Source organism: Protopterus annectens, chromosome 12.part0, assembly GCF_019279795.1.
Source record: "Protopterus annectens isolate FY-2018-M chromosome 12.part0, PAN1.0, whole genome shotgun sequence".
NCBI classification, from domain to species: domain Eukaryota; kingdom Metazoa; phylum Chordata; order Ceratodontiformes; family Protopteridae; genus Protopterus; species Protopterus annectens.
This window is the reverse complement of record NC_056746.1, coordinates 1,076,494,924-1,076,567,012: the sequence shown is the minus strand read 5'-3', so window position 1 is coordinate 1,076,567,012 and position 72,089 is coordinate 1,076,494,924.

Genomic DNA, 72,089 nt, shown 5'->3' with positions numbered 1-72,089 from the left:
TGCGATAGTGAGGGACTGTAGTTTCAGGGGTGGGTTAAGTGAGTTAGGGTTAGGGTGCAGGTAGGGTGCATGTGCGATAGTGACGGACTGTGGGTTTAGGGGTGGGTTAAGTGAGTTAGGGTTAGGGTGCAGGAAGGGTGTGTGTGCAATAGTGACGGACTGTGGGTTTAGGGGTGGGTTAAGTGAGTTAGGGTTAGGGTGCGGGTAGGGTAAGTGTGCGGTTGTGTCGGACCTTAGGGTTAGGGTTTGGGTTACGGTTAGTGCATGTATGGTTGTGTGTATTGTCGGTATTTTGTGTTGTCGGTCTTTTGGTGTCGGTGATTTGTGTTTCGGCGTTGTGGCGTTTCGGTAAACTGAAGGGGATCCATATACACACACACACACACACACACACACACACACACACACACACACACACACACACACACACAAACACACACACCAACTCCAATATCACCATATTTCAGGGAAAAGGGAATATTCCAAGAAATGGTAATCTTGGACTTATTATATGTAAGCACATTTTTTCGACCATTCACTCTCTACATATTTTAAATGTTTACTCCTTTCCTTTAATGTGACTAGATGCAGAGGTTCAAATTAAGACTGAACTTCGTAGTGTAGTCTGGAAAAAGTACCTCACCCAGCTGTGTCTGCTAATAGCCCTGCTAGCTCAGTGAGTAAGTGGCCCGGCAAGGTCAGCTAGTATTAGCCTGGCCTGCTCAGTCAGTAAGTAGCCCAGCTAGCAAAGCTGGTAGAGCATGAGACACTTACTTTCAAGGTTGTAGATTTGAACTCCACATTGAGCAAATCCTTCTTAGGGGAAATGAGCCATGCTGGGCGAAGCTTGGAATGAAATCTTTCAGAGATTAGGAAATGAAAAAAAAATCAGTGCATTTGACTTCTCTGTGTGATCAACAATATTTCTCATCCACTGCCTCATCCATGTCATCTACAGTCTTCATCTGTCTTCAGTATGCTTACCTTGCAGATTTGCCTCTGTAATACTCTGTTCCATTGCACATCCTGTTGTTCTTCACTTGCAAATTCCTGTCAAATAAATGAAAAATAAGACACATAACAAAACATTAGATCAATGTAATAGAAGTCCCCCTGAGACCATTAGGCAGGCCATGTGGGAACAACGCTGGGAGAAGATACTTCAAATACAATAGGCATTACTGATGATGAATACCCCAAGGGTTGGGGGCTGGCATCATTGTTAAGGTGTTTTTCACATGCACAAAGTGTAGCACTTGATTCTCACTCTTGAAAGAGAAATTGGATAAGCTTAAAATAGCCGACAAGGGAAGTTAGTCCAGCATTTACCTAGTACTGCATATTAAAATAATAATAAAACAAACATTTTCATTAAGAAACCCAATTTAAATAGATCAACATGCATACCATCAGTTATTACTGGTTACATATATGGCTCTTTCAGTTCTTAAGAGGTGCCACCAAAATGGTTTTACTTGTGAAAAGGCTGAAGCAACAATGGTATCAGTTAAACCAACTTAAGAAAATGAAAGGTGGAAGAGGAAGCATTATTGTTTGCACAGGGAATCAGTATGCATGTTTGTGAAGCACTGTGCTACTGATGTGTAAGTCTCTTCATCTGCTCTCAGACAGCAATTGCTTGCAGTTGTACGGCACAATAAATTTGCTCCTTGGTTTCAAATCCCCCACACACACACACACACACACACACACACACACACACATATATATATATATATATATATATATATATATATATATATATACATATATATATATATATATATATATATACATATATATATATATATATATATATATATATATATATATATAATGTTTGCAGCAATGATCCTAGTGTTCAGAAATCTACTGTTGTTATGACTACCATATACAATTGAAAATACATGTTTATGATGATTTTAAACCAACTCCAAAACAATTACTGCCTGAAATTTACTGGTACATGAAGGACAGCTGCTGAGGTGTTGTTTTATTGGCACCTCTTTACAAATGGAAATGTGAACTAACACAACACAGATTGGCAGAAGTCTCCCTTGCACCTCTAGAAACGATCTTTGGATAGAGATTTCAGAGTGAGATCGTGATTACAAGTGACAGAAATTAAGTTTCTTTACATTGTAGCAGAGTTAACTCAACTCACCACTACAGAGTAAGAAGCTTGAAGTAAAGCCATTCCTTCTCTGTGTACAAAGTACTCAGTTCATATAGTTTGGACACCTTATGAGGATGCCCACTGAGTGCTTCTCAGAGGAGCTGTACCAGACACAGCACCCCTGGGAGGAGCCCTGAAGCAGGCCTAGGATACAATGGAGGGATTAAGGCCTTGGATGCATTGGAGGGATTATGGCCTAGGATAGACTGGAGGGATTATGGCCTAGGATACATTGGAAGGATTATGGCCTTGGAGGGATTATATCTCTCAACTTTCTTCAAAATCTTGGGGATCCCATGGGATAAGTTCAGGACTGTTGCTGAGTGTAAGCCTGGATGTAGTCTACCCTGTTCAGTTTTGTTACTACTACCGGCCTCACCAGGACACATTGAATGGATGAATGAATGGATAATTGGACTGATCCATTTACTTCTAGAGCATTTACTTTTCTGTTTAAAGTTGTACAATACCTGGAAAACAATACCTGGTATTACAGCACTTATTTTCAGACACATTTTGGTGCATGCAGAGCAAAACTGACAGAAAGCATTGAGTAAAATATATGCATTGTGGTTGTTAACATGGCAGCAGTAAGAAACATCAGCTAACACTCAGTTTCATTTTGCCTTCCACTGTTGCATAGCATAGTATTTCACAACTGAGCTTAGTTTTAAATGACTGCTTTGGACTTCTGTTGTGATAGCTGGAAGTTAGTTTTGTATGAAATTCCTTTTCATACTGAACTGTTTGTTTTTTGTACATTTTGGCATCCAAACTTTAAAAATAACTAATAATATGACTTGTCAAGTGTGGCTAATGAAGTACTTAGCTGTATTAAAAGCATTTCAGCTCGCACAGCAGAATCATATGGGTACAAACCAAGATTCTGTTCTGTGATTAAAAATTATTCACTCTGTAAATACCATTGCTAAGTATTGTGTTGACAGGAATATAACATTTGTACATGTTTATTACATTTGGCATGCTTTCACAAAAGGTACATCACAAATTATACTGAAGACCAATTTTCATTTCACATGTCACTTTTATAGCATTTTGGATTAACTGAAACATGTTTCCTTCATTCCATTTCCCTCCAACCCAAATACATTAGGAAACTTCAGTAATTCATGGGGCCTTGGTTATATCTTATTTTTCCAGTAATACTGGAATTTGGAATGTTCTTTACTGCTGGTTAGGGGAAGATTATCTGGCTCATTTTCCCAGGCATGAATAACATTGTGGATAATGCTTTGTAATCCTAATTGGCATGAAATATAATATTCATAATTCATTGTGATTATGCACATGCGGAATTGACTAGTCACATCAGGGTTACACAAATGAGAAGCGCTTTCCTTTCATAAAACTAAATCACACCTTTTACAGTGCTATGCCATTAAGGAAAGCAACAGATGAAATTCTGCTTGGTTTGAATATACTTTTAGAACAAATTAAGTTAATGTACAGTACTTAAAGGCTGTTGAGGTGGTATATTTTACAGCTATAGAGATGCGTAAACATACATGACTGGTTTGCATTTATAATGTGCCATCTTCTTTTCATTTGGTGGTAAAGTATGCACCAGTTCTGAGAATGAAATATACATAGCTTGTCAGTTTTCTATGCATAAAGTTGCACCAGTGGGTTTGAAACTGACAAAGACAAAAAAAAAGAATGTCAGAACATTCCCTTGCATGCTGTAATGATGTGAGGTATTAGGTTCATAGGTTCATATGTAGGTACTAGGCTATCTGCCCGAAGGCATTTATAAGCCTAGCCAGAATGTGTTGGCTTTCGCCGCCCCCTTTGATTAGTTCCCTGTGCCTCTGTCTAGCAGAGCCATTGAAGTGATCTCTGGGGTAAACCTTCTGTTTCCCATCCACTCATCAAGGTTTCTCTTGAAGAGGGTTAGCGAGGAACTCTGCCTAATGTAGACTGGAATCTTGTTCCAGAGCATGAGAAGTCTCTGGGACAGGAATCTATCCATCCAGCACATCCCATTTATTGTTGTGGTAAGGTTTAGATCCCTGGAGCATGTGGCTTGAGGGGATATGGTTTTCTTTAGGTGGAGCATGTCCATCAATTCTGGGTTGGACATGGCCTTGTATGTCAGGCAGAGATCACCTCTGTGTAGACGGTATGCAACCGAGTACAGCTGGAGTTTCTTCAGTCGAGCTGCATAGGACATCTGCTTCAGGCCAGTGATCCTCTTGGTGAGGAACTTCTGTGGTCTTTCTAGTTGTTGCAGGTGTCTTGTAAGGTACATCCCAAATGGGGCATTGCACTCTATGATGGGTCTGATGAGTGATGCATAGAGGGGCCCAATGACTTCTTTCGATCTGGATGCAAACCCTTTTGTGATTAGCTGAGCCACATAGAAGGATTTTCTAACCACTTTGGCAATGTGATTATCAAAGGAGAGGTTACTATCTACTTGGGTCCCCAGATCCCTTATTACATCTTCTGTATTTAGGGGGCTACCACCTATGTGGTAGTTTGTGGGTACTTTGTTTTTTCCAAAGGGGATGACTATGCACTTTTTGGCATTTAGCTTGAGGCCATGGTTTTGACACCAGATATCTGTCTCAGTGAGACCCTTTTGGAGGATATCTGTGTCAGCCAGAGAGTCAATTATAGCCCCTAGTTTGCAGTCATCTGTGAACTTGATCAGCCATAGTCCTCCTGTGCTTGCCTGTACCTCTGAGAAGTATATGCCGAACAGGAGGGGTCCTAGGACTTAGCCCTGGGGAACACCACTTATAACCAGTTTAGAGTCAGACCTAGCTCCTGCAACACTTACCATGTGGGTTCTGTCTGTGAGCCAGTTAGCAACCCATCTCATGACGTAGGGGTTTATGTTCAAGCTGGTGAGCTTGTCTATAATACCTGAGTGGGGAATGGTGTCGAAGGCCTTTGCAAGGTCTAGGTAGGTTGTGTGGACCACCTTTCCCTTGTCTATAGCCTTGGTAACTGTCTCAAAGAAGTCCACCAGGTTTAGGAGGCATGATCTGCCCTTAACAAAGCCAAACTGGGTAGAGTCCAGTGTTTGGAGGTTTCCAATGTCTCTGTTAATGAGATCCATGATGATGCACTCCATAGCTTTGCTGACCAAGTTAGTCAGGCTTATAGGGCGATAGTTCCCGGGGTCTGTTGTGGCCCCACCTTTGTGGAGTGGAATAACCATTGCTGTGTGCCACTCTGTGGGCACGTAGCCTGTGGAGAGGCTGAGTTTAAACAGTGTGTTTAGGTGAGGGGTTAGTTCATCTTTGAGCTCGTGTAGGATGCAGCCTGGGACACCGTCCGGTCCCATTGATGCAGTGTTTTTGGCTTTGGAGAGGGCTGTTTTTACCTGAGTGTCTGTGATTTCAGGGGCACTACATTCTTCTGGTATAGTTATGGGTGCTTTGGGGGGTTAGAGGAGGGGGTGAAGTTTGCACTGAACCTGTCTTCCAGGATGTTGGCTATATCAGTCAGTTCAGTGCATTTTGTGTCATTCTGCACTAACTCTGAGCATATCTGAGAATTGCCACTTACATTCTTGACATAGCTAAAGAATGCCTTGTGGTTATCTTTGGAGTACATGGCAATTTTTCTTTCGAAGCTAGCCTTGGATGATTTTATGAGGGAACATAGTTTCTTGTTGATACTGATCAGGGATGTCTTCCCTTCTTGGGATTTTACTCTTTTTTGTACTAGTTTCCTCCTTCTATTGTATAGCTTGTTTATGGCAGGGGTCCACCAGACTGGTTTCCTTTTCTTGGAGGAGTGAGTCTTTGCTTGGGATAGCACGATCCATGCATTCTTGTAGGTGCCCGTAGAGTGCATTCGTAAAGGATTTTGCAGCTTGGACAGCATTATCCTTTAGCATGGGGGCTTTGAAACTTGTCACATCGGTCTTAAGTAACGTGAAGTTTGCTTTTGAAAAGTTTTTCATGGTGGTTTCTTTGACCAGGGCTGGTGGCGGAATGTGGATATCCAGCGTGATTAGTTTATGGTCAGATCTAACCAGCGAGGGGTTGACCTATGGTGTGGAACACCAGTTGCCATGTTGGTGATGACCAGGTCCAATATGTTGTCACCTCTGGTGGGGGTGTTGACCAGTTGATCTGGGGCATTCGTACTTGAGTAGTTCTCCCAGTTAATGTTTGGGTAATTGAAATCACCCAATATCAGGGTGTTTGGTAGGACCTTTATGTTTCCCAGTGTTTCCAGGAATGCGGAGTGGAGGTTCTGGGACATGGTGGGTGATCTGTAGCAAGCTATAATTTGAATAGCAGTTTTGCCTGTTGTTAGTTGCACGTGGATGATCTCTGAAGCATCATGCTGTGCCTCTAACCTGGAGGTGTGGGTATCCTTGATGAATATGGATACTCCCCCACATTTTGTATTTCGGTCCGGGTTTTGTGGCCGAGATGTATGGTATGAGTTGTAGCCTGGTAGTGCTGGGGTGCTCTCTGGAGCCTTAAACCAGGTTTCTGTTACTGCAGATATATTGATTTTCTCCATACTGAGGAGTGCCTCGAGTGCATGCATTTTGAGGTTTAGACTTCTGGCATTGAGCAGCATTACCCTCAGTTTTTTGTTACTTGTGCTATTTACAGTGGTAGGTTTGTCTTTTGAGCCTTGCCTAAAAAAGGCACTATGGGGGTGGCAAGAGCCCTGGCCAGTATTCAAAAGCCTAAGGGTGACAGGTACAAGCCATCTCTAGCTAAGCAGCGTGGCTTGTTGAGCATGTCATCCCAGGCTGACAGACACTGTATCCCCTTTGAATGACACCAGAAGCTTAGCCAATTGTTGAAATTGATAACTTTTTCTCTATACCGTGGTATCATTCTTGGTGAGGGCAGGATGCTACTCAGGGTCAGAGTCATACTGGCCTGGACTACATGATCAGAGAGCTCCTCCATGTATCTGTTCATGTAGTCCAGGGAGGTACAGCTCAGGTCATTCACACCAACATGGATAATGACAGAGTCATATTTGTACTTGTTCTGGAGTGACCTGAGTGCTTGTGTTATGTGGCAGATCCTGGCACCCGACAGGCAGCTAACAGTAACCTTCTCCTTGTTCAGCCTAGTGAGTGGGCCGTCAGTGTGCCTGACTATAGAGTTACCTATTACTAGTGTGTTGGGTATGTTATTTTGTCTTAAGGGCTGTGATTGTGTGGCACACTGGTTTTGTGAAGTATGTGTTTCATGGTTTGTGTTGAGGGGTGGTTGTTGCTTGGATGTCTGCTTTGGAGGTCTCTGTTGCTTTGGCAGATTTTTATTTAGAGCATCCAAGTATGTTTTTGTGTATTTATGTGTGTTTTTTGCCGGTGCTGGTTTCATAGGTCTATGTGAGACTGGTGGTGTGATGCAAGTAATTCCCTTCTCCTCTTGCCTGGTCCAGTCTTGGGTTGAGAGAGCTTAGCCTCCAGTTTGGCTGTATAACTGCATCTCTCGCATGTATTAGTGTTTGGTGGAAGGAGGAGAGGGTTGTCTGTGTACATGAGGCAAATGTAACATTGCCTCAAAATGCCCAGATTGACCAGTTGGACTGGAGAGTACACCTGAAACTGCCCTTTGGACATGCCTAGATAGGTACAGTGAACTGTTTTACTGACTGGCTGGTAAGGTCGAATAGTGAGCCTTCTTCTTCTCTACAGTATAGGGGGGTCTAGTGCTAAGGTTTATTAGTGCTTGTTATGAGTTTTTGGCAAGTGCCAGGATGAGAAGTGAATGGTTTGAGTGCTTAAGTTGAAAGTTTGTCTAGTTCCAAGGGAAAAATTGAAGAGTAGACTTTGTGGAGCCGGGAATATTTATACCCTAGCTAACTGGCACTGCCCCGTGTGCAACACCGTGCAAATGCGGGTTTTGTAGCAGGGAAATGAAAGAGACAGAATTTAGCCAAAAATGGCCAATAAACTACTAATTTCTGGGCGGAAACCACTCCTCCAGGGACAGATAGGCTGCTCAAAGCTCCCTCTCTCACAGTGAACACAGAAACTTCCTTCTATTCAAGTAAGGTATGGGCAAACACAGAAACTTGTAACACAGCCCTGAATTCAGCACTAACCTGAAAACTGGACTAAACTAGCTAAGAAAGGCAGGAAAACAAGTATTTTTTTTGTTTTGATTTTTTTTTTGTTTTTTTTTCAGAAAAAAACAGATACAATCACAAAAACACTTTAAATGCACATAAATGGCTATCACACTTGAGTGTGTAGCCTACAACAGTTAAACAGATAATGTAAACACAAAAACAACTTTGTTAAAGTACAGGCAGTAAAGTACAACCTGTAGCTGAAACAAGCTTTTTAAATCACAGAAACTCTAGAAAATTGGCATTTTAGGCAGAATTAGCTAAAGGCAGCAAGAAAAATGCAGAAAAATGATACTTAATCACTCCAATGTCTCTCTTTTGTCTGCTGTTGTAGAACTCTGCAGGGCACCAGTCAAGAGCTTGCTGAGCTGTATACTAGCACAAAAAAACTTGCAAATATGGATGTTATAGCAGGGAAATGAAAGAGGTAGAAATTAGCCCAAAATGACCAATAAATTACTAATTTATGGGCTGAAATCACTCATCCAGGGACAGATAGGCTGCTCAAAGCTCCCTCTCTCACAGTGAACACAGAAACCTCCTTCTATTCAAGTAAGGTATGGGCAAACACAGAAACTTGTAACACAGCCCTGAATTCAGCACTAACCTGAAAACTGGACTAAACTAGCTAAGAAAGGCAGGAAAACAAGTATTTTTTTTGTTTTGATTTTTTTTTTTTTTCAGAAAAAAAAACAGATACAATAAAAAAAACACTTTAAATACACAGAAATGGCTATCACATTTGAGTGTGTAGCCTATAACAGTTAAACAGTTTTTTTTTTTCAGAAAATAAAGCAGATACAATCAAAAAAACACTTTAAATGCACAGAAATGGCTATCACACTTAAGTGTGTAGCTTACAACAGTTAAACAGGTAATTTAAACACAAAAACAACTTTGTTAAAGTAAAGGCAGTAAAATAAGTACAATATGTAGCTGAAACAAGCTTTTTAAATCACAAAAACTCTAGAAAATTGGCATTTTAGGTGGAATTAGCTAAAGGCAGCAAGAAAAATGCAGAAAAATGATACTTAATCACTCCAATGTTTCTCTTTTGTCTGTCTGCTGCTGTAGAACTCTGCAGGTCACCAGGCAGGAGCTTGCTAAGCTGTATACTAGCACAAAAAACTTGCAAATGCGAGTGTTATATAGCGGGGAAATGAAAGAGATAGAAATTAGCCCAAAATGGCCAATAAACTACTAATTTATGGGCTGAAACCACTCCTCCAGGGACAGATAGGCTTCTCAAAGTTCCCTCTCTCACAGTGAACAGAGAAACTTCCTTCTATCCAAGTAAGGTATGGGCAAACACAGAAACTTGTAACATGGCCTTGAATTCAGCACTAACCTGAAAACTCGACTAAACTAGCTAAGAAAGGTGGGAAAACAAGTATTTTTGTTTCAGAAAATAAAGCAAATACAATAAAAAAACACTTAAAATGCACAGAAATGGCTATCACACTTGAGTGTGTAGCCTACAACAGTTAAACAGGTAATTTAAACACAAAAACAACTTTGTTAAAGTGCAAGCAGTAAAATAAGCACAATATGTAGCTGAAACAAGCTTTTTAAATCACAGAAACTCTAGAACGTCAGCGTTTTAGGTGGAATTAGCTAAAGGCAGCAAGAAAATGCAGAAAAATTATGCTTCATTACTCCAAAGTCTCTCTTTTGTCTCTCTGCTGCTGTAGAACTCTTCAGGCACCAGGCAGGAGCTTGCTGAGCTGTATACTGGCACAAAAACCTTGCAAATGTGGGTTTTATAGCAGGGAAATGAAATAGATAGAAATTAGCCCAAAATGGCCAATAAACTACTAATTTCTGGGCTGAAGCCACTCCTCCAGGGACAGATAGACTGCTCAAAGCTCCCTCTCTCACAGTGAACAGAGAAACTTCCTTCTATCCATGTAAGGTATAGGCAAACACAGAAATGTGTAACACAGTCCTGAATCAGCACTAACCAGAAAACTGGACTATACTAGGTTAGAAAGGTTGGAAAAACAAGTCTTTGTTTTTTTGTTTTTTTTTTTCAGAAAATAAAGCAGATATAATAAAAAAACACTTTAAATGCATAGAAATGGCTATCACACTTGTGTGTGTAGCCTACAAAAGTTTAACAGATAATTTAAACACAAAACCACTTTGTTAAAGTGCAGGCAGTAAAATAAGTACAATATGTAGCTGAAACAAGCTTTTTAAATCACAGAAACTCTAGAAAATCTGTGTTTTAGGCAGAATTAGCTAAAGGCAGCAACAAAATGCAGGAAAATTATGCTTAATCATTCCAAAGTCTCTCTTTTGTCACTCAGCTGCTGTAGAACTCTGCAGGACACCAGGCAGGAGCTTGCTGAGCAGTATACTGTATTGCCAGCTATGGAGAAGTGGGGCAGTGGATGTATAACATATACCAGCACAGCTAGCTGGAATTTTGTAAAGAGTTATATGTCATTCATATCTCAAACTGATGTGTACAGATGTTTGTGTCGAAAAATGTATTTGTAAAGCTCCTTGTGTTAAAATGTACTAACAGTGTGACCTGCTAGACAAAAAAAATGTATATGTATTATTTTAACAGTTTAAATGTATATGTTTTAATACAGGATACTGGAAGAGAAGGGGTTAACCTCAAACTTTGAAAATAGTTTGAAATTAAATTACCTGGCTTATGCCATAAAGATTGTATCTTACAGTGCACTATGCAGCCAGAGATAAAAAGTCTGCACTAGGACGCTTCTTGCATTGTTATTGGGGTGAACTAATTTCTGCTCTGGAAGGGTGGAGGTTTGAAATTGTTTTATGACTTCCAGCAGCTGAGGCAGATGTTAGCAAGGCTTTCTGTGTGTGTATTATTGACACACATGTGCTACACCCTAACAGCTTCTACCCAAGAGGGGAAGCATGGTAACTAGAAGTCAGATGACCATAGGTATGTGATGTCAGTCTGTAATCCATCACTAAAAATGATATTTTAACACTAGATCATACTGAAGTCTCATGGCACTCTGTTTTTTTAACCTGACAAAGAAGGATCTCTCACCTACTTCATCTTGCCTTGCTCTACTAAGTAAGCAGGGAATAATAATTCTTTAGATCAGTCAGGAAAATATAGTGAGATTAGTTAAGCATTGTTTTTTTTTTTGTAACTGTGTAACCAGTCCACCTGTGTTATTTTTAATATTTCCTGTGACTGAAACTCTGGTGGTTATTGTTAATATATATTTAGTATTTTCATGTTCTTTTATTATTTATTATTAAATATATTTAAACTTTTCATTGTGGCTGGTCCCTTAGAGAATATTTTAACCTTTGACTGTACTTATATCTCTTTGGTGACACTGTGGCCACTCCTGGAAGCCTTACTGCATTGGCCAAACACTGTCATTTGTATTAATATTAATTTCACTAAGTATAATTGGGTACCCTTGCAAGAGCATTAGAGTAGCTGGCTTTGGGGTGTCTAATGGTAGTGTAACAACCTTATAGTTTGTGCAGAAGGGGGCATAACTAGCAAATCTGTGCCAGCCTTTCTCAGGTGTGTGAGTGTGTGTGTGTGTGTGTGTGTGTGTGTGTGTGTGTGTGTGTGTGTGTGTGTGTGTGTGTGTGTGTGTGTGTGTATACGTATCTGTGTATGAAAATCAAATCTCAAAGTGTGTGTGTGTCAGCTGCTTGGAGCAAGAGCATGAAGCACTGGTTTCAGAGAGAGAGAGAGAGTGGTGGAGAAGTTGGCTTGGTCACTCAGCTGAGGTCTTCAACTCTATTACTGTGCAAGTGGGGAATTGTATTGGGGACCTGGAGGGGGGAAATCCAGACCCCAGACTGAGTGTGTTCCCTGTGTGCTCTTAAGGGAAATTGCGCTTGACACAGAGAGCTGCATCTGGAAATACTGGTTGTATCCATTTTTGTTCCAAGTGAATGTCCCCCTCCATTGCCAGTGGTGAGGATTCAGGCTCCTTGATTACTACCCTAGAGTGGGGACATCACACATGCTAACTTACAGTTCATACAACTTCAGGACAATCATGTAATCAGAGTTAAATAAGGCAGTATGGGGAGCAAGTCCCTAACATATGGGTGCAGGGGAACTTTCTCCCCACCTATCACAAAGTCAAAGTTTTATTTACTGAATTTCAAGCTTGATTCCATTTTCTCTCTGAAGCAACTATGGGAAACAAAACTCATCTCTGCACTTTCAGAGGATGTTTATTTCTGATTACTGATTTTCAACATAAAATGACAGCTATTTGCAGAATTAAGGACCTTGAATGTGCCATCTGTTCATTATTGACTGAAAATGAGACCTAACTGATAATTTTATATTTCCTGTAGTTTGCTTAACTTATGCATTTCTCTGTGTCCAAAGAACTAAGCTTGTGCAACTTGTATACTACTTAGTTTTACACATGGGGGGATTCAGTAATCCTTTGTATAAGACTAATTACTCGGAGACTGCCGTCTAAGACTATGATGTCAGCGCACCATGCATATTCATGAGGGCGCGCTGACTCATCTGGCAGGCTAACACGGAGCATGTAAGACTGCAGGGGGCGTGTCTGACTGCTGAGCAGTCCAAATATCCACGCCCCTGCAACCATATAAATGTGAAAATGACAACTGCAATGAGCGAGTCCGCTGAAATGTACACATAGCAAACACTACACATCCCCACATACTAAACCCCTTTGTAATTGTAAAATGCAAACTATTTCTTTTTATAATTCCCGATATAGCTGCCCGTATTTGTGTGTGTTTGCGCATGTGTGCCCATTGCTTAGCTACAGTTAGCAATTTTGACATCGAAGAGCATAATAAGAAATGTTTATGCAAATTAAGCCAAATAGCAATAGCGTAGTGGTAGAGCCTTCACACAAAGAGGAGGCATTCGCGGTTCTAGTCCCACCACTCCCCTTTCTATTTTATGTTTTAAATTAGTATATACAATAATTCCTGACATATATGAATGTAATTTTAGTAAAAAGCATTGAAATGGCCTATGTATTAGTGAACAAAATGTATATATATATAAATATAAGAAGGTGAGCAGCATTAAGGATATTGACATATAACTGCCCATAGCTAAGCAGCATTGTACCCAGTGCAATATAGTTGCCCATAGCTAAGCAGCGTTGTACCCAGTGCAATATAGTTGCCCATAGCTAAGCAGCGCTTTACCTAGCGCAATAGGTTTGCGTGGAGCTGTGCACCGTGCTAACCAGCACACCGTCGGGCAACGTCGGGCAACTTGGAGCAATGTAGAGCAACGTAGAGCAACGTTGAACAAAGTCGCCTAAACACAGCCACACCCCCTAACCTGTCTGGACAGTAGTAAAATAAAAAGCAATGACAAGACTTGAACCGGGGACACTGTGCACCATAATCAAAGTACTGAACCACTAAGCCATGACAGCTTGGCATAAACATGCACTGTTAACATACATACACTTATAAATGGAAGTTTAACCATTGCTAAGCAGGTTTGCTGTTAGCTGAGAATTTTCAAAAACAGCCAATCACAAATAAGTGTGGGAAATGAGGCATATTTAAGCTCCATAGGTGGGAATACTCGCCATAACTGGTTGTAGCTCCCATCTGCAGTCAGAATGGCCAATGCTGGAGAGGGTACTCACTTTCGAGTGCAACGGTGGGGCATCGAGGAGTCAAAATACATGGTTTGGCTCCTTGTCCACCATCATGAGTCAAGACTCCTGCAGGGCCAGTTTCAAGGGACGGAGTACAAAGCGGAGGCTTGGAACTGGTTAGCTCATGATCTCACCAGTGCCACAGGCATCCCTCAGACTGGTGAGCAGGTCCATCACCACCATGAAGACCTGAAGAGATAGAAGCAGGACCTACTGAACCGATGGATACATGAAGCCTGTGACATGCAAGATGCCCCACTACTGAGTAGGTAGCCATGGAATGAAGTATGTAAGAAATGCTATTGTAGTCTATATAATAGATAGGTATGTCTCAATATCCCTTCATTTACTTCACAGCTGCAGGTGTCCATGCTGCGAATCAGCAAGCCTATGCAGATAGGCTGCTAAGGCTGCGCCACCAGGCCAGTTAGTAATTATTCTGCATGTATTGTTATATAAAATAAGTGAGAGAGCCTGAAAAAAAGTGTTGTAGCCCAATAATAAAGCCATAAAATGCCCTGAATAATTTCTCTGCATGTACTGTTATATAAAATAAGTGAGAGAATCAGAAAAAGAGTGCTGTAACCCATTAATAAAGGCAAAATAAGTCCTGAATAATATTTCTGCATGTACTGTTATATAAAATAAGTGAGCAAGTCTGAAAAAGAGTGTTGTAACCTATTAATAAAGGTATAATACGTCTTGAATAAGTCTTCTGCATGCACTGTAATATCAAATAAATGAGAGAGCCTCTAGAACAGTGTGTAATGTAATTAATAAAGGTATAATACCTGGAGTGTGTCCGTGTCACTTACTTTGAAATGTTGTTGTACTCTTGCATTATATAAATAGTACTGTTGTATTAAGCACTGTCAACCCACAGTTGGGCAGTCCCATATAAAGTGGATGAAGGGAGTGCCAGTAGCTGTAAAGCATATATACAGTCCTCAACAGATGGTTAATGGCTGGCATGCATAGGTAAATCTGGCACATGAGTAGCTTGTTAATGTGTTCCCCAGAAATGTGAGTGTGCTGCTAGAAATGTAGGGGGCTGTAGAAATATAACTGAAAATGTCACGTGAACACATCCAGATATGTAGATATATAAATATAAATAAAATAAATAAATATGTAGCAGTAACATCTGCATCCTGGACAGTTAGAATGTCAGATATAGGTCAGGTATATAATGAACTAGCCAAACCCATTACACAACCTAATGCACGTTGCCTAGTGTAATAATACATGTAGGGGATATACACCTGCAGTCAATAGGAATGTAGTGTGAACTATAAGTACATATAAGATGTTAATGGAGGTATCTTTTTACACCCTACTGTATGTGCATAAACAATGTAATTCCACACCTCAATGGGTATGTGTAATCTCAAAACATTTGTTGGGACATATATCCTAATGTTCTATAAATATCTGCATTTACTTTGATGTATGTGCCCTGTTCAAACACCACAATCTTGGTGGCCTGTTTCCACCAATCATTCCTGCATGCTGTTGGAATGTCCACTGTCGTTCAATATATGCATGTGTTATGCTTGCTGTTCAACTGTTGGAACTCTGGTGTGTTGGGTTAATGGGAATATTACTGCATGCTGTTACAACTAATTTAGAATGCTGTTGTCTATGCTGTCATTAAATACACCTAAACACAGAACGTATGGGAAGGCCGGTCCCAGCGGACCCACCTGTCCCTCCTCAGCTGGCGATTGCACCTGGCACCAGCAGGTCCAGTGCCCAGCCCAGGGCCCCCCTCTTCCGTTGGTCCTGTGCCACCTTCGGGTGGAAGCATTGCAGGGGATGAGGCTCATCCCCCCGTGTAAGCGTGGGTGGAGGAGGTCTACCTGTCACTCTCCGAAGGGTCCGGGCTGTGGTGCATGGGGAGATCCAGCGTTCAGTCGCTGATCCCCTATGCCAGCTCGAGGCAAGAGTGGTGCAACTCACGGGTGAGCCTGCCCCTCCTACGCAGCCCCCAGCACAGCCACCCTCCAGGCTGTGAAGGTGCAGTGGTGACTACCCATGGGTGGGGATCTCAGTTCCACTGTTACCATCTGTGGACTCATGGGCTTGCGATTTCAAAACATCCTTCCCCGTCAATTGTGTTCAGCCACCCCATGTGTCATATTCCGCCCCTGTATGCATCTTGTTTGTCTTGTCTGTTTACCTCCCCAACCTACCTCCCACAACATACCTACTTCCCCTACCTCACATTCCACTCTCACCTGAAAAAAAAAGGGCAATCTGCTCCCACAAAAAAAATCATGCCCCATACATAGCTGCCAATTTTGCACACATGTCCACTGGACATGTAAACTGATAATTATAATTGGCAGTACAACATACTTTGTTGTCCTCACCCCTCTCTCAGGGGTGGAAGGTTTCAAATTTCACTCCAAATTTCTAACATATGCACAGCTGTTGCTGGTAAAGAAATGGGCAGCTATGCACCTTCCCTACACCCGTCCTGCACATCCCGAGCTGGGTTCCCTACTGTCTTTCCCTCTTTGTGCCCCCTTTTTCACCACTTTCCTATCTCCCCATTTTCTTTTCTTTCAAAGAAATTAGTGCAGGGGTTAGCAGGAGTAAGCACTTTTAAGCAGTAGCTAGCAGGTGTGCGAAAGTGTGCACTTGTGTGCGCTTAGCTAAGCATCACTAAGTGGCATGCAAACTCGCGCAAACCCACTTAAAAGTGTCTTAGTCACTCTGCATGGCAGGGCCCTTTTTCTGCTGAGCAGCAAAATAAAACACCTCTGTCAGTCTCGAACCCCGGACCTACTACACTGCATGAAGTACCACTAAGCCACAGTAGACATACAATAAGTTGGTGTTGTAATAAATATATCATACATTACAATGAGTGAATGTAAAGGGAAAATAGGAATGCCATAACACAAATCTTGTTATGTGGATCTTTACCAGCAGTTGTTGTGGAATTGCATGACATGACTGTGAAAAGAGAACCAGCCATTGTAGCAGGAAATAATGTTACAGTAGCACGTTACAAACCCCACACCATATCAGAGCAGGATAAACACTGGCATATTTGAATAGGGCAGAGGCCATACTTCCCAACTGTGACTGCTTGTCAGGGGTGTCCCTGATTCATAAACAAATGTTAGCTGTGTCCCTCTGAATCCCTCTGAAAAGTACTGATGTTAGGCAGAAAAGTGGGGAATTACACTTAATGAATAATGTCAATAAGTAAGAGTAGACACTGCTTGCACATCAGAAAAGGTGTATTAATACATATGCTATGATTCTCTCACAGTCTCAACTAAATGTCTGTAATATATTACAGGTGTACCTCACTTACATGTACCTTTCCCTGAGGCTGTTCAAATATATTCCTGAGTGTATCAGAGGCCTTGCAGAGGCAGAAACACACAGGCATATCAGCTTTTCTGCTGTTACACACGCTGCAAATAGCTTTGGAAGGAGTCCCACAAGCACACCCTTATGTAGGAGTACAACACAGAAATATCAAAGGATGTAGCCACGTACTGGTTGCTACCAGTACGTGGCTACATCCTTTGATATTTCTGTGTTGTACTCCTACATAAGGGTGTAGCCACGTACTGGTAGCAACCAACTGTGACAATGCCAATGTTCCAGTGCTGAAAAGACCGGTGTGGTGCACAGACAAAGAATAATAGGCTAGCCTCTGGCTACCATCTGGATATGTAGGTGGGAGCTATGCAGACAACTTGCCTTGATAGACTAACAGGTACACAGCAACCCTGTATGTTCAGCAAGATAAACATCACACAATAATAAATAATGCTCTCTGTACTTCTGCACCCCTACCCAAAAGAACAATATACCTATGTATTCAGGCTCTATCAAGGATGTAGGTAGGCATACTCAGTACTGAAATTTGTCCAGTTGTCTTGAGCAGCCTGTGCTAATGTCAACACAAAAAAAACACTAACTGTTCAGAAGTGAGTAAATTAATATTTACAGTATATTAGTTCATAAACAGTTAATGTGCTAGAAGAATACATTGCAATAACTACTTTTGTATGGCAGTTAATTGTCTAATTAGAAAAGAAAGTACATACTCCCATGTATCTTGTGTTAGCATATAGAGGGGTGAGTAATATTCTACACTGACAAGTGTGTACTAGAAGCAGCAACAGTCAGGTTTGAGTACAACATGCAAATCACTGGCTACAATCCTAGCTTCAGATATAAGACGTATACCAACCTTCTGACTGACACAAAGGTGTCCACAGAAACAAGCATGGGCCCCACTTTGGAAAGCTGAAAGGGCTACGCCTACCTAACTTAGCATTTTATAGCAGTGGGCTGCTATGACAGTGAGTACTGCAATTACCACACAGCAGGCTGCATGCAATTACTAAATGGTGGGCACCAATTGGTGCGGAGGCCATCACATGCACATGTGCAGATACCTAGAAAAGCAGGCTGTACTTGCTGTCCACACATGCAATAATATCATTGCAGCAACAGAGAGAGAGAGAGAGAGAGCAAGAGAGAGACAGATACACAGACAAAGAGACAGAAACAGACAGACACAGAAAAAGAAAGCAACATCAACAGACAGAGAAACCCCCCCAAAAAAACTTTTCCTTTAAAAACAGACGGAACAGAGAAATACAAAGGAAAGGTATGTAACACATATGTATTTGCTGGCATGTAGTAGATGTTTTTGAAGAGTACTCTACATACTGTGAATCATCCATATGTGGCAGCAGTACGTATCTGTACATGTGCATAAGGCAAGGGACATACTGCAACTGTTTGTGAAAGGTGTGTGTGTGTATATATATATATATATATATATATATATATATATATATATATATATATATATATATATATCCATATATGGGTCTACCTGAGTTAGTCGACACGCCAGAACACCGACAAGCGAATCGCAAGCCCCAGAAGATTGACAATTCAGAAGACCGACGCGACGGATGAAAACACCAACGCCGAGGATGCCGTCATGGGAAAAGGCTGTGTAAGTATGCGGTAGTGACGGACGTTAGGGTGCGAGTAAGGTAAGTGTGGATATTGATGGTCTGTGGGGATAGGGGTGGGTTAAGTGAGTTAGGGTCAGTGCGCGGGTTAGGTAAGTGTGTGGTAGTGATAGTGTTTGGGTTAGGGGCGGGTTAAGTGAGTTAGGGTTAGGGAGCAGGTCAGGTAAGTGTGCGGTAGTGATAGTGTTTGGGTTAGGGGCGGTTTAAGTGAGTTAGGGTTAGGGCGCGGGTTAGCTGAGTATGCGATAGTGACGGACCTTAGGGTTAGGGTTTGGGTTAAGGTTGTAGGTAGTTGTGTATGTGAGGTTTAGTGTGGGTTTGTAGGGATTTTGGTGTGCTTGTGTTGTGTGTGTGGTTTTTGGACAGGGAATGTGTTTTGTTTGTTGATTGTTGTGATTGTGGTGTGTGCAGTATATGAGGTTTCGTGTTTGTGCACCGTCGGTTATTTCGTTGTCGGGCATGTGGTGTTTCGTGTTTTTGCACTGTCGGTTATGTGGTTTCGGTGATTGCGTTGTCAGTGTTTTGGGGTTTCGATTATGTCAGGTAGAACCATATATATATATATATATATATATATATATATATATATATATATATATATATATATGTTGTTGAAGGTTGTTATGTGCATATTTCTATGTAGGTTGTAGTGTGTGGCAAAGAAAACAGCATGCAGTGCTGGTAGCTGACATGTGGTGGTTAAACGGTGTGGGTATGATTTGTCAGTGTTGCAGCCAGTGAGGCCTGCTAAAGCTACATGGGCTGAGGACACCTTCAGTGCATTCTGCACAACCCTGTGCAATATTATTAAATAACTGTATATCTCACAACTGTCACATAATTGATATTCCCGCCATGAAAAGTGGACTGTATATGTGCCTATATGTACATCTATATGTACAGCAATGGATGTTCATATGTATGTGTGTATGTATGTGTGTATACATGTGTGAGAGAGAGAGAGGGAGAGAGAGAGACACGGGGTCATACTTACTGCGACAGGTGCCTGGTGACCAGGGCATGGACTGAAGCTCAGTGTTGACACTGCAGTGCCATCCCTTCTTGCCAAAACACTGTACCCATTAGCTACCACATAGGTGGTAGTCTACCTAACACCGAAGGTGTGATAAGGGAGCATGGGACACAGGTGGACAGTAGCCTCCCCTTTGATAATCACAGTGCCACACTAGTCATGTACTCTGTTTATGTGTGTCATCTAGGGAAATATAGGTCAGTGCTCCCCTCTACTCATCACACTTAAAACCCATTATAGAGTACAATGCCCCATGTGGTATGTACCTCACATGACAACTACAGCAACTGGAAAGGCCACAGACATACCTCACAAAGAGTAATACTGGCCTCAAACAGATGCCCTATGCAGACCGACTCACAAAACCACAGCTAGACTGTGTTGCATACTGCCTACCCAGAGGTGACCTCTGCCTAACATACAGATCTATGTCACACCCATAGCTGTTGGACATCCTCCACGTAAACATATTACAATCCCTCCGAGATACATGCTCTAGGGTCCTAAACCTTGTCAGCTCACTAAACAGCACATGCTGGAGGGATATATTCATATCTCAGAGACATGCCATATTCTGGAACAAACCACCTATCAATAGCAAACAAAGCTCCTCATTAGCATTTGTCATAAATACTCCTGATGATTGGCTGGAGATATGAAATACACCCCGGGAATCATCTCTGTGGCTCTGGTTGATAGGGGCAAGTGAAATTAAATTACATGTGTGTCAAAGGCCAGGGTAGCATATGGCTAGACTGCTGTAGGCCTTAGGGCCAATAGCGTATTACCTACCTATGACATGATGCACACACATGTGCTTAGTGCAATAATTGCTATGTCAGGTTGACTGAGTGTGATGGTGAATGTGTTGGTGAATGTGTGCAAGGTCTGTAAAGGTGTGATAGCTAAGTGTGAAATTGTTTCTGTCATGGTAGTTTGTGTCCTAGCTGTGATCCTAGCAAAAGATGTGTATGCTATTGCTAGGCAGAAAAAGTAGTATGGCATAAGGTGTGACGTAGTCCCTTGTTGTCAACTGTGGTGTCCCATTGTAGGCTAAAGCAATACATGTATGCTTAGTGAGTGGTACTGCTGGTGAATCCAACTCCCATATGAACTGTAGTACTACCTGAAGCTGTAGGCCTAAACAGTACAGTATGGTGTATGTTCACATTGCTTGGAAACACTGTTTTGTGTGTTCCCTGTAGTCCTCACAGATTACATACCTCAGGCATAAGGTTTTGTAAGTAGTGACACGCAGTACTGTACAGTACACAGGTAAATCTCATCTGGGTTGGCATACATTTGTGTGTTGTATGTATGTCTGATGTGTGTGCAATTATGCCTGTACCATGCCCTCAATCATATGTGTGTTACAGGGTATATGTGTGTATCTAGCAACATGTATAGTCTAGTATAGCAGTATACCACCTATATTAACAACTGTGCACATATGTTAGGCAGGGGTTTGGCATCAACGACTAGGGTGGTATACTGGTAATACTGTAACTGTACTTTACATTCATTGCAATGGATGACATCTTTCTTTATGCATTAGCTTGATATATACCTCCTGTGGCTAGGTGGTGCATTGTGTCACATACAGTGTGCCATGTACTGGTGTATAGTCTTACATACTGGCTTCTCTTTGCTGCTGTGCAGAACATGGTTTGATATATAGAGCATGCCAGGCACTGTCATCCAGTTGTGGCCTGAGCACTAATATGTGGTGTTGAACATGTGTATCCTCTGACAGACAATCAGATGCTATATATATGGCAGTTAATTGATATCTGTACTTTAGAATGTTAAGTGTGCCACATGACTTGCTCACACATATTGTTTAATTGTCTTCCAGGGGCATGGCCCACCAATGCAACCCATGTTATACAGCTGCAGAGGAACAGGAAATACACAGCAGCCTGGTGCAGCACTACACCCTGCTGTTCTCTAGAACCAACCAGGACCAGCATGAGCGGACTGCACTGTGGCAAGATCTTTCTCATCAGGTAAATGACATAGGCATGCATAACCGACATATGAGCAGGTGAGCCATCACTACAGTGATTTAATAAGACATGTCCGGCGGTGTGTGTCTGATATCCGTAGACAACAGCTTGCCACAGGTGGTGGGGTAGCCAATCATCCCCCCCTTCACCAGAGTGTAGGAACTGCTCATAAGCATGGTGGCTCCTGGCCAACAACAGGAACAGCAACATACATGCGTCATCATGGAGGTCGGAGCCACCCAGCATGTTGACATGGAGCGTGCAGGTAACATGCCCTATCTGTAGACTACTGTTACCTGTATTGGTAGATTATGCATATGTGAGATGTGTAGTGTGTGTTTAGCAGTTGTTCTGCTCAGTGTTGTGCAATACTGATATTTGGAATATAATCTGTATGCCTGTGACTGTCGACTGTTGTACTACTGTAGTTTAGCAAACTCACAGTAGCAATGCCACAGTTGTGGCCACTGACAAACTGTCTCATATTCTTGTAGGTCCCTCTGGTGTGACAGCAAGACAGCCGGTCGATGCTGGTGAGTGTGTTATAAATTTAATATTGCTAATGAAATGTGCATGTCATAGGTGAGGTGTAAACCATGTACACGTAACACACCTACGCATAATGCGTGTTGTGCATGTTTGCTGTGAGACTATGCACATCTCAGTAATTTCAGTAGCTGCCTCAATCACATGCAATACACAGAGCATCACACACAATTGTGGCAACACTGTACTGGACATTGGATAGGCATAGTTGATACACATGTACACAACATACATAACTTTGTCATATGCAGTACACCTTAACATGCTACACATGGCGTATCTAGACACCTGCTATAAGGTCACACTTCAGTATACCGCATGTCATCCACACAGCACACATAATATACCTGAGGGGTAGAGGCCTATCATGGGGTTGTGCGACACTCTTCAACACATAACACATTCATGTTAGGCAATGCTCCCTATTGGGCACCTTACAAACCCATGTAACAAGTGGCTGTGTAATTGTGAATGTATCCACTGTACTGCAGTTCAGGTACAGCATGCTAGGTGGTGGTCTGGCACACATTAGTAGCCTTGAGTGACCACATGATGCATGATGATGATGGCTCACTACACCCCATCCAGTTACAGTGACCACAGTACTACACATAGCAGTCATTGCTATGCACATCAATGTTGTGTGTGTGCAAACATATGCACCTATACACAATATGCATAGCAATCACCATTTGTACAAAGTGACACATATATGTCTTGTAATGCTATTGAGTGTATAGGTCACATGACACACATTGGGTATGTGTGATGTTTAATGTTGCAGTCATGTTGTAGCATGCCATGTCATGGCTGGCACTGGCATGTCCACAATATGTCCTACACTCACCATAACCACTGTGCAATGGCCTTGTTGAGCAATGGTATTCCATCACGTATACATGCACCTACTCATCCTGTGTGTATACATTGCATGCATGTGCTAAACCTGTGTCCACAATTTTCTGCTACAGACACAGACACTGTAATCAGAAATGGATATCTATGTGACACATCCAGCCATGGTATGTATACCTGTGAGTGATGGTACACAGGACATTGCAGACCTTTTAATACTTGCACAGCAATGTTGTGTCCATGTGCACATTGCATTCCAGGGTGAGGCCAATCACTGAACAACAACACACATGCATCAAAGCCATGTATACTGTTATTAACAAGGGCTGTCTACACTCGCACTGTATGGTCTTGAGCAACAAATTTTCTGCATGCTGACACATGTGATATGACTGTTTGCCTTGTAATACTGTAACCAACCTTCAACCACTATTGAATATGTTTTGGATTGCTGGTGGTGTGTGTGGGTATCTGCTGTAGTGAGGGGTGTATTTGTGTGCATGTGTGCATGTGTTCATGTGTTCCTGTGTTAATGTGTTCATGTGTGCATGTGTTCATGTGTGCATGTGTGCATGTGTGCATGTGCGCATGTGTTCATGTGTTCATGTGTGCATGTGTTCATGTGTGCATGTGTGCATGTGTGCATGTGTTCATGTGTTCGTGTGTGCATGTGTGCATGTGTGCATGTGTGCATGTGTTCATGTGTGCATGTGTTCATGTGTGCATGTGTGCATGTGTGCCGACATCATGTACAGGTCGTAAAGTGTGTTTCCTGTCTTCCTCCCACAGATACTGTGTTAGGGCTGGTTCACTGCAGCAGGGAAACTGATGTCACTGAGCCACATAGTGATAATGAAGATAGATGTGTTGAGGCATAGGCGTGTTTGCCAGGGTCTGTCATTGGGCCACCAATCGACAGTACACAGCTGTCCACCCCATCCATGCATACAGTCATACTGCCAAACATCCATCACCAATGCCCATAGCTGAGGGACAGCATGCAGTTGGCATTGGCCAGGACAGTGTGGTATCCATGGCACATGCATCCCAACACAGCAGCCATAACCAGATGTCTGGAAGGGTACCACATAGGCAGATGTCCAGGGGTTTTCGTAGGAGCACTGCTGCTCATCATGCCACTGGCAGACGTGCCACAGATCTGACAATGTCACGCATGTTCCAGGCTGTCATGGAGGCACAGGCACGTATGGAATGGTACACCAGACAGGGACTAAAGGCACAGAGGGCACATAACACCGCCATCATTGACAGTATCTGTGACCTAGCAGGTGCCATCTGTCATTACACTGAGGTCACTGATAGACGTTGGGGAGAGACATTAAATATCCTCCACAATGTCATGTCCATGTGTCAGGACAGTGCAGGATGGTTGAGACGTTGACGTGGACATATGCCAGCAACATCAGCAGCTGGCAGTCGCCACAGACATCCCTCAAGCCACAGCCACTCCCGCAGCAATGTTGGGGGTGGGCTGTCCATAGAACATCCTAGAAGACCACGTGCACATGGCTCTGGACAGTCCCAGCAAAGACTTGTCTCCAGTGTACATCCATCCAAATCTGGGGATAGTACCCAGTCTGGCTTAGTACCTGATAGTGTCAGTAGCACCCCTGCCAGCACAGGTACCGTATCCGTGGCCAGAGATGGTGATCTGTAAAGCCTTGCAGGTAGAGTCTGTGGCTGTCCCACAAATACCCATATATGGCAGCCACATGGTGGAACTGTGTGCATGCAGACACACACACATACTCCAGACACCTAGGGCTAACACATACCCACACACATTACAACAACATTGGCCCATTCCAGTATTCTTGCCCCTCACACACACACACACACACACACACACACACACACACACACACACACACACACACATACATGTTGATTGTGTGGCTCACTGTAGGCCTCTGGCAAACCAACAACACACCCTGTGCATATGATGAAACCTGTGCCGCCTCCTGTCATCTGTAACATCGATGCAGGAACAGGCTACCATGGTGCTGATGCACAGTTGTCTATATAGCAGTATAGCAATGTTAGCATGTTGTCAGCAGTAGGGTGTAATGATATGCTTGAAGGTGTAGCTGAGCAGGCATGATGCATTAAAGCTATGATTGTCATTGTAGTGTTGTATACACCAGTGTTGGTTCCAATTGTGTATTGTCCGGCCACATGCCACTTGGCTGATGTGTGCAGTATTGGCAGTATGTGTTAGAGAGTGGACAGTATGTGTGGGATGTGTGTATCACAGATTTGCAGGTGTACAGTTGTGAACATGGTGGAGGTGCACTGTCTGCATGTACGTGCATAGTGGACACATGGCCAGGGTGACATGCTCTGTATTACACAGTAACACTCCAAAGTTTCTATTGGTGGCCAGTATGCATTGTACTACACACATTCTGGAACCTGACTACACATGTGTGCATGACATGGTTTGGCACTGTGCTGTGGGTGATACTGTTACTATCTGTCATTGTTTTGCATGCTGGTAGTATACATCACTTCAACAGCCTGACCATAACCAATTGTTAGATGATGTCTTGACAACCGACACACAGATGTAGGACACACAGCAACATTTGGATCCTACAGGTACTATACAATGCCAGTAACCACTGGTATTCACCTGCACCCATTACTGAGACCACTTCTGTTTGGCATATAGCTCTCTTAGGTACAAGCAATCACAGTAGGGATATGTCCATCCACGTCTGGTAATGCATACTGTGGCCTATAATGCATTCTCCAGATGACACACACATCCTCCACAAGGGTATCATACAGACAGATGCCTGTTGTCAAACCTATGCTGTAAATCTATAAGCCAAACTAAGCATAGTCATCCACCTTTACAGAACATATTATCCCCACAGTACCACATAGGTAGTAGCCACCAACATGATGAACAGCTACTGATGTGTACATGCAACCAAGTGTTATGTCATCTATCCTTTGTTAATCACATTTTCAAAGGTATTTTGGAATCCCTTGGTGGATCACATAAGCAATGAGGGGTCTGCATGCATATCCACATAGGTTGTTCTACACCTGTTATGAATAGTCGTCATTGACATACTTTGCTGCGTTTGAACAGGTCTGACATATACCTCGGAAATAGACCCTCACTCACACATTCCAATAGGAACCGTAATGACTTTGTGTGACACAGATGACCTAGGCCAGGGATCATTGCAGTGGCTGGGCTTGTCAGAAGCATACAGATGTGACCTAAGGTCTGGAAAGCAGCAGCACAGTCTGGCAAGGATGATAGCTGTGTTCTTGGAGAAAGCAGGGTTCCCACACATGCAGTCATTAAGGTAAAATGTACGGATATGTATTTGCCACACAGCTAGCTCACATGTGCAATGCATACTGATATGTCATACAGTGGTAAAAGCAAAACCACAACACATCGACCAACAGTGTCACACACATACAGCACACACACTCACCAAGTGTAGGATTCAAACCCCTACCTAACTACTTCTATTAACTACTTCATGATACTAGAAGAGTATGCATTAACATGATTGCACAATGCACATTAGTGGGAGTTTTCTTTTCCACAGGTATATTTATAGGATGGTGACATCATCAGACTTGACAAAGGTTAGTTTACCACTTTTGAGGTCTCTTACTACTCTCCTAAAATGCTCATTCTCAAGGAGACAACACACGCACACACACTTGTCCAGTGCAGGATTCAAACTCTTACCTAACTACTTCATGATACTACAGGAGTACGCATTAACACGACATGCTATTCACATGACTGGGAGCTTTCTTTTCCACAGGTATATTTGTAGGATGGTGACATCATCAGACTTGACAAAGGTTAGTTTAACGCTTTTGAGGTCTCATACTACTCTCCTAAAATGTTGCTCCTTCCCAAGAAGACAACACACAAACACACACACTTGTCCAGTGCATGATTCAAGCCCCTACCTAATTACTTCATGATACCACAGGAGTACTCATTAACACGACGTGCTATACACATTACTGGGAGTTCTCTTTTCCACAGGTATATTTGTAGGATGGTGACATCATCAAAGACTTGACAAAGGTTAGTTTACTGCTTTTGAGGTCTCATACTACTCTCCTAAAATGTTGCTCCTTCCCAAGGAGACAACACACAAACACATACATTTGTTCAGTGCAGGATTCAAACCCCTACCTAACTACTTCATGATACTAGAGGAGTACGCATTAACACAACGCACTATACACATCACTGGGAATTATCCTTTCCTCAGGTATATTTGTAGGATGGTGACATCATCAGACTATATGAAATGGGTTACATTAGGTGACATTAGATGGGCTACATTGAAGGAATGTCTAAACACTTTGGGCATGTGATCATCAAAGGTGAGTTTACTATCTACCTGTGTCACCAGGGCCATAATGACTTTCTCCGTACATGCTGGATTACCACCTATGTGGTAATTTGTGTGCACTTTGTTTTACCCAAAGGGGATGACTATGCATTCTTTGCCATTTAGCTTGAGGGCATTGTTTTGACACCAGGTATCTGTCTCTGTAAGACACTTCTGGAGGATGTCTGTGTCAGCTGTACAGTCGATTATGGACCACAGTTACCATTCATCTGCAAACCTGTTCAGTCATACACCTGCCATGCTTCCCTGTACCTCTGAGCAGTATCTACTGAACAGGTGGGGTCCCAGGACCAAGACCTGTGTGATGCCATTTGTGACTGGCTTAGAGTTGGACATGGCACCCACAACTTTGAACATGTGTGTTTGATCTGTGAGCCACTTGGCCACCCATCCTGTGACATAGCTGTTAATGTTCAAGCTGGTACACTTGTCCATGATGACAGAGTGGGGAATGGTGTAGTAAGCCCTTAGTGAGGTCCAGGTGGGCTGTGTGGACTACTTTACCCTCCATCTATGTTCATGGTTCTGTTTTAAATAACTCAACTAGGTTTGGGAGCCAGGCTCTGACTTTAACAAGGCAAAGTTGTGTACAGTCCAGTGTCTGGAGATCTCCAATGTCTCAGTGTATGGGTTCCATGACAATTTGCTCAATAGCTCTGTAGACCCGGCTGAGTAGACATATTGGGCAATGGTTTCCAGGTTCTGTTTTGGCACACCCTTTGTGGAGCTGGATGACTGTTAGTGTATGCCATTCTTTGGGTACATAGCCTGTGGTACGGTTGAGTCTGGACAGTGAATGTAGGTGAGTGTGTAGTTCCTTATGGGCCTAGTGTAAGACGCAGCCTGGGACAACATACAGTCACACTGATGCTGTTCTTAGCTTTGATGAGGGTTGTCTTTACCTGCATGTCCATGACGTCTGGGTCTCTGCATCCTTCTGTGATGGACACAGGCCTTTTTGGGGGTGATGGGGGGAGTTTACACTGAACTTGTCCCCCTGGATGTGGTCATTGAAAGTTGGTTTGGTGTATTTCATTCCTTTTTCAGTAGCTGACAACATATTTGGAAGATGACACCTACATGTCTGTTATAGCTACCAAAGGCTTTGTGGTTGTTATTCTTATATTCCTTGGCTATTTGTCTTTAGAAAACGTCCTTGGATTATTTTATGAGCGATCATTGTTTCTTCCTGATAATGATCAGTGATACCTTTCCTTTAGTGAAATTGGATCTATCATGTGTTAGTTTCCTCCTTCTCTTTTCTAGCTTATTTATGGACAACAAACACCTTCTTGTTGTCCCATTTTTGGAGGAGTGTATCTTGGTTTTATTTGTGATGTCTCATTCCATGCATCCTTGTAGATGCTCATAGGATGCACTTGTAAATGTTTCTGCAGATTGCATACCATTATCCTATAGCAAGAGGTCTTCGGAACTTTCCACTTTGGTCTTGGGAAGTGTTCAGTTTGCTTTTGCAAATGTCTTCACAGTAGTTTCGTTGACTGGGTGTGGGGGCGGGATGTGGATGTCCATTGTGATTACTTCATGATCTGATATTCCCAGCGAGGGGTTTATCTCTGTTGTGGAACACTGGTACCCCATGTTGTTGATGATCATGTCCAGTATGTTGTCACCTGTAGTGGGCGTGCTGACCAGCTATTCCAGGGTGTTAGAGTTTCTTAACTGTAGGACACATTGGGCAAAGGACGTTGTATACGAGTAATTCACACACTCAGTGTTTGGGTAGTTGTAATCTCCTCATATAATGGTGTTTGATAGGACCTTTATATTTGCCATTGTTCTCCGGAATACTGAGTGAGGTTCCTGAGACAAGGTATGTGATCTGTAGCAGGCTACAATCTGATGGGCAGCTTTGCCCAGTGTTAGTTGCACTTGCATGGTCTCCAAGGCCTCATGCTGTGCCAGTAACCTGAAGGTGTGGATATCCATAAGGTAAATGGCTACACCCCTTCCTTTTGTATTTCACTCGTGGTTTTGGGACTAAAGGTCAGAGTGATTGTGAGAGTTTTACCTGGATCATATCCAGCAGCTCTATGTTTGACATAGCTTTGTATGTTAGGCAATGAACACCTCTGAGTAGGCGATATGCAAGGGAGTATGGATGGAGCATTTTGCGATGGTCTGTGTATGGCATGTATTTCAGGCCACTAATCTTCTTTGTGAGGTATTGCTGCTGGTTTTCTAGTTGTTGTAGTTGTCTTGTGAGGTACATAGCAACAGTGGCGTTGTACTCTTTTATAGTTCTAGTGAGTGGTGAGTAGAGGGGAACAATGTCCTTTTTATTCTGCATGAGACACGTTTTGTGATGAGGTGTGCCACATAAGAGGGTTTCCTGACTACTGTGGGAATGTGCTCATCACAGATGTAGCCACTGTCCACCTGTGACCCAGGGTCTCTTGTCACACTTACAGTATGAGGTCTACTACCACCTATGTTGTAGTTCTTGGCTACAGAGATTTTAATAAAGGTGATGATAATGCACCTTTTGGCATTGAGCTACAGCCCATGGCTTGGACAACAGCCATCTGTCTCAGTGAGGCCCTTTTGTAGGATGTCCACATCTTTAGTGTTTACAATGATGGCTCCTAGTTTGCAGTCCTCTGGAAACTTCAGTAGCCACAGAACTTCCATGTTAATGTTTACTTCAGGGAAGTAGATACTACACAGCCTGGGAAGTTATCTAGTCCCATGGCTGCTGTGATACTGGCTTCGGAGAGTGTTTTTTACCTGTGCAGCTGTGATGACAGCAACTTTGCAGTCTTCCATTATAGACATGTGCTCTTTCATGGGTGAGAGGGGGGGTAAAGTTAACACTGATCCTATCTGCCAGGATGTTGCCAATATCAGTTGGCTCTGTACATTTAGTGCCATTGACCTGTAACTCAGAACAGATCTGAGTGTAACCATGACATGGACATGTCTGTTGGGCAGAGATCTCCTGCGTAGACAGTATGCAACAGAGTACAGCTTGGGTTACATTCATTCTTGTTGCATGGGGCAACTATTTGAGGCCAGTAATCCTTTTGTTAAGGTACTTCATTGGTCTTTCTAGCTGCTGAACGTGCCTAGTCAGATTCATCGCAAGTGTGTTGTCGTACTCTCTGACAGGTCTGATGACTGCTGAGTAGTGGCAACCTCCTTTGACCTACATGCACAGACCTTGGCAGTTTGTGTGAACACATAGCAGGATTTTCAGACCACTTTGTGAATGTGTTTCTGGAAGTAGAGTTGACTATACACATTTGTCCATAGAACCCTTATTATCACATCTGTATTTAGCCTAAGTGTGAGAGCATGCCCAGTATGACCTTTCAGTATCTTCCTGCCTGACATTTGCTTCATTTCTTTAAGTGTGTGAGCATGCCCAGTATGACCTTTCAGTGTGATGCTGAATGAAATCCACTACATTTGTTGGAGTGTGTGAGCACGCACAGTATACACATTTATACTATATGTGTATGGTAAATCAAGGTGTATTTTTACAGCAAGGCTCACCTTTGTGTCATAGATCAACAGGGATCATGCTGTGCCTGCAGGGTTTCCATGAGACACTTTGCATAGACCTATCAACATTTCTACATACAGGGGGGACAGCTATTCTTTGTACATTTCTACCAGTGGGTACACCGGATTGTTACTGTGGGCATACATAGGATGTGGGTTTCACCTGACACTTATACATATTTGATGTGCCTGCACTGCTATGTACAGGACACCATTACAGTCTGTACTATTGCCTGTCGTACTGGCTTGAGGCATACTACTATACTACAGATCTTCACGTCCACTGTCACATATATTAGCTTGTGACTTCATAGCCTACACAACCCACATCACAACGCCTGGCCTGATGTTCTCCGTCTGCATAGGTGTGTGGGTGAGGTTACCCATTTGCCTCATTAGGGGCATGATACAGCATTGCTTTGTGTTTGCATTAGTGTACAATTGTCCTGCTGTGTCTGTGCCACTGTAATGCTATCATGGCTTAGTGGTTCAGTACTGTGACTATAGTGCACAGTATCCTGGGTTCAAGCCCTGTCACTGCTTTTTATTTTCATGCTAGCCAGACCAGACTGCTTAAGGAACAGTAAAGCAGATATGAACATGTTTAACTGACTTTGCTCAACTTTGCCCGACCTTGGCCAACATTGCACGAGCAATTTTGTTTACATATACTACATATTGGTAAAAGCTGCTTATCACTGCTTTATATTGCTTAAAACATGGCAATCATGCCTCAAGTGGTGCTGCAGGGCTGCCTATGTTGGATGCACATACTACACTCCCTATACATGTTTGGAAACAGGTAGTGTCAAGTTAGGCATCCCTTTTATTTTATGTGCGAGACAGAGAGAGGCATCATTTCCAGAGTTCCTACTGAGCCAGTGTATGTGCTATGCGTTGCCTCTTTGCCAAGGCCAAGGCATACTGGGCACGCCTCCTTCTGCCTACTGGGGCAGGTTCAGGTTGTTCCTCCTCTGAGTCACGCTGTGCCTGTGCAGGCCTTGGCAATGGTGGGGGGCTGTTTGGCCCTGCTCCTTGCTGTTCCTGCTGCAGCTGTTTTTGCAGGATCATATTGTGTAGCATGGCACATACCATGACAATTTGGGTACATGTAGTTGGTGAGTACTGCAAGGCTCCACCAGATGTGTCCAGGCACCGGAACCATGACTTGAGCATCCCAAACACATGCTCGATTACATTTCGTGTTTGTGTGTGTGCCTCATTATGGAGTTCTTGTTCAGGTGTGTGTGTATTTCTGATGGGTGTCATCAGCCACGGCTCCAGTGCATATCCAGCATCCCCCACTATATGACCTTCAGGGATATCCCCATTTGCAAATGTCTGGTACAGCTGCAACAGATGCCAGATATGGGAATCATGGTAGCTTCCAGGGCAGCCAGCACACACATTCAGTATTATGCCCTGGGCATCGCACATGACATGGCAGTTGATGGAGTGGAAGCCCTTGTGGTTGATGTAGGCCCTATCCCGCTCACCAGCTGGTGCTTTGATGTGTATGTGCGTGCAGTCAATTGCACCCACTACCTCAGGGTATTCCGCTATTTGCTGGAAGAGACGCATATTGCTGGCCAATATCTCATGGGAATTGGGGAAATATACATGACCACCGACATGTGCTGACATGGCATTCAGGAACTGGTGCAGTACCCTTGATGCTGATGCCTGTGAAATCCCCATCATATCACCAGTTGGTCTCTGGAAGGTACCTATTGATAGTATTCTTAGGCCAACACATACCTTAGTTTCCACTGGGATGGGTTCCCCTCTGTTGGTTCTGTGTGTGAGGCATGGCCTGCACAGCTCAACAATTTGCTGCAGGAGTTCTCTGTCCACTCTATAGCACTCCACTATCTCCAGCTCATGTAGCCCCTGGTAGGTTACCCTGGGTCTGTGCAATCTTCTCCGTCTCCTCACTGTGGGTTGCTCAGCAGCATTTGCAATGGCACCACCCTCAGCATCTTGCATATGTTGCCTTATAACAGCAATGGCAGCCCCTAACATTTTTATGTCTCAGTTTAAGCTTTTTAAGTTTTCACTTCTCTTTGTTGACTGCAGTGTTGTAGTGTTTCTGAGAAAAACATGGGCAAATGTTGTTTGCAGAGTTTTAGGTGCTGGGCTGGGCTGGGCTACTGTACTGCCTGTGTAATTGGCTGATTCTGATTGATTTCACCTGGCAGCTCTGCTAGTTCTCCTTGGTTAACTTCCTACTACTTCTTTTCCTTCTTTTTCCCTTTCTGTTTCCACAGGGGGCAGCGCTGTGCAAACAAGCGCAAACACGCGCACACGAGCACACACACACGCACACAGGCTTACACAAGCTTGCACAGGCTTAAGCGGGTGCACATTTGTGTATACATTTTTAGACAGCCTAACACAGGCTTACACGGGCACACACCTGCACACACAGGCTTAGACGGGTTTACACGCACGCACACGCACGCGCACAGTGTAAGCAGCTTTGCAAGAAACTTCAGTAATAGCCACGGCGTACACCTTCAGTTTCTGGATTTCAGTTTAGACAACCGTAGACACACCTCTTTTAGTCCTGAGTAACTCACAACAAACACAGGCCACTCTGCTCCAATCAGCTTACAGTCTTTTTGATACATACCCCCTCATGATGTCACCCATCTTCTACTCTGTTACTCCCCTTATCCTACTCTTACACTCTAGGGACATGGTTCACATAGCAGGAAAAATTGGGATTCACTATCCTTATCCTCATTTGCATAGGATTGCCTACTAATGCTTGGTTACATCTCTCAGACTGAGCTTCCCCCCTTAGCAACCTCTACTCAGTAGCCATGTTGTCTTCAGCCTGCCATTTACTTGCATGGCAGATTAATATTTTGAATAAAATCCCTATTTGTGGCTTTTATTTTTTGTTTTTCTGGTTTTTAGAGCGCAGCACGTTTCCGTGGAGCTGCGCTATGCTTAAACATCAGAGATCGAGGGAAAAAAATTATTATTTTTTTTTATTTTGCAATGGAAAAAAATGCCAATGGCTATATATTTGGCCATTGGCATGCTTCCTCAACTGGATGCATCCTTTATTTGGAGCTGTCATGGCTCCGTTTTGCTATTTGCAGAACGGTACTCAGTTGCTAACCGAGTACATTTCTACAAATAACACTACTCTTGCTCGGACAGGTTAGTGTTTCCTGGATCGCAAATTTATCTCATTTGCATAGCTTTCAGCAGCAAATGAGGTAATTTGCATAAACTAACCCTGTCCGTGCAAGAGTTGTTTTAGGAGCTCTCTTGCACGCCCCTCCCGGCTGTTCCTGGATCGCTCGTCAGACATGTTGTCTGCATGGAGTCTTACTCTAGTCTTAGACTCCGTGCAAGCCTTCGTGAATCCGGCCCTAGTTTCAGGGCTTGCAGGAGAGGGCAGAAGTTTGATATGATGGTCCTCCACTTGTTTATGTTACTGGTGTTACCATAGCGGTATAAGAAATGTTGATTTGTCTAGAATTAACATTGCTGTTTCTATAACTCTTAGAATGATTAGCATGGAAAGTATCAAATAAAACGATACCAGATTTAAGTGCTTTGCAAACGTGGAGTTTGCACTTTGAATCAAATTTTATGAGTTTTCTTACCCTTAGCTCTATTGATAGAGCATGTCTATTAATTCGAAACTCAAAAACTGGAAACAAAATCTTCCAAAGGAAAATTAATAAACAACTGAATAGTCTGTTCCAGCCCACTTAGGAAAGCACGGACACCAAAGCTAGCGCTTTCATTCACTTTATTTCTTGTGAACTTCTTCAGAAACAATTTGAACTCCACCCACAAGCACTTTTATATAATAAAATACTTAATCACATGATAAATGATGTCATGAAAATAATTAGATTAATATCCAAACTAAAAAATTTTTTTTGTATATAAAATACCATAAAATGAAAAACATTTCATTATGAATATGAAAATATATCAAATATTAGCTATATATTGCTTTTTCATTTGTAAAAAAACATTTTATATTTATCGTTTCATTTAACTCAGGGGCATAATCTGCCCCTAACTGAAGTTGCCAAAGGGATTCCTTACATTCCAAAATAATCTTACAATCATCCATAAATACTTTTTGGCTAACACTATCCAAAACAGAAAAAAGTAAACTTCTTAAAATTATTGCATACAATAGAGTGCCTTCCTAAAGCGTTGGCTAAATCTTTTTTCTTTTTCTTTTTTTTTAGTTTGGATATTAATCTAATTATTTTCATGCCATCATTTATCATGTGATTAAGTATTTTATTATATAAAAGTGCTTGTGGGTGGAGTTCAAAGTCTCAATTCCTTCTCTCGCACAAAGTAAATTAACATTTGCACTTGCTTCAGATTCTAAATCTGAACAGAGATCACAGCAAATACAGAAGCATGGAACAAAATAAGCAAAACCCTGTTTTTTTTCAGTAACCCCACCATAGAGGCTTTGAATCAAATTAATTGCTTATGCTGGTTTTGTTTCATACTTTTGTGTTTAGTGCAATCTACAGTTAGCATTCCTAATTGATTGCTTCTAACCACAACTTTCCAGACATTGTATACTTAATATAAAACATATTATTGTTGCTTCACTGTTTCACCTATAACAATGAAAGCATCTGTAATAGCTGTTTGAGGCTTTAAATTTTAGAGCAGATTGCATGCAAACCATCCTTTCTTTGTTAGCTAGGAGGAACTTAGTCCTATCCCTCTCTGGGGTATCACGTGCATTATACCATAGGTGAACATACAAATTTAAATCTGTAATGTTAAATAAATGCTGTCTTTGTCTCTCCCAACATCAGAGCATTTTGTGTAACACAATGAGGATGCACTGGAATGTGTAAACAGTTGCAGTGAATGAGTAGGCTGCAGCTCTGTTAAGGAAATATCTGGAAGCTGAGCTTTGACTCTGTTCAAAAATACCTTCAGCTGTCAGGAAACCAATTTCTGTACCCCATCCTGGACAAACAAGGCTACAGCAGCCTAAGCTGAATAACTGGGATACAATAACAGTATACCCTAAATCTAAGAATGCCCTACAGAAATAAGTAATTTGTACTGCTGTGGTATCTAGGACTACTAGAGCAGGAAACCACAGACCTAAACTTAATAGATCTCAGAAATTCATCATTCATTCTGTCCCACATGCACAGGAATTAACTTTACTCCATAATGGGCACACAAAACACTTGGGTAACAACATAGAGATGTGAATTTCTAGCTCTCAAAAATCCCTTCACTGTTATTTCATACATTGAATAATCCAAGGAAGTACATACAATATAAACTAAGAATACAGCTAGCTCATGGTGTGTTCAGTGCAAAACTAGAACAGTAAAGAACTGGTTAGTAAAGAAACACATCCTCTGGACTGTTGTATCCAGAGCAGAGCAATAGCAGGTTACTAAAAAACATTTCTGACTGAGATTCCAAGAAGAGTAGCAGGCCCCAGTGCTGTAGGAAGTTTCTGCTTCTGAGGGTCACATTTAGTAAGAGGATAACACCAGTGACAGAAAGCAACAAAAAAAGGTAAGGTATGTGCTGGGTGTCAGGGCAGGAGAAGGAAAAAATTCTCAAAGTTAAAGAAACAGCAAGCCTATATAAAGAGGCTGCTGTTATAGTCCATAAAGGAACTTAGTGACTTGCAGAGAAAGATATCAGAAGAGTAGAAGATGACTGAGAAGTTCACAGAGACCCTTAACTCAGGCAGCACACTGTCCTCTTCTCAGAGGTGCTCCGTAGTTTGCCTCAGGGTAAGGAAAAGGTACCTCACATTGGGGGGTACAGCAAATAGTTTAACAATTAATGCAAAACTCAGGTATTAGGTTTCACAAAACACTGGAGGTTCAGATAAAGAAATGCTAGTGTATCTTGGCATGGCAAGTTGCATTTGTCTATAAGGAGAATCTAGATGTGTTAACATACTCATGGACTTTCCCTAACTAAGGGTAAGGCACAGAAAAATGGCAAATCTGACTATATCCTTGGAAACATACAGGCCAGTAGTATGAAAGGCATTAAAATATTGGTAAGAAAAAAGAAAAAAAATGAAATGTTGATATTTTATGTGTTAAAGATCAGCAAAACATAGTTTGTAGTGGATTTGGCTCCCTATTTAAATGCTGACAACACAAAGTGCTGACACACCTGGAAAAAAACAGACTGAAAATGCAGGAGAAGAGTGAATACCAAGCATTGCTCTTGCAAGCACCCTGTACCTCCAATGTGTGTGTGTGGGGGGGGGGGGGAGGGGGGGGGCAAACTCTCAACACTCCCAAATTTATATATACAACTCTAAGATTGCCATACCTTGGAGAAAAGGGAAAATTCTAAGAAGTAGCCATCTTGGACTTATGGTATATGGAAGTCCATTTTTTTCTGTCATTCAGTCTCAGCATTGCAGGACTCGGTGAAGCAGGTCCCAACATTTCAAATAGGTGCTAGTGTAATCTACCTCTCTACTTGAAGGTTGCGAGTTCAAGTCTCAGGTTGGGATTGAGCTTTTTCCTGACAAATTTTAATGTCTGACTGTAGATAAAGTATGGTGCTATATTGGTATGAGTTCTGAAAATTTCAAATAAATCAATAAGCAAAGGTCTTTTCTCTTTATTTTGATGCTGCTGGAACTGTCATTTAGTGTGACCAGGTGAACCTAAAAAGATTAGAGAGATATTCACAGAGAAATGGAATTACTCCTGTGTCTTGACTGAGAATCTCTTCCTATAAAAGTGATGCATACTATTTCCCGGATGGGGGGAGGCAAGGGTTTGCAAACTGACTACTACCATACATTCAGTCACTTCAGACCCATTCTAAATAAGGGTAAGAAATACACTCTATAAATTGTATTCCATATCCATTTATTCAGGGATGGCAAGAGAATTAAGAAACTTAATACCGGTTCTCATTGTCATGGCAAAACAATACACTAGTACTTTTAGGAAGAAGCAATGTGTTAATATTATGATGGCACCAGAAAATAATGCAATGAGAAAAATTATTTGGATGTAAATATTACAGGTTATGCAGGGCATAGGAAATGCAGATAGGATACAATAGGGGAAGGTGCAGCCCTCCATATAAGAGAAGTCTATTACTGAGAGATCATAGACAAATCATGCACCTCTTGTGTGATTGCTGTATCACCACTGTCAATGTTCTGTAAAAGCTCTGCTCTAACACCTTAATAAGAAATAAATGGGAATCCACCTAAGACCAAGTTCGAATAGGAGCTCCACCAATATCAAAGTCCAGGTCTTTGAAGATAGAACTAACAACTAATTGAGAGTGTTTGGAATCTGTAGTAATATCTAATAAATTCCATATAGCTGAATTAAACTAAAAATAATAAAGTAAATTCAGATGCATGGAGCTGGAATGAATAACTAATTGAGAGTGTTTGGAAACCGTAAAAATATCTATTACATTGTAGACAGCTGAATTAAACAAAAATTAAGTAAACTCAGATTCTTGTTTATTAAAATCACTTTTATTAATAAGAATCATGCAGGCAGATGAGCGCTATACAAAAGATTTAATGAGCTTTCCATAAACAGGCTTATATGCCAAGTTTCATGATCATAATTAAAAATTCATTTCATTGTTATTATCCCTGGCTACCGAGAGTGTTTTTTCATTGGATAACCCTTAAGGACTTCCCAGCAAATCAGGAATTCAAATAATCATCCAATCAGTGGGTGTACATGGTGGGCACTGACCAATGAGGAGCCCAGTTGACTAAGGCCAATTATAAGGAGGGCCAGAAAAAAACAACCCAATCAGGATACCTCTAAAACTGGCACACTCTGGGTGAGTATACTGATTAGGGGAGCAAGAGAGGTGGGGACTGTAGCCAATCAGACATATCCAAACCTCTGGGGGGAAGGAAACTTATAAACCTATTGTTGTGGAGTCAGGGCCAATCAGATGCTGCCCTCTGTTCAGTGGCGAGAGTTCCGGGAGCCATTCAGCAGACTGATAATATTTGGTGAGTTTATGATAAGCGACTGACCATGTCCAATAGGTTTAGGCCTACAGAGAGTTATCTAATTGGCTGAAATGGCCCTAGAGTGTTTTTAATTTGACCTACAACTAAATCCTGAATCATGTACCGGACTGGCCCAGATACAGGGGAGTTGTCTTTATCAGGTCTTATGGTATGGGGATCGATAGTAAAGTCACTCAAACACCATTCATAAATCTTAAAAGCCGTGATTCACCCGAGCATAACAGGGGCAGAATATGCTCCCTAACTGGTTGGTCCAGAAGGATGCATTTCTAATGAAAGATGGGGATTGGCTCTGAAGAATACATTAAAATACAAATAAAAATAAAAATAATAATAAAATGGATCAAAACCTAGGCTGAATTCATGGATCGAGTGGAATCATAAAAGTACATAAATACTTGAATGTTAACGTGATCAAATATGCCAAATAACAATTTTACTAGTAAAGTCAAACAGACTCACAAACCAGTCCAAAAAACAAAAGTAGCTCAAGGGAAGCAGCTGGATTGGACCCACTCACCAAAAATGGATGACTCAGTAGTATAAATCACAAAACCACTTTAATCGAATCAGTACATAAATCCAGGAACAAAATGAATAAGCGCTTTCATCTAGATAATCTAGACTTCATCAGATGTTAACGCATAGATACTTCCTTTTATACAAACCAAACAGGAAGTGACATAATTCAAAGTTAATTAGGGCAGATAAAGTACTTTACATTAAATATTCATGAGATGAATAAAATAAGATAAAATGAGATAAAATTAAATCCTAAAGGCACTGGAGAGGTAATATGACCTCTCAAATAATTACAGATATCATATTATTATTTTACATGGTTTTAAATGTTTTTTATTCTATTTATTACATATTTATTACATACCATCAGTCTTTTTATAAATTTTCAGTTTCATTTTTTATATTTAATGTATTTAACTTGTATTTATACTGCTGTGGGGGGGTTGTGTTTTGCAGTTTGTTGTTATATTTAGGATTTCATTTTATCTTAATTTATTCATCTCATGAATATTTAATGTAAATTTTTTTATCTGCCCTAATTAAATTTGAATTATGTCACTTCCTGTTTGGTTTCTATAAAAGGAAGTGTCTATGCTTTAACTGTTGCCTGATGAAGTCTAGATTATCTAGACGAAAGCGCTTATCCATTTTGTTCCTGGATTTATGCACTGATTCGATTAAAGTGGTTTTGTGATTTATAATACTGAGCTATCCATTTTTGGTGAGTGGGTCCAATCCAGCTGCTTCACTTGGGCTACTTTTGTTTTATGAACAATTTTACTAGACCAGTTAAGTATAACCACTAAAGATATGATATGATGAAGGCTCATTTGCTAGGCTTCGTCTCGGTCCTTAGCCGGCCATGAATTGGGCAGCCATGAAAAGGGTGTTGTGGAAGTAGGGTGCCCTACATTAGTCAGGGATAAAAACAAAAAAAACATTCATAATAACACTTAGATATCTGAAAAAAAACATGCACCAGTCCAGGTATAAGCAAGTATAAAAGTCATATCATAAAGTTAATTGATGGCCCATTCAAAATAAATGAAAAAATGGATGGAACAACAGCATTGCACATTAATTTGTAGGCAGTAAACAACAACGGAAATAAGAAGCAATCCTGTTGATCAAGTGGATAAGCTGCGGTCAAATTGTAGACTTGTAGATCTGGATCTAAATACAGTATACAAGGGGGTGGATGTAACAGTTGGAGGGCAGTTTTTCAAGTCCCATTAAAAAAGCAAGCCTATAGCTTAGCTGTAAAAGTAGTCATTAAAAAGGCATTCTTTTGACAACCCTTAAATATGCATGTTAAAAATAAAGCATTGGTCTTATTCCTGACAGCACTATCATGTCTGCTTCATCAGATCAGCATTCATGGATAGTGCAAGACTTCATAATAACCTAGAAAAAAATAGAAACAAATCTCAACAAAATAATACCAGAAGATGTATAAAATCAAAACTAAGATAATTATAACAATTGCTTGAGTAAAGTAAACATTAACGTTTCAGAAAGACAAATCTTTTTGTTATGAGTAGCATGACCATAATCAAGGACATCCAGAGATCCTATTTGTGTCAGTTGGTAAGAAGCATGATGGGAAATCCTTATTAAGTTAAGGGCACTGATAATAGAGTTCTGACAGTTTAATCCTGGGGTCGAGTGGCATCAAGTCTAAGTTGCCATTCCAATTTCTTGAACTGTAAGAGAGCTTTAAAATTCCCATGAAGTTCTTCTTTTTTCACCTTGGCTACAACATGAAACAAGAAGCTATCATGTCCAGAGTTCTTGCTGTGGTGTCTGGCCAGGGCATTTAGGAGGTTTCCTTGTTTTATGTCGGTTAGGTGCTTTGTGATGCATGTTTTCAGTTTGTTCATTGTTTTCCTGACAAAGAATGCAGGGCATTTTGTACAGTTAGCTCTGCAGACCAACCCTTCACTGTTGCAGTTACATTGGTCCAAGCTACAATAAATTTTGTTGCTGTTCAGGCACCAAAAATCAAACTTAGCTCTCATCAGTGGGCAGTATGAAAAATAAGGTGGTCCACAACTAAAAGTCTCATCATTCGGCTGTTGTCCTTAGGTTAGACATTTTCTAGATTTCTCAACATATTCTCTGAAGTTCCTATTTCTCCTGATGTTAAACCTGGGCTTTTTAGGGATGGCTTTGCTAACGATGGGGTTGTTTTTCAAAATTATCCATTTCCTCCGGACAATGTTGATAAGATCTATACTGTTAAATGAATAATTTATTGTCATGGAAATGTCCCTTTGCACTTTCTTATTCATTCAATTGGAGTTATTTGGAATCCTGATGGTGAGCATCTCTGGATTGTTCTGTTTGGTGTATGTGACTGAGTCTAGAATGATTTTGATGAATATTAGTCTGCATCCATGAGCTAAAAAGTCCTTCTCCAGGTTGGCTAGGTTCATCATGCACTCCTTGATTTCTTTGGAAACCCTAGCTATTCTCAACCCCTGGAATTTGATCACATTCTCTTTAGTACAGAAAGGATGCATGCTTTGCTTATGAAGTGCAAAGTTCACCCTAGTGGGTTTTCTATACAAGTTGTTACTCAGGGTGTTGGAGTGTTTGTGTTTAGAGATGTTAAGGTCCAGAAAAAAATGCTTTCTGTTTACGGTAAGAGGATGTAAATTTCAGGAATCCACTCGAGTCATTTATGTGCTTAAAAAAGCTGTTAAGGGCATCCTCCGAGCATTCCAAATAATAAAAATGTCATCTATATAGCTTAGATAACAACTCATCGGTTGAAAAAAATTGGGAATTAATGACAAATTTCTTCTCTCATTTGCCAGGTGCTGTATTAGATAGGATGGGAGCCATTGTGGCCCCCATTGCTATGCCCTTCTTTTGTCTGTAGCATTTGCTGTTAAAAAGAAAGTAGTTATTCTTGAGTAAAATCCTGAGGAGTCTGCTGGTGATTTCTGCTGTGTTGCTGTCACCTGTCCCATTTGCCAGTATCGATTTGGAGACTACCTTCGTGCAGTAATCATGGGGAAGCACTGTATACAGTGCCTCTACATAGATAGTCAATAGGATGGAGTCCATGTTGAGTGGGATATTTCTGATCTTTTTTAAAAAGTCTCCGGTGTCCAAGATGAATGATTAGTTATTCCTGGCCTGTGGTCTGATTAAAACCTCCAAGTAGATGGAAAAGAGCTCAGTAATGCTAGCCCCACTAGTGATCACTGGTCTATAGAGGGGATTGTTGATGTTTTTGTGGGGTTTGGGAATACCAAAGAAATTGCTCCCCAGGTCTGAGAATTTGAGTAAGATGTTTTCATATGCTGCTTTGACATGGAGGATATAGCAGTTCTCATAAAAAGTCTGCTTTTGGAGCATGCCTTCAATTTTTCTGTTATAACTGTCCATACTGGTCACAAGAGGCTATCAAAGCAAGAGGGCATACAAGTAAATAGGGAAAGAAGGAGACGCTGGTAGTCACACTGGGGGAAAGGAAATGGGAACACAGTTTATGCAGGGATTGCATACATACCCTCTCATCAGGCTAAAGAAAAAGATAAAAACCACAAAAATATAATATCTTTACATAGCAGAAAAGGTGAATACATTGTTTTATAGCTGTTAACCAGGTGAACTCATCAGGCACAAGTGCCGGGAGTGATAAGTAAGCACTAAATGACTAGCTCAGAGTCACGCAGTAGGCAAATGGAAACTGATGGACTCATACACAAGACTGCAGAATAAAGCTCATCAGCAACTCACAGCCTTAATCTTCAACACTAAACTTCTATGTTAGTTTTCCAAGCACTCAATGGAGCATCTTGAATGTAGATATGCCAAAGAATAAAATCATTCTTAATGGTGAGCATGAAAAAAGCCTCAAACAGCTCATCTGAGATCTGACTCATGATGTTGCAGTCCTAGGATCTGTATTACCAGATGGGACTCCAGACAGCATCTCACATCTGGAAACAGTTATCATTTGAAAATGAGAGCATAAGAGTATCTCAAGTACAACTTGCTAATTGGCAAAAGTCTTAAATCTAAACTGTAGTAATGTGTGCACTGCCGATGTAATATGGAAGGGTGCTGATGTCAAAGAATCTAGGAATATACCTCAATAAATGAAATGAAAAAAAAGACAAAAGCACTATTTTGGAAGCACTACAAGATAACCGCAGAAATGCACAGTGATAACTGATATGATATATGACTAATCACATTTTCAGTGATAGTCAAAACAAGGAAAAACGTTAAATGTAATATTTTGTCAAAATCAAAGATGGTTATACATGCAATTGGAGACAACATTTATTGGATAAATGGTATGACAGTAGCAGAAAAGATTTATCCAGAGTAAAACACCCATGTGTTGTTATAGAGCAAAGACAATGAGACAACTCTGAGTCACACAACTGGCTTGGAAGAAAGGAAACAAAACAAACTTTCTAGAACTTTCTGTTATGAAGATGAAAAATTGTGAGATATCTGACAGAAATCCCTCATGCATGCATGTGACCTAAAGAGGTAAAGTCATCAGCTTTAAAGGAATGCTGAATTCTAAACTTTAAAATTTACATTAATTGTAATGTTTTGAAATGCAAACAGAGAATATTTTACCATTTTGGAGGCCAGCAACTAACTGGGTGTTTATCATATTTGTAAGCAAGGTAAAAAAGGAGGGATCAGGATATGACAAAAACAAGATGCTTGCATTTAATAGCCTTATGTAATTCTTTAAGCTGCAAAAGCCTCTATCCACCATGTTCATTTTTTGTAACTATACACATACTTAAAGCAGCAGACCTTGCATAATGAGTAGCATCCCGAAAGGAAATTGGCACTAACTTGACTATCTAAACTCTCACATTTATCAGGAGGTACAATACTGTGGATGGGAGCAGCACTGAAATCCCACACTCACACATAAATCAAGAGGTACAGAGTGTGTGTGCATGTGTGGCTGGGTGACTGTCGGACAAAAAACAGAGAAATATGCATGTGGCTATAATCTTTCTGAAAAAGAGATGTACAAATTGTCACAATGTGGAGGAAAAGACAAAACATAAGGAAGTATTACTTCACTGAAAGAGTGCTAGATGACTGAAGATCCTTTCTGAATAAGTTTAACAAATAAAAAGCAATCACTGAGTTCAGTAATGCATGGGTCAGTTCCAAAGTAGTTCTTATGAAGGCTGGAGGGGGGGAAAAGCACTAAGCTGGTAGCTAAATAAGGTTTCTGCCTTATCATGCGTAAACTGGCCTATTAAAGAACCGCATAGCCAATGAGGTCCTTATCTGGCATCAAAAATGTTTTCTCATATTACTTTAAGGTAGAACAAAATACCCTATCCAGATGAAAAATACAACCTCTCCATAAACTACCACCATCTCTATGGTCTTGAGAGCAAATTTTAGCTTGAAGAAATGTTTAAAGTAATAATGATATGAAAAAAAATAGTTAAAGATTATATACATATTTAACTGAAAACACTGGCCACTTCACAGATCCCGCTTTTAGACTGAGTGCTCTTTCTTGTCATTGAAACACTATGTTATTTAAGAGTGTTTGTGCCTGCAGGAATAAAGTAATGATTATAAATGTTATTCTTTTTATTTCATTACATGTAAACATCATTCCATTGCTGTTTATCATGTTTTGAGGGTTTCAAATGGCACTACACACCATTTAAAATGAATTTCTGACAATGTTTTTGAAGCTATATTATATGCAGTTGCATTATATTCACTTTAGCCCAAAATCAATAATAGAAATTGGGGCAAAGTGTCATATATTATTCCTCTTATCTCCTTATCAGATGTCCTGTCATTTATTTTAAACAGTCTGTGCTATTTTCCTTTACAGTATTTATTGGATTTAGTCTTTGTTAGCCATTTAAGATCCACAATGCCTGTTTCGGTGTTTTTTTTTTTTGTTTTTTTTTTTTTTTATTATGTGATACGGTAACAGGGATAAAATAGGCAAGAAGAGGCTAAGAGTATCAAATACATGAAAACATAGTGGAACAGATGCATGCTAGTTTATTTCAATTAATTACTTTGTTGCACTCACAGTCATATGTTGCCTAGGGTAGCATTATGATTGCTGACACCCTTATAAAACAAGTGGATATCTTTTGGGGGAAGAAGAATGACAGAAAATATATTGTATGATAGATCTGACCTGGATTAGACAATATGGAGTTGGTTAATGCTAACTTCTTAACTGGAATGTAATATCTATATATGTGCATGTGTGTGTGTGTGTGTGTGTGTGTGTGTGTGTGTGTGTGTGTGTGTGTGTGTGTGTGTGTGTGTGTGTGTGTGTGTGTGTGTGTGTGTGCGTATGTGTGTGTGTGTATAAGATTGCAGAGTTGTGAGGAACAAATAGTACATTTTACAGAGTATGAAAAACAAACATTAGACTAAGAAATTATATACAATGTTGTCAAAATGGTAATTAAAAAGTTATAGACAATACATAGCAGTTGGTGAGCCATTTATGTACACATATGCAGGTTTACTATGTTTCAGTGGTTGCAGTGCCATGCATGCAAACTGAAAGGTAAAAAAGAAGAGATTGTGCGACATTTATATATATATATATATATATATATATATATATATATATATATATATATATATACAGGTCTACTTCAAATGAGTGAACATTCATTTGAACAAAACCCATATAACCGAGAACAAGTTACCAAAACTTCAAAATAATGAAACATTACAATAATGAAAGTCAAAATCTCAAAATCAACTTACAAGACAATGCTCATCTTCCATAAAAAAAAAAAAAAAAAACAAAATAAAAAAATACCAAACACCTCTACACCACCGTACAGCCGGAGTTTTTTCAGTCGGTCTGCATAGGACATAAGTTTGAGGCCAGTAATCCTCTTGGTGAGGTACGTTTGTGGCATTTCCAGCTGTTAGAAGCAAGAAGTGTCTTGTGAGGTACATCCCAAATGGGGCATTGTACTCTATGATGGGTCTGATGAGTGACGAGTAGAGGGGCACTATAACCTCTTTATGTCTAGATACAAACCCTTTAGTAATTAGATGGGCTACATAGAAGGATTTCCTAACTACTTTAGCAATATGATTGTCAAAGGAGAGATCACTATCTAGCTGTGTCCCTAGATCTCTTATTACCTCTTCTGTATTAAGAGGGCTGCCAACTATGTGGTAATTTGTGGGTGTTTTGTTTTTCCCAAATGGGATGACTATGCATTTTTTTGGCATTTAGCTTGAGGCCATGACTTTGACACCAGGTGTCCATCTCAGTAAGGCCCTTTTGGAGGATGTCCATGTCAGCCAGAGAGTCAATTATGGCTCCCAGTTTGCAGTCATCGGCAAACTTGGTTAGCCATAGTCCTCTTGTGTTTGCCTGTACCTCTGAGAAGTATATGCCGAACAGTAGGGATCCCAGGACCGAGCCTTGTGGGACACCACTTGTGACTGGTTTAGAGTCGGACCTGGAGCCTGCTATTCTTACAGTATAAGTTCTGTCTGTAAGCCAGTTGGCAACCCATCTTGTGATGTAGAGGTTTATGTTCAGGCTGGTGAGTTTTTCTATAATACCTGAGTGAGGAATGGTGTCAAAAGCCTTGGCCAGGTCAAGGTAGGCTGTGTGAACCACCTTTCCGTCATCTATGGCCTTGGTGACTGTCTCAAAAAAGTCAACCAGGTTTAGTAGGCATGATCTGCCCTTAACAATGGCAAACTGAGTCAGGTCAAGTGTTTGGAGGTTCCCAATGTCTTTGTTAATGAGTTCTATGATGATGATGCACTCCATAGCCTTGCAGACCAGGCTAGTCAGGCTTATGGGGTGATAGTTACCAGGGTCAGTTGTGACCCCTCCTTTATGGAGCAGAATAACCATTGCTGTGCGCCATTCTATGGGCACATAGCCTGTGGAGAGGCTGAGGTTGAACAGCGTGTTTAGGTGGGGGGTTAGTTCATTCTGTAGTTCATGCAAGATTCATCCTGGGACACCATCTGGCCCCATTGATGCTGTGTTTTTGGCTTTTGAAAGGGCTGTTTTCACCTGTGCATCTGTGATTTCCAGGACACTACACTTTTCCGGAATTGTTGTGGACCCTTTTGTAGGTGAGAGGGGAGTGAAGTTTGCACTGAATCTATCTGCCAGGATATTGGCAATATCAGTAAGTTCAGTATACTTTGTGTTATTTTGCAGTAGTTCAGTGCATATCTGCGAGTTGCCACTTAGATTCTTAACATAGCTAAAGAAGGCTTTGTGGTTATCTTTCGTATCCTTGGCTATTTTTCTTTCAAAGTTAACCTTGAATGATTTTTTGAGGGACCTTAGTTTCTTACTGATACTAATCAAAAAAAATAATTTACAGTCATACTTAAATATGTTACCAATATATGTAACCCCATTTGAATTACAGAAGTAGGCAATTCTGGGTGCATCGCAGGTGCTGAGAAGAGCACTCTTGGCTAACATCAAAGACTGAAACAGTACTTATTTCATGCACTCCATTACCATCATAGCATTAGAAACCCAAAACATTTGCAGAAATTATACAGAGGACTGGTGTATTTTATAATAATTACAGAAGGCTTAGAGTAAGGATATTGACGTTATATTTTGCATAATCAATTACCTGCTATTTTTCAGACAAAAATATTATACATTAGCTGAACAGAAGAGGTAGTAAGACAACCTCAACCATTCTTAACACATCAGAGATATAGTTGAGTCACTGTTGTCAGCCAGCCCAATTAAATCAGTAAAGAGCATTGGGATACTAGCAGGTTGTACAGATATGCTTAAGGTCTGCATCTGACACTGGCATTGTACCACCATTACCAGCAATCTGATGGTGAAAGGTGCCTGCAGCCAATAAGTGGGTTTGCTCTGGAAAAAGTGGACCCCTCTCTAATTTAATAGGGCCTTAGTCCAGCAATACATCTTAAGTACACACTAGGCTTAGATGGAAAGATGGAAAGAGGAGTGCTCTGTAAGACGTTTGGCAAATCCCAAAACAACAGTTTTGTAATATGAGTAATATTTTAAACTTTTCTTTCAGCATGCCACTATGTTTGTTTTCTGTTCTCAACTCTAGTATCCAAGGATCAAAAGAAGGTGTGAAGTCTGCTTTCTTTTAATGTTTATATATATATATATATATATATATATATATATATATATATATATATATATAGATAGATACAGATATACTGTAGATATATAGATGTTTTTTTTCTGAGGGGCTCCTTAGTTATATTTCTATGGTGGTCTTCCTTTCAGTGTTATTCCTACAGAACTGAATTGGTTTAAATTCCCATTGCTTTTGTACTATATAAAAGTAGCACTGTGCCTTATATTATTTGATATGACATGCCGGTATCCCTAGAGGTATTACCACTAACTAGGACAGCAGGCAGGTATGGTGATAAATGAACAGGTATACATACTGAGAGTGAAACAATGATTAATGATATCTCAGTGATTAATGATATTTGGCAATGACATTAGCTATGTGGGTGGGAATTACCGTTTGGAAAGCACCACTAAACTCCCACATGTCTTTGCTTATGTAGTTCCTTAGCTGGAGAGGCAGAAAATATATATGTTTTAGGGCATACATAGAAAAAAATAAAAAATTTAAGTACAAAAGCCTCAATTTTAACTCTGGCATGCTGTATAGAAAGTTGCAGCCTTTCTGGTTTGTTATGCAAACATGTGATGGCAGTACCCTCTTGCATGAGAGAAGAGACTGAAAAATAACTGCATATGAACATATCAGAGGGGATAATACTAGTAAATGGAAGACCAATAGAAAAAAAACTGACTGAGCACATGCAATAGTGATATCTGCTGATATTAAGGAAAAGCAGGCGAGTTTCAGAATCACTGATATAAGACAGGGAGTAATAGGATGGTGTAGAAGTTCTCGGTAGTAACTGATTGGAGCAACCATGACACGCTTTCTTCTGTACAATGGGACCTTGCAAAACTTATTATTTTTATTTTTATTTTATTTGTTTATTGACTAAGGGAATGGCCTGGTCAAGGGACCTTTTCTGCCATTTGCTGGGTCAAAAGGCAAAAACAGTAATTAAAACAGAGAACTTTATGATAATTGTAGACAACAACAATACACACTGGTAGATTTTACAATAATTAGGAAGACAGTAATATCTCAGCATTCAAATCATGTCTATTTCCTGCAGAATTTTAGGACTGGAATAAAGTATTTGAAATTGGAGGTTTATAAACAAATTGGATTTACCTGTGACACATAAATAATATTACCCTGAGATCTGTTCCTTCCCATGTCAGCTTTGTGAGGTTCTTACTTCTTTGCATTTCGTATTCCTGGGAGAAAAGAAAGAATCTTCGTAATAACATGTTCATATCATCCCTCATAAAACATGCACATCTATAACATGATATTCACAAAATATACAAAGTGTATTAGCAAATACTCAGATAAGTAGACACCCATATACACACTTAAATACACATTACCTGCTGTTTTCCCATAAGGTTGTGCATGCATAAACATAGATTATCATCCACTCCTTCCTAATTATTTTTATATAGTTACTTATCATCACTAATTTCTTGCTTCTCTTCTGATTATAACAAAATCAAATATCTTATATACATTTCAGTCAGTTGTCTTTTGACATAATTATTCAGAAAACAATGTTTACCTAAAAAAATTGAGATGGGTCTAGAGCAAAATAGTATATTATTAAAAAATGTCATATCTCTGTCCCCTGATTTTACTATTTTTCGACCTTTTTTCCCTAGTTTTCCACAAAATAAACCTGTTTAATAAACTAGGAGCTCACTATTTTCTGAATAACTGAGGAAAGACTGGATGTTAAACACAGGAGGACAATTCATATAATCTGGTATTCCCAGTAATTTACTTTTTTTCTTGTCTAATTTTCCTTATCCTGAGGAAGACTTATGTTGTCAGTAGTAGCTAATAATCTGAGCATAAGACATATGTATCACAGCTGTGACAATAGTAGAAATAAGTGCATTGTCTTTGCAGGCACAAACACTGTACTTCGAATATTGACCACAGTGTTTTGTTGCCAGTGCTGTGGTATAGAGAGATAAAGCCCTCACTATGGCATTTGAGATGATTGTAAGAGAAATCTGTGTATTCCCTTCCCGAGGAGGACGATGTGTACTCATGTATACCTCATGGTTAATTCCTGGTTGAAGCTCTGGATACACAAAGGGATGTTGTCCTCAGGGAGGCTGATGCATTGGTTTAGTCACCACCGAGGTGGGATAATACGCCAGTGTTATCTATTAGAAGTCTATCCCTAGGTATTGCAAGTCCATATGAGAGGACAAGATGTTAATGGAAAAATAGCCCACAGCAGTGATATCACATTGCCCCAGGCATCTCAGTCTCCTCATTGCCCTATAGCATGGTGTCCAGGAGAAGAAGGAAAGCTTGTTTGCTTCAGTGATTTGTTAGAAAGAATAATGTGGTTGACTTACATAAAAAACATGATGTCATTGTTTCCTGCTGTGACAACATTTAGATGTATTGTGTGACTCTGTGAATAGGTACTGGTATCATATTTGTTTTGCAGAGGAACATCCAATACATGCATCAGTAGAAGAAAGTGCAATAAACACAATAATACACGTTATTATTTTCAGATGAGAAAAGCACAAAGCATGTAAAGTAGTCATTTGTACATTTTCCAAACATGGCATGGTGTAATTGATTATGGCTGTGTCCTTCTGCAGCCATGCAAAAGTCATCATTTCAAAACGTTAGCTGAGATGTTATCATTCTAAAATCCTCTTGAAATTTGAATTACTTATTTGAGCATTCAGGGTACATATAGAAAAAAAGTTGTGAACTCTGCATGCTGGTTCTATAATTCTCTTTTACGTTAGTAACATTTGCCTTTTTTGAGTGTGGCTTTATTAATCCCTAAATCCAGGTATAGTTTTACAAAACAAAATATATTTACCAAATATAATTTGATTGCAGCTTCCTGAAATAAGAAAACCTTTTCAAATTGTATTCCATAATCATGTCCTTGTGTAAATGGTACTTTATTTTTATCATATTACCATGCATTAGTAAACAAATTTTTATATATTTGGCTTGAGAGGTAAACATGATTATAATCTTTCAGATGTTTAAGGATTTTATAACTACCCTTGGCAGCTGTAAGAGTATCATTTAAGAATGAGAATAACACAGTCTGTATTATATTTTTTTTACTTTTTGGACATAACACAGTTAAAATGTGATGTGCCTCAACAGCAAACAATATGCTACTCTGCATTCATAAAAGAGCATGTCAAATTATGTTGCATAACAAGGCATCTCTAACTCTCCTGCCCTCTGGTTTCTTTAAATAAGGGTGAAGTTTAGTAATAAACATGGCACAAAAACACAACCAATGCAAACAATAAAATATACAGTTATTAGAACCATATAAAATAATGTAACCCTCCAGGTAGAAAGCGTTCATGCTAGTATTTCTTCACTGAATGTACCTCCACAAACTATCATACATGCATAGTTATAGATATAGATCATTTTGTGTGCACGCGCGCGCACGCGCGTGTGTGTGTGTGTGTGTGTATGTGTGTGCATGTGTGTGTGTGTGTCTGTCTGTCTGTCTGTATGCATAAACAAGATTTTGCACTGGTTAACATTGTCTTGCAGTGAAAAGTGCTATGGTACTAATGCATTACAGTTTGATGGTATTATAGTCATGGCAGTGGGAGATGGTTTGAGAATGAATGTGGATTGCATCAGTCATTCATTGTTTATGCTATACCTTGTGAAGAAAGTAATAGACAATTGCAAAAAAAGCAGATTGATTTTAAAACAGATAATTTGATGCATTTGAAAGAAAGGTAGGCAGCATCTTTCACTCATTTTTCAATATTAGGTATGAAAAAATGCAGAAAAAAATAATTACTTACTTTGCTTTAATAACCTCTTAAAGACATATAAGAAAGTAATTTTGATTTAACTATTACTTCCTGCTGTATCACATGACTTACATTGGGACTGTTAACCTTTTTCTTTTTTCACCTAAGCAGCCGGGATTGGGTAAAATTTAATGTAAATTCTAATATACTAGCTTAGTAGCACTTCTTATAACATTGTCAAAGTAGCATACTTGTTTACTATGTTTTGTTTAGCTTGTTTTGATTTTTGCTGTATTTTCATTTGATACCATTAAATTTTATGTCCTGAAATTATTTAGCACTATCTTCTATTATCTTGTTAATTACCAGGTAATTGCAGTCAACTCAGAAATGGGCCCTTTTAAAACAACGAAGAAGTGCTAAAACTGTTTGCTGTATTATTTCAATGCAGTGCAATAGTATTGTTTTAATATATAGCCAGTATTATCTTATACAAAACTGAGGTAAAGGGAACAAGACAGCAATGCAACTGAAGCCACCATGGCTGAAAAGGATGCTAGGACCAGACAACACACACAATTAAAAATAAAATAAAAATATTAATTAATTAATTGATTGATTGATTGATTGATTGATTGGTTGATTGATTGATTGATTGATTAAGATAGCCTGCAGAAGTGGCATGTAGAACACTGCACCAAATGAAATGTGTAACCATGTAAAATAATGTTAAATGTTCCTGTTGCACTATTTGGCTTTTATGTCTCACTGTCAAATATCAGAGCACAGTGTTTATCAAAACAACAAGACCATAAAGATGTATGTTAATTCCCCATAATCATCTTTTTTGCAACTGTGTATTTGCATAATTAAAATTAATACAACTTCCAGATGTTGCATTTTAATAACTCCTGATGTACTTTGAAATGCTGAATGCTATATGCATTCAGCAGTACAAAGATAAGCATTGTGGATTGATCAGTGTCTTTCTAAGAACTATAATATCCACATGCAAACATTTCACAAAATGGTGTTTATAGTTATGTCATAAAAATAAATATCCCTTTTGCTTAAATTTGGTAGGTACTTCTCACTATTGAGTATTAGAGAACTGTACTTAAGAATGCTTCAGGACCATAATACTACATGTTACTTCACCATACTCATCAGTATTTTTTGCAATAAAGCATTTTATTATTGAAAAACATGGACTGCAAAAGAAGAATATGTGAACTGCTATATCCACGTGAAAATGCTACACTAAATGATAGCTGCAATATTTGGAGGTAAAGTGAAAGTTTCTAGTTGCCAAATCTAGCTATTATTTCTGAGTCTACCCTAGCCAAGAACAATGCTTGTTAACCTAGTAAGGTTATACAGCTCTGTGTTGCTTCTTTATAATTATTTTATTTTTTCTCCAGTATAGGCTGTATCCACAGGATTCTGTAATCAGTGATTATAAACTGGAAGTAATCAGTCTGTGCCAAGTCGGGGTTTGTGGTAAGATATATATACTATAAAGCTGCTGTGATAATTTAATTTTCTCATAGTAAATGGAGCATTTCATTCAGTGATTTAAACAAAAATTGTCTCTAATTTTATTTTAAGTATAATTAAACTAATTTTATAGATAAGCTGTCCTTTGTTAACCGTATCACAAATATACATTGCAAAAAGTAAGAATGCACTGCCTAAATGTGTTACAAGTAGTCTTGACAGAAAATGGTGAATAAATACACACAAAATGGGAGCATGTAAATAAATTACATTCTTTACCACAGTATTAAAAATACAGTATCATTTAGGTCAGAAAACTCACATACATTGAACTATGCCAATAATATTTTTTTTATTCTAAGTTTTTTCTATATCATTATGTCTTATAATTGTATTATTGTAATTGCCCTTTCAAATACTCAACAAATAATGTAACTTTAACTATGAGAAAAGTGAAATCATTGTGCTACAAGAATTGTGCTTGTGATATTCAAAGATGGTATTATCATTCTTTCAGCAAGTGTAGTAAGTCTGTATTTGAAATGTATAATCAAACAGCTTCATGTTTCATTTATTTTTCATTCCAAGACTCATTCATATTGGTAATCTTTGAACTCCACACTAGAGCAGTAGATATGTCATCTTGTGAAAATACCAGCTTATTGGACAGTAGATAGTTAACATGCAGGTTTTCTGCACCAAGGACCTATACAGAGATTAATGTATTCCTATAAAGTAAACCCGTTAGTGCTTGTAAACTAGTTCTCTGTAAATATCTCCTTCGTATATGTATGTGATGCATATGTTATATGTGGATTGTTATACTCTATATAATGTCTGACTTGTTTTTGCTTAATCTCTTTTATGCATAATCTTATAATGTGTATCATTTTTCCATTCTTTTTAACTTTCATGATTGTTCTAAGCATTATAAAATATACAAAACTTTTATCTGTTGGCTTCCACTGAAAGGGGGTTCTTGCTAAACCCAGTCATGCTATCCTGATAAACAAAGTTAAAATAAATTAAAATAAATAAATACACATGGATTTATATGCAAGACTGCCACAGGTCTTCTTTAGATTGTTTTGTCTATGATTCAACATCATAAATAGAGAAATGAAAAATAGCACCTAATATTTAGAAGTGTCCATAAAGTGATTATCCTTTATCATTTAAATGCTCAGAAGGCTGTTTATTTTAATAACCAAGTGACACTATTTAGGCACAGTTGTTTATTTCTAAGGTTGACCTCGGGTACCAAATTATTTCCTGGGAATCACTAAAAAGACAAGGAAGGTTATAGGAACCCGAATAAGTTGAATTTTGCTTTTCATTATTTTGTGTTTATTTTTCTAACTATACTACCAAACGTTTAATTAATTGTGGGGGGGGGGTGCTCAACCACTTTGCTTCATATCTTGAAATTCTGCACTTTTCAACAATACATGATATTTTATTATTCATATGGCATGAACTTGTGAAACAAACACTGGTTGTCTCATGATTTAGAGGTCATCGGACATACACATGTTGTTGAAATGCTTTGCCTGTAACAACATTCACCTATGAGTCACTGAGAGTGTGAGAATGTATTAATACTGCCGCCTTGATTTTCTAAACCAGAGCAGTGTCTTAGCAACAATTATCAGAAAATAGTAAATAACTTGTTAATCTGACCTTTTTGTTAACCTGCTGACACACAACTTCTCACAGCAGGTAAGTGCTACATAACAGAGAAGGAGGAGTCTCTATTTTTGCCTTATATTTGCTGTGCCATGGAATACCTGTGCCTAAAACCACCACTGTTATTCCTGTAGATGCCATGTGTCTTAAAGTTTCTTTGAACCATCTAAGAACAAGCAAACCATTGTATTAAATATTAAAATTTAACAACAGATGAGTTTTACTATCCAGAGGCCAAAGCTCTCTTTAGTTATTGTATATTGCATTTAGTTCCAAAGCAATTGTCCAGCACTGCTTTCTTCATTGGAGTATTAATATATGAATATGTAAATATGGCATTTATTGGGCAGGAGAAAGGAATTTCTTTTTCACACACTCAGTGCTTTGTGTTTTATTTGTTTTTCGGAAGGACAGTGATTCCTCTGAGAAACAAATACTGTATGAGTTCTCATGTCCTATTTACTCAAGTCTCATCTCATGTACTAGTTGCTAGGTGCCCAGTTACATAACTGTTTAAGCAGCAGTCAACAGGCAACATAATAAAGCAGTGTTTTTGCAGGAGCAAGTTCCTTCTGTACACCTGATGTGGAGGCTCTCCCCTCTCATCCCTGATCTATATGTGTGTGTGTGTGTGTGTGTGTGTGTGTGTGTGTGTGTGTGTGTGTGTGTGTGTGTGTGTGTGTGTGTGTGTTTTTGTGTGTGCACATTTGTGTGCGTGTGTGTGTGTGTGTGTGTGTGTGTGTATTTGTATTTATATGTGTGTATATGTGTGCATAAGCAGTATAATCTACTGAATGTTGTTTTCAGTGACAGACAAACTGTTGTATTATTGCACTGAATTTTCATTTTGTCAAGTATGGGGATTGCAGGATTCATTTAAGCCAAAGTATGTACCTTGAGTTTTAGTAAGTGTGTGTGTGTGTGTGTGTGTGTGTGTGTGTGTGTGTGTGTGTGTGTGTGTGTGTGTTAATACTGCAATATTGAGATATATCAACATTTCAGCATGGGGTAGATGTGCCTGTGCAGATGCCTGCATGTTCACATTAGATTAAGGGTTAATTAAAAGGATAGCTTTAGAGTTTTGCTTGAGTTTAATGATTGGGTGGTTGTCCAGATATGTTGATTAGCAGTAATGTTAGAGAAAGAGTTTTTAGTAAGGTGATGTGCAGGTTTGGGGTTAAGGGGCAGGTTTAGGGGTAGGGTTAGGGTTAGCTCACATGAGTAAGCTGGAGCAGGGGAGCTATTTCTTCACTTCTCTTTTGCCCAGGCCAGTGCATTGTTGAACACTTTCCAAGTACAAAAAGTATGTCCTTGATTTTTTTAAACATTTTTTCATTACATTTCTTAAGTAACATAGTTTGATAGTCCATAGGTCAATACTAGGCCATTGAACCAGAAGACCATTGGCAGCCTAGCCACAATAATTATCCACATTATAGGTAGTCATTGACATGACTAATTTATACATAGTTTCAACCCTTTTCAATGAAGGTTTGAGGAACAAGACCCAAGGTGTATTTATGATTGCTTACCCATTCATCCAGGTTATACTTAAAGGGAATCAAGGGGATAGTTTGCTGTACATAAAAGACAGAGTCTCTAAGATGTATATCTATCTCACCAGGAGGTCCTATTTATGTTTTGGTGGAAGTTAAGATCTCTTGAGTGAGTATTGAGAGTGTTATTAGTTTTGCAAATGTGTATGAAGTAACATAGGATTGGATCCTTCAGGGAGGGCTCAGTAAAGCAGACAAAGGTAGAGAGGTGTCTACTTCTTCATCAAACCAAGGCACAGATCTTTTTATGAGTTAATCTCTCAAAGGCTTGTCTTGCAAGTGTAGTGAAAATGTTTACCTTTGTACCAGTGTATTTAGAAATAATAGATACAGCCAGCTGGATTTTCTTAGTTCATTACATACTCCAATAACATATTCCCATTTGGTATTTCTGGATGCTTTATATAGCTTTTTATGTACACTTTAATAAAGATGGACTTAAGAATATTTTTGTCCAGTTATGACTCAGAAAAGCTAGAGGTTATAAAACATGATAGTAATTTAAAATACATGAGTTGGTTGTGTTGGCATTTACCCATGATTTGTGTGGCATCAGCTTGCAGATGAAGTCAGATTGACTAGGGCAAAACCACTACTGGAAAAAAAAAATCATAGCATATATGTGCATGAATAATTGTTTTTAATGCACCACTAACACTGTATTTACTTTTTCTCTTTAAAGATGTGATGATTTATATTTTCAGATTCCATTCTCAGAAAAATTCCTTCAGATAGTCTGCATATGAGTAGTTTGACCATAAACATGATAAAGCAGCTGTCAGACATAAATGAATGGCTTTAGTTATTTAACATCCACAAACTGCACTGCTAAGAGGGACTGAAAACAGTGGTAGCTTGTAGAGGTTTTAATGCTGAATGCCGCAATTTGTCAGAAAGGTGTTTTGATGCAGCTGATATATCATTTTATCCAGTAATACTGCTGTAACAGCTGGAAGCCAGAGTTAGCCTGTGACTTAGCTGTTTGCTTTTGGATGAGATACTGCAAAAAATATATATTCAATCGCAGTTTCAAAATTAATAGAAGAAAGGAAGAGGAGGGTCTACAAAAATGGGTAGGAGAATTAAGAAGTAACAGGGCGGGAAAGGATAAGAAGTTGAACGGAATGAAAATGTCAACGAATATATGAAATTTAGATGACCAAACTGAAACAGTAAACAAATTATTTAACTTCAGAACAGATGACCTTTTCGTCCTACAGGGTAACATTCAAGCAAGGTGGAACACTGGTGCTGTATTGAGCATTACTGCCTCAAAACACTTATTTTTTTAGTTTCTGATCGACAGATAGGGTACATTTTCTGTAGAGCTCACAGGTTCTCCATGTATAAATGGAGTTTTACTAGAGTCTTTGATTTACTCCTATATCTCAAAGATATGTAGCAATTTCAATCTTTGGGTATGTGTGTGTGTGTGTGTGTGTGTGTGTGTGTGTGTGTGTGTGTGTGGGAGTGTGTGTGTGTGTGTGTGTGTGTGTGTGTGTGTGTGTGTGTGTGTGTGTGTGTGTGTGTGTGTGTGTGTGTGTGTGTGTGTGTGTGTGTGTGTGTGTGTGTCGGGGGGGGTCTGTGTGTCAGTGTGTAGTGAGTTTGCACGTGTGGCAGGCAATGGTACGGTATTCCATTTAGAAATGGCTTCCTCCTTTACGGTTGTTATTTGTCAGGACAAGTTAGCTCCCTTCAACCTTGCATGGGATTAAGTGACAGAAGCAATTAATTAATTAATTAATTAATTAACTAACTAAATTGAATCAGGAGTATGAAAGAATGTTGAACTAAGTAGAAGTGAAGACAATCCAAGCCTAATGACTTCTGTAAAAAAAGAGTACTGTATAATTGTGAAGAACAGCTGGTAGATGCTAGCAAGACCATTAATGCAATAAACAGTGACAGCTTTAAGAGTCTGCTATAGGTGCTTGCATGCTGGTAGCTTGTGGCACACCTGCTCGCTGCCACTTGCTCAAAAACAGGTGCTTGAAGTCTCACTAGCTCAATCGCCTGTTCCTGCACAGCACTCCCAACACCCAGTCCTGTGTACTACATAGCCCTAAGAGAACCTAAACCTAAAACTCCCACTCAGTTCCCAATCTGACTTCTCAGTCTCTAACCCAAAACCTTCACTTCCTCTCCCTAATCCTAAAGTCCTCAATCACCACCTAAACCTAAAACTCCAACACCCCTCAATAAACCTAAATTCCCCAATTGCTTCCTAATCCTAACCCTAATACTTCCTTCGTACCCTAATTCTAAATTCCCTCCCACATCCTAATCCTAAACTCTCCCTCCTGCTCCCTATCTACAACTCATTGCCCAGACTCGTATTCTAGTTCAAGAGTGAGTAGTATTTCCTCCCCCATAGCTGTCCTTGGCTTTGAAACAGTGGGTTTTGAGCACTTGGGACTCGAATGCTTGTAGTATAACTGAGTTCCAGCTAGTAATTTGGAGATATAACACTGTGGCCTGCTAGGCTGACAAGTTGAAGGACAAGATAAGTAAAGGTAGTTGGAATAACTGTAAAGGTAAAAAAAAAAAAACCTTATTGAGAAGACAAATTTGTTTAAATTATAAAGGATGGTCAGCCATTTCAAGGTAGAGCTGTGCAGTTAAGAATTAAAGATCAAGCTCCAACGTTTTTACAGCATTTAAATTAGATTTACATCTTCTTGGATGCAGTCACTCTTAAATGGGACAAAGACTTTTTTAAACTTTTAAGTCTTAAAATAATTTTAAAATTCCCACCAAATATATACGTGTATTGCAAATGTTGTCAATTGCATTTTAACAGCAAGAACTTTTTGACATATATTATTAGGCAATCCTTGGGGAGTGGGGGTCTCAATGACACTTATGATCCATGAAATTTTAGTAGCCAAATTGTTTGGTATGAGCTACTTATAGAAAGTAATTGTAAAGTAGTTAGTTTTCCTGCAAACTGTTACTTTATAGTATTAAAAAGTTATTTCGCATATGAAAACATGAAAAATGTCTTTGTAACACAAAAGACTGATCAAAGCCATGAAGATGCAGCCAGAATTACAGATACATTTAATTTAAAAGCTGCAAAAAAGTTATTTCTTGATCTTTAAGGTTATAACTTAGGGTATCGTAAAGATATTTATTCATTCAGTCAATGATTGAAACAGAGCCTGAGAAAATTAACAACACTATAGTAGTAGTTTAAGTGAAAATGTTTTTTTTTTTTGTTGTTGACATGCTAAAACATCTTGGCAAGCTGCGACTCTAATAAGAAAGGCACTGTCCACATCACATGCATTTGTGAAACAAACAATGATGGGTCTTTTGCATTTACTGTCCTGTAACACAGAATGAATGTTTCCTTAACAAATGTACTATGACTGATTTCGAGAAAGTCATCTCATTCCCTACCTGTGAACTTCCTAATGTTGTACTGCCCGTCATCTTTACTAGATGACTATTTCTATTACAAAAGACACATGATTACTGCATTTTTTGGTATTATGTCATAAAGGCACTGTCACTATTTTAGGTACCTTGTTCTTTTTGTATGTTTCCTAAATCTAGTTTATATTTCAAGTAAATATGTGGCTCATCCCCTAAAGGGCCCATCTCTATACCAGAAGAATGCAAAGTTCTTGTAATCACGGCTGCACAGGTAAAAAAACACACTCTCCAAAGCCAAGAACACAGCATCCATGGGACCTGACAACATCCCAGGCTGCGTTCTACATGAACTACAGAATGAACTGGCTCCCCACCTAAGTACCATGTTCAATCATAGCCTCACCTCAGGCTATGTGCCCACTGAATGGCGCACATTGATGGTTATCCCACTCCACAAAGGGGGAGCCACCACAGACCCCCAAAACTACTGCCCCATTAGCCTGACGAGCCTGGTCTGCAAGGCTATGGAACGTATCATCATGGAACTTATAAACAATGACACTGGTAATCTCCAAACTCTGGACCCCACCCAGTTCGGGGTAGGCAGATCATGTCTCCTAAACCTGAAAGACTTCTTTGAAGCAGTCATCAAAGCCATAGATGAGGGTAAGGTGGTTCACACAGCCAATCTAGATCTCACCAAGGCTTTCGACACCATCCCCCAGTCTGGAATTATAGATAAACTCACTAAACTAGGCATAAGTCCCTATGTCACAAGATGGGTTGCCAACTGGCTCACTGACAAAACCCACACTGTGAAAGTAGCAGACTGCAAATCCAACTTCAGACCAGTGACAAGTGGAATACCAAAGGGTTCAGTCCTGGGTCCTCTCCTGTTTGGTATCTACTTCTCTGAAATACAGGCTAATACAGAAGGTCTTTGGCTAACGAAGTTCACAGCTGACTGCAAAGTAGGAGTCATAATCAAAACTCCAAAAGATGTGGACATCCTACAAAAGGGCCTCGCTGAGACAGATGCCTGGTGTCAAATCCATGGCCTCAAGCTCAATGCCAAAAAGTGCATTGTCATCCCTTTTGGTAAAAACTCTGTACCCATGAACTACCACATAGGTGGTAGTCTACTTAACAACAAAAGTGTGATAAGAGACCTTGGGACACAGGGGGACAGTAGTCTCTCCTTTGATAATCACATTGCCACAGTAGTCAGGAAATCCTTCTACATGGCACACCTCATCACAAAAGGTTTCTCATCCAGGAAAAAAGAGGTCATTGTTCCCCTCTACTCATCACTCATTAGACCCATTATACAGTACAACACCCCTTTTGGTATGTACCTCACAAGACATCTATAACAACTGGAAAGGCTGCAGAAATACCTCACAAAGAGGATTACCAGCCTCAAACAGATGCCCTACGCAGACCGTCTCAAAAAACTGCAGCTTTACTCCATCGTCGCATATCGCCTACTCAGAAGCGATCTCTGCCTAACACACAAAACTATGTCAAACCCAGAGCTTTTGGACATGCTCCACTTAAAGAAATCCCAATCCCTCTGAGCTACATGCTCTAGGGACCTAAACCTTGTCACCACAATAAACAGAATATGCTGGAGGGATAGATTCCTGTTCCAGAGACTTCCCATACTCTGGAACAAGCTACCTATTGATCTCAAACAAAGCTCCTCATTAGCACTCTTCAAGAAAAATCTTGATGATTGGATGGGAGATAGGAAATTTACCCCAGGGATCACTTCTGTGGCTCTGCTTGACAGTGGCACAGGAAAATTATTTTCTTGGTGGCGAAAGCCAGGGTACCTTTTGGCTAGGCTTATATAGGCCCTAGGGCCTATAGCCTAGTACCTACCTATGAACCTATGAACCTATGAAAATATTTTATGGAATTCTTTGAGGACATAATCTGGTCCCAGTATGATCTGTTTGATAGGTTTTAAATTAATTTACCACACAATATTTATATTACTGTAGAAAAATGGATTGAAACTATGATAGTAAAAATTATTTCTGTAAAATCTGAGTTTGGAAAAATTAAATACTTTCAAAAAATTAATTAGTCCTTTATGAGTTCTTGATGAAAGGTTTTCCAACAGTCTGATTTGTGCTTGAGTTATATTTTAGCACTCTTGGCATTTTATTGGTAGACTAAAAGTACCCATATATATATTTTAATTGTTATGTATTTTAAGAAGCAACATTACTAGGACAATTAGATCTCTGGTAACATGCAATAGAAATGTTTTTCTTTGTTTTGCACTTTATGTAATATTTTCAATGAAAGTAGAGGTTAAAATTTTGGCCAACAGCTCAGAAAACTATGCATAAGTCAGAATGAATGCAAATAATTTACTACCAACATATTATACATACCAAAAGTAACATTTAAGATGTTAATGTCTCAGCTGTTGGGCAGGCGACTATTACAATTCAATAAGGTGAGATTCAAGCAAGTCGTCTTACAACTGTATTCCTCAATGCTCTGGTCTCGCTGAACTGGAATTAAATGCTGTAGCCATTTGACCTTTTAATACAGATCCCTGCAAGACTACATGTGTGCATGATAGCCCTCAAAGTGCAAGTGTGGAAGTGTTCTTATGGAAGGGAACCCCATTTCTGTATGAGCATATGCATCAGCCATCAGGGGCCAAAGCATCACATTTTCTTTCCATGACAAAAAAAGTTGTGACCGTTTTGATAGAAATTGAGATTGCAAAGCTTCACTACATTCACTTATGTGTCCGTTTTTGTTTTACATAGTTCTGCAGTGGAATGGCATTCCTTCCAGGACTGGTTTTCTGCCTTATTCTTGTTCACTGGCAGAATAGGTTCAGGCTCCTCTCATCCCTGCAGAAAATAAACATTTGACAAACAGAATAACAGAAAATACATTAATATACTGCATATAATAAATCCAAAGATGTTTCAAAAGTGCTTGTTGAATAACTGCACCAGAGATGACTACAAATATTGATAGGTATAGTGCATCTATTTATGGGTGGCCTCGGTGGTGCAGCGGTTAGTGTTACCACCTCACAGCAAGATGTTCTCTGGTTCGATCCTTGGCTGGGGTGCCTTCTGTGCGGAGTCTGCATGTCCTCCCTGTGGTCACGTGGGTTTCCTCCGGGTGCTCCGGTTTCCTCTCAAAGACATGCTGTAGGTGAATTGGACACTCTAAACTGGCCCTAGGCTTGAGTGTGTGTATGTGTGTGTGTGTGTGTGTGTGTGCCTTCTGTGGAAGGTTGGGTGCCAGGCTGGCAACTCGACACCGTAAAACTCCACTGCCAATCATGAGCAGACAGGTGATCCACTGTGGCAACCCCTAACTGGGAAAAGCCAAAAGAAGAAGATAGTGCATCTATTTGTAATATGTTATATACTAAGATCCAAGATTTATACTGTTATGCACCAGTACCACATACCTTCTCTAACTTCTGTGCAATTTAATAAACTTATGAAGGCAAACTCCTTGAAGTTCATTATTATTATTATTATTATTATTATTATTATTATTATTATTATTATTATTAATACATTTCTGTAATTTCCATTCATTAGTAGGAAAGTTCATTAATATATTAGCTAACCACTGGCCCCATTCTATAGTTGTATACTGTTTGTCACCTACATTTCACTCAAGAGTCACTAAAACTCAGATCCAGAAAAAACTGCTTCATTTTATCTGACATATTACCATCAGGCACGTAGGCAATTTGAGGCTCAATAGAACAGTTAAGGCTCCCTAAACTTCTTTTGAATAAATATAAAAATACAAATATTGCAAAATGTTGCTGTACTATGAGAAGGTCGTCACACCCTCAGTGGTACGTGGCATTAGATGATTTCTAGTCACAAAGCCACATTATGAGCACTTTGGATAATTTTGGTATTTGGCACAGAAAGGTATGCTGTCATTTAGTCCTTAGGGAGGCATATTATGTTTCCTTTCTATGTAAAAGGAACATTACAAAAATGCAATTCTGACACAGTTTCTGAATAACTTCTGAATTATAATGCACAGTGGCTTCATTAAATTGCACATTCATCTAAAATGGTTATGTTTTGTTTAAAAAAATTGTAGAAAATTATAGTCAAAGGTATATGAGCAAATCACTCAATGTGGTAATACTTCTACTGTGAGATGATTATGCCTTATTTGTTGTTAAATTATATTTGCGTGCTCCTTTTAAAAATATCCAGTTAATGTAAAATTTGGATAATTGTTTTCATGCAAAAAAAAAATTCTGAGAGGCAAAAGATAACATAATTACATTTTATTGTCATTGTTCTTACTGTATATGTTAGAAGTTTCATATTTGAATTAAATAATATGTTATGATAACATTACTAATTGTTTAAGGTAACTATATAATTTAGCAGATCACATGCAGTAGTGAGAACTTATTCTAAACAGGATGTGCTCCTCATAACAAACTTTACTGTCATGCATCATGATTCAGAATATTTCTTAATGAATAGGGAGGGATTTTTTGCCCCTAATTAATTCCAGGATTAGCATTTTTTAATGAAAGTACTTTCCAAGTATTTAAGCTAAACTAGCCAACAATAGTTCTCCAGTGGCTGCAGTATTATTTCATTGCTGTTTCCTCATTAAAACAACTATAGTGGTCCAAGTTCATTAGTTTTAGATCCTGGGTTATATTTAAAGGAGAGCAAAGTGGATCTGTAAGACCATTTCTGTTGTAGAATTATGTGTTTTATGAATAGGTCATATTTTGAAATTGTTCTACAAATAACCAGCCACTAAACAAACTTGCAAGTGTTTCTCATTTGTACAGACAGAGGTAAACACATCTTAAAAGTTTTGACTGCAACAGTCATTCCATTTTATTTACAGTCCTCTAATAAAATCTAGGTAGTTTGTGCCAGGAGTGTAAACATTTAATTAGGGGATATACTAACCCATTGCCATTAGAGGATGGAACTTATAAGCCTGCATAAAGCCAGAGTCAACTAGTTTACAGAAACATCTGTATTTATATAATAATAACAGAACATGGACAATGTCTGCACTTCAATGTCTACTGTAGGAAAAACAAAAAAGTACCGTTTTGACTGCCCCTCAGGCATCTAACTGCTGCTTTTTATACTGAGCTGAACTAATTTGAAGTTGTGAAATAAACAAACTCGTATTCTTTCATTTCTTCTCCACCCCACTTGTACTTGTTGGGAAACGCAGACATTATGAATCTATGTATGGTGTAACACAGGCTGAGACCAGAATACAATTATTTTGATTCCATATTCAAGTACCTCTAGAAAGGCATATTTCCTAGTCAAAGTAACTAATAAGTATATAATTGCACTGCACATATTTCCTACCCACAGTAACTAAGTATATAATTGCACTGTGCATATTTCCTACCCAGAGTAACTAATAAGTATATAATTTCACTGCACAGTCAGGTTAAGAATGCAGCAATGGGCTTGACCTCCATCTACCCTTATGATCTTCACATTTCCTATCCCCTACATACTTCTCATGTACCTAATACTTTAAGTGGTGCACACTAGCCTGTATTCTCCTGCCTGGATGTCCTGCATACCTGAACGTCTGTAACTGTAAATGATTATGCATTCTCTGTATTACTTCAGTTGTGCTGGGGATGCTAAGCTCTCAGGCTACATTATAGGTTCATAAACTGACAAGCAGTGAGTCAGCGTAAATTAAGCCCACGATTTTTATCTATTCCAAGTCAGATTTTTTTCTTGAGGAAGGGCTGCTTCACTGTCTTCACTTGGTGGGGGTATGTCATCACCTTTGTCAGTACTAAATGTGACAACCCAGCAGTTATTTTATCTTAACATAAGTGTGTCCTCATCACACAGCCTCATGATGCCAGTTGTGTATTTATGATTCCATTTTCTCTTTTAAAGCGTCGACACTAAATGCACCTATAAAGCTTTCAGTACATTAGCTGTCAGAACCAATTCTAGTACTAATTTAAGCATCTCCCTCCCCTTGAAGATCCTGTGTCACACTCTGCTAATTTCATAGACACTTTTGATGCTCACTTAAGTGCTTGCATTGGGATATCAGTCCCCATCAGACACAAATGCAATGCTAAATTCAGGGACAACTCCCTATAACTTAATGATAAGTGAGCATACCTCACTGGACTATATGAAAAGAATCCTTATGGATCTCTGTCTGAATATGTGACACACACATAGATATGTGCTTTGCATTGATCAGTATTCTGCCTTCACTCAGGATGATGGTACACTATGAACAAAAAAAAAATACAGATTTTTATAATTGGTTAAGTTTCTGGTGTCACTCCAGGAGAAAGCAATATCTGTCAGCATGAGATGACATGAAAAAGACATGAGAAGACATGATTAACAGACCACTTTGCTTTCCCAGGGATGATCTGTACCTGTCTCCACACCTGCCCCCTCTGGGCATTCAGACATTGACTAAAACTTTATCCATCTCCGTACAGGATTTTTAAGCAATGTCAAAATGACAAAATTGCCAACACAGCAAAAAAAAAAAAAATAAATAAAAAAATAAAAAAATAAAAGCAACCTTAAGATGTTACTGCTCAATGATAGGAGTCTAAATAAGAAACTACACACCCTACAAGCTCTCTCATTCTTTAGAATGTAGACATCTGTGCTGTTACAAAGACTTGGTTTAAAGCTGCATAAAGTACTCCAGCAGTGGATGGCTACACACATTTAGACCAACAGCAGCACAGACAGGGGCTAAAGGTAGAGGTTTCAGGTTAGCAGCAAATACAACTCTAGGCTGGTTAAACAAGATGATGCCCTGGAGTTCATAAATATCCAAGTCTCCATAGAGAATACAGGCTACTATGTACTGACCAGCTACAAGTCACCCTCTATGACCCATGAAGCTCACAACTCTTACCTAGACCTGAAGGTGCTCACCATCCAAACAAATACCCTGTTCATAGGAAACCTTAACTATCCCCCTATAGACTGTGAAATGTACACTGCTCTAACCCTCCAAGCAGAGGATCAAAAATATTGGACCTAGTACTTCGGAACATGAGAGAGTGTCGCACCCCCCCCCCTCCGTTTCACATCCTCGTTAGTGAAGATGAAGCACAAAGTTGTCTGTCATTGAAATAAAAATCAACCCAGAGAACCAAACTATCACAATAACAGTTAGGAACTAAACAAACTATATCATATTTAGCAGCAGTTTGTCAAAATTCACAGCTCCCCCAAACCCCAACAGCATAGATACCTATGCAGAATTATTTACTTCTACAAAATTCTTACCTTCTACAAATATGTAAATGGCTGCATTGAGACTGCGATACCTACCAGAGTTAAGACCAGATTTAACACAAAAAACAAACCATGCTGGTGGAATCTTTACCTTAACAGGCTATATAACAAAAGAAAATAAGTAATGGCCAAAATCAGAAACAGCAACTCTCACAGAGACAAGAGCTCTCTAATGCGACTAAACAAGAAATAAGCAGTCTAATAAAGTCCACCAAGGTCACTTAAAAGGTCAGGATAGCCTGCCAGGCTGAGGACAATCAAAAGGCCTTCTTCAGCTATGTCAGGAATAATACAGGTAATAGCAGTGTGCAGAACTAGTAGCAAATGGCACAACCTTCACTGACCAGGCTGAAACAGCAAATATACTGGCTGATAAATTTAACTCCCACTACTTCACCCCACTACCTCCTGTGAAATCCCTTCTATTATATCCCCCAACTATCAACAGGAATCAGGTTCTACAGGTGCTCACTAAAGCCAAAAACAGTGCTTCAGTGGGCCCTCACAATATCCCTGGTAGCCGTATAAATATTCTAAAACATGACTTAGCAGAATCAGTTGTCACTCTTCAAATTAAGCCTCAAAACAGGATAAGTGCCAGTTGAATGGAGGGCCACAATGATCATCCCTCTTCATAAGGTAGACAGTCAAATGACCCTGGAAATAACAGACCCATCAGTCTAACCAATCTAATATGCAAAGTTGTGGCAAGAATGATCATGGAAATGATCAATGAGGATATTGGCAATCTACAGACATTGGACCCATTTCAGTTTGGCTTTGTTAAGGGAAGGTCCTGCCTGCATAACCTGGTAGATTTCTTGGAGAGGATCACCATGGCTGTAGAAGTATGACTTTCTTACCCATGAGCTATTTTTTTAATTTTCTCTGTAACACTGTTCCGTGGAGCTACTCACATTATTTTAGCAAAATCACTCACACTGATGGTTAAACTTTTCCTTACCTCCATTGTCACTGGTTGTTTTTCTTGGGCTAATATCTCTATATGTCAGGGGTTCTAACCCAATCCTTTCACCCTCACTGCTCTCAGGTTCTCTACATTCTCCTACTCTACCCCAAATTCCCATCCACTCCTTTTCTAAATTTATACTAAACATACCCCCTCCACAGCATAATTTCTATCCCATCCTCTTTCTACTAGGCTCACCAATCCCTGCTACTACCTCATTATCGAATAGCCTCCACACAAACCCTTTAAAATCTTATGTCAGCTTCCCTCCACACTTATTCTTTTCTACTTCCTCACTTAATTTACTCTTCTCTCTTGTTCTAAATTTACAATCTATACTTTTATTCCCCTTTCACCCATTGTATAATGTTCACTTCTTCCTCCTAAGCAAGTCCTTCTTCAATATTATCTTCTGTTTGATAATATTAACAGAAAACATAATACCCTCATATCATTTACTGTACACATCAACCACTTATTCTATTATTATTCTTGTTATCCTAATACTCCCTTTAATTCACAATTTCACCCTACCACACCACAGTATATTCTACATTTCTCTAACTGACTATATTTTATTAATAGTTTAACCTTTATCTATCTCCATATTAAGGGATCACCCTGCCTGGAAACTCCAGCAAGCCATTTATATTCTCATCTATTTTCCCCTTAACTTTTCATTCAACTATAATCTCCTCTTAACTACTCCGTAGTCCTCTCTGTCCACCATTTTCTCCTTTGACATCTTCATGTTTCTACTATTCATTTTATGTCATCTTACTACCTACCATGGTGTTCTCACACTTCATTTACACTCACACTCTACCAGTCATCCTACCTATACTCAGGCTAAACCCTCTTTCATATCTATTTCCTCAAATGTATTTAATATCCAACCTATTCATCTTTTCAAATGTAAAACATTAAGCATTCAGTTCACTTTGACATAACCTGGAATAAATTCAAATACTTTATAAATAAAAATTTACTAATCCTAATCCTCTTTTCTCTAAAATCCCTATTTTCAGGGGTATCCATCCCAACTTCAGCCCCTCAACCTCATGCTTTCTACCATCTTCTGCCATTAACTCTTATACAATACCCACAAAACTTTTTTTTCTTCCATTGACATTCATAGTGTTCTAAACAAAGATACAGACCTACAACCATGGTTTCTACAATACTCACCAGGTATTAACTGTCATTACTGAAACAGCTTAAACACCAAGTAAAATATTCTGAAATTCTATCCCTGGCTACAATATAATACGATGTGACAGACTGCACAAAAATGGGAGGTGTTACAATTGTATATAACTGTCTTACGTTTCTCCCCCCTCAGAACTAACATACCGACCTTCCAAAATGCAGGACTTCTTACCTCTTTTCTCAGTGTTAACAAACATAAGAAGCTTTGTATAGTTGCTTTCTACATACCACCAGGTAATAATATTATCTTATTAGAATAAATTCTTTGCTAGATAACTAAATATATTACTACTGAAACCATTATGTTAGGCGACATTAACACTGAATGGTTATCTGTGGCATCTAACACCCCAATTACTAGTCTTAACTTGCATGGGTTTGAGCAGCTAATTTATTTCCCTACTCAACACAACAAAGTGAATCACAAAAATTCTTTCTTTGACTGGTCACTTGCCTCTGACCCCAGCAAGTATGCTATCTTACCTATCTACCTGATTCCTTTAGTAATCATTACTCTCTATTCACCAGTAATCACCCACCAGCTAAAACAAAAGCAATGCAGAACTAAATGAAATCTTTCCAACTTTAATGTTGACACACTCAATAATCTATGAAAATCTGTCAACTGGTCTCCACTGAAAACCCAACTCCTAGACAAAGCTGTCAACAAATTCAACAGCATATTCATGAATATTTAAATACCCCTACCCCTACCAGAAATAGGATACTCAATCCCCCTGGCTGTCTCATTCTACAAGAACTCTTATGCAAAAATGTGACCAAGCATGAACTCAATGGTACAAAGATAAAACCCCTCAAAACATATATCTATCAAAGGTGTTGCACAACCTCACCAAGAAGCAAATTCACTTAGAGAAAAAAATGTGTTACTCTGAGCCAAAAGATAATAATAAAAAATTTAGAAGAAATTCTGGAGCTCTGTTAAGGAAAGATTTTCAAGCTGGCTGTCCTTCATCACCAATCCCCTATCCAATCTTATCCCCCTCAGAAACAGCTACCAAATTTAACACTTTTTTCATCAACATCATAGCCTCCCTTACCTGCATCTCTCCCCAATCATTTAATCTACCTCAAAACTCAACTAGTCCTAACAGCCAAGCCTTCACTCTCCAACCTGTCTCCACATTATATGTAAAGCAGTTACTAAATAAACTTAAATCCAGTTCTCCTTCTGCTGATGATCTCCCTGCTGAGCACCTTAAGCTCGCTGCAGACTTTACAGCATACCCGGTCTCAAGTCTCATTAACAGATCTATTCAAGACTCTCATTTCCCTGCCCAGTGGAAAAGTATCTTCATTCTTCCCCTCCATAAAACGAGGTAATTCCTCTGAAATATCTGACTTCAGCCCAGTTGCAACCTTGCCCCCCCCCTTTTTTTAAGATCCTGGATAAGAGTATTCATAGCAACTTCTTCAGTACCTCTTGCAAAATGATCCCTTAACCCCAACACAACATAGTTTCACACAAGACCATAGCACTACTATAGCTCTCCTTAACTTTTAAGACACCACTAATATGAATAAAGACCAAGAACAGTTATCTCTTCTGTTTTTCTATATCTTTGTCTGAAATATATCAATCAGCCAAATGGCTCTAATTTTTGCTCTGTTTTTCTCCTATTTAAAACAGGTGTTGCTCAAGGCTTTATTCTTGGTCCACTACTCTTTAAGGTTTTCATCAATAACCTGTATACCTCC